The 66,168-nt window shown below is 33.9% G+C and overlaps 7 protein-coding genes and 2 long non-coding RNA genes across 21 annotated transcripts; 7 read left to right on the top strand and 2 right to left on the bottom strand.

Moving 5' to 3' along the window:
- Positions 1 to 3,312: 3,312 nt before the first annotated feature.
- On the top strand, positions 3,313 to 7,494 carry LOC130745814 (phospholipase D alpha 1). The gene is made up of 4 exons (XM_057598200.1): positions 3,313 to 3,469; positions 3,758 to 3,857; positions 4,776 to 6,675; positions 6,806 to 7,494. The coding sequence occupies exons 2-4, from the start codon at positions 3,765 to 3,767 to the stop codon at positions 7,237 to 7,239; spliced, it is 2,427 nt and encodes an 808-aa protein (XP_057454183.1). The 5' UTR covers positions 3,313 to 3,469; positions 3,758 to 3,764; the 3' UTR covers positions 7,240 to 7,494.
- An 8,134-nt stretch (positions 7,495 to 15,628) lies between these two features.
- Positions 15,629 to 16,549, bottom strand: LOC130745812 (uncharacterized). Its single transcript, XM_057598199.1, has 2 exons — positions 16,312 to 16,549; positions 15,629 to 16,222 (listed from the first exon to the last, which is right to left on the bottom strand). The coding sequence occupies exons 1-2, from the start codon at positions 16,439 to 16,441 to the stop codon at positions 15,939 to 15,941; spliced, it is 414 nt and encodes a 137-aa protein (XP_057454182.1). The 5' UTR covers positions 16,442 to 16,549; the 3' UTR covers positions 15,629 to 15,938.
- A 1,418-nt stretch (positions 16,550 to 17,967) lies between these two features.
- LOC130745813 (uncharacterized) lies at positions 17,968 to 23,646 on the top strand. 11 transcript variants are annotated; one of them, XR_009021893.1, is made up of 12 exons: positions 17,970 to 18,514; positions 18,589 to 18,717; positions 19,565 to 19,633; positions 19,732 to 19,818; positions 20,076 to 20,309; positions 20,473 to 20,565; positions 20,836 to 20,922; positions 21,079 to 21,242; positions 21,324 to 21,509; positions 22,437 to 22,509; positions 23,000 to 23,093; positions 23,281 to 23,646. It is a non-coding gene; the product is annotated as an uncharacterized LOC130745813 (long non-coding RNA). The 11 variants fall into 11 exon arrangements; XR_009021891.1 differs by having other exon boundaries at positions 20,473 to 20,579; XR_009021888.1 differs by having other exon boundaries at positions 17,968 to 18,514; positions 20,473 to 20,922.
- A 9,574-nt stretch (positions 23,647 to 33,220) lies between these two features.
- On the top strand, positions 33,221 to 36,343 carry LOC130745811 (uncharacterized). Of its 3 annotated transcripts, none has more exons than XM_057598196.1 (6): positions 33,221 to 33,378; positions 33,471 to 33,588; positions 34,060 to 34,316; positions 35,275 to 35,365; positions 35,862 to 35,970; positions 36,054 to 36,343. In XM_057598196.1, exons 2-6 carry the CDS (start codon positions 33,578 to 33,580, stop codon positions 36,105 to 36,107), a joined length of 522 nt encoding a protein of 173 aa, XP_057454179.1. In that variant the 5' UTR covers positions 33,221 to 33,378; positions 33,471 to 33,577; the 3' UTR covers positions 36,108 to 36,343. The 3 variants fall into 3 exon arrangements, with proteins under 3 accessions (XP_057454179.1, XP_057454181.1, XP_057454180.1); XM_057598198.1 differs by having other exon boundaries at positions 33,222 to 33,378; positions 35,904 to 35,970; XM_057598197.1 differs by having other exon boundaries at positions 33,276 to 33,336; positions 33,493 to 33,588.
- Positions 36,344 to 36,591: 248 nt separating this feature from the next.
- Positions 36,592 to 38,930, top strand: LOC130745810 (26.5 kDa heat shock protein, mitochondrial). The gene is made up of 2 exons (XM_057598195.1): positions 36,592 to 37,661; positions 38,226 to 38,930. Exons 1-2 carry the CDS (start codon positions 37,388 to 37,390, stop codon positions 38,636 to 38,638), a joined length of 687 nt encoding a protein of 228 aa, XP_057454178.1. The 5' UTR covers positions 36,592 to 37,387; the 3' UTR covers positions 38,639 to 38,930.
- Positions 38,931 to 44,708: 5,778 nt separating this feature from the next.
- On the top strand, positions 44,709 to 45,788 carry LOC130742591 (EPIDERMAL PATTERNING FACTOR-like protein 8). Its single transcript, XM_057594688.1, has 2 exons — positions 44,709 to 44,920; positions 45,371 to 45,788. Exons 1-2 carry the CDS (start codon positions 44,821 to 44,823, stop codon positions 45,604 to 45,606), a joined length of 336 nt encoding a protein of 111 aa, XP_057450671.1. The 5' UTR covers positions 44,709 to 44,820; the 3' UTR covers positions 45,607 to 45,788.
- Positions 45,789 to 48,160: 2,372 nt separating this feature from the next.
- Positions 48,161 to 50,167, top strand: LOC130745809 (uncharacterized). Its single transcript, XR_009021883.1, has 2 exons — positions 48,161 to 48,463; positions 49,748 to 50,167. It is a non-coding gene; the product is annotated as an uncharacterized LOC130745809 (long non-coding RNA).
- Positions 50,168 to 52,466: 2,299 nt separating this feature from the next.
- LOC130744703 (uncharacterized) lies at positions 52,467 to 53,264 on the bottom strand. The gene has a single exon (XM_057596864.1). The coding sequence runs from the start codon at positions 53,262 to 53,264 to the stop codon at positions 52,467 to 52,469; it is 798 nt and encodes a 265-aa protein (XP_057452847.1).
- A 1,200-nt stretch (positions 53,265 to 54,464) lies between these two features.
- Positions 54,465 to 56,913, top strand: LOC130745808 (uncharacterized). Its single transcript, XM_057598194.1, has 3 exons — positions 54,465 to 55,231; positions 55,471 to 55,643; positions 56,257 to 56,913. Exons 1-3 carry the CDS (start codon positions 54,692 to 54,694, stop codon positions 56,414 to 56,416), a joined length of 873 nt encoding a protein of 290 aa, XP_057454177.1. The 5' UTR covers positions 54,465 to 54,691; the 3' UTR covers positions 56,417 to 56,913.
- Positions 56,914 to 66,168: the final 9,255 nt, after the last annotated feature.

Here is a 66,168-nt window from a genome sequence, read left to right as displayed (position 1 = left end):
TTAATGATAATGCACCGTCAATGTAAATTATTTTTGCACAGACATCAAATGATGAGTCGCCAAATCAGAAAATATGTTTTTAATTTAATTAAAATAAAAAATAATATAAATGGTTTTGAATACGTGACATTCAATTATTAGACGTCTGTGTAAAAATATTTTACACTGACAGTGTACAACTATTAAACTATATTATATTATTGTGCCCAAATTATTGTTACTCTTATTTAATTTATTTAAACTTACTACCATATTCATAAACTTTAATTTTTTTTTTACGTATTATGAAATAAAATTACTTATGTTTATTGAATATAACATCTAATTTCATTTTCGGGTATTATTATTTAATGTTAAGAGTATACATAATAAACATAAAAATAATTAAGAATATTCCGCTATAGAACTGGGGTCCAAAGCTTAGAGTTCAAATCCAAACTTAGGGTGATGAATAGTGTTAGAGTGAAGATGTCTTTCTCCTAGTCCTAACTCAAAGTGTCTTCTTATAGGCCTCATTCTTGCCTCTTTGGGTTGTTGTAGGTTTCTCCCCATCATTGCCTTGCAATTATGATGGTAGTTACTTGGGGTTATTAATGACCATTTATTTCTAGAGTCATAACGTGTGGCATTGTCAGTTACTCGGGGTTAATACCCGGGGATTTCTAAGGGCAACAATCATCGAATGTTTCGGGAAAGGGTATCTCGATTATTTTGCTGAGATAAGGGAATAAAAAACTATCTTACATTTTATGACTCTGTTTGTTATTCAAGAGAATGAGTAGAAATAAATATGAGAGAGAACTTGAGTGGAGGAAGAGAGAGGAATCCAACTCCCATACACTCAAATTCAGTATAGTCATGACTTGGTAGTCATTAACTTAACTTTAGATAAATCCTATTTAAAATGTGATATCAGGTCAATAATCAATATCTTTAAATCTAACATCAAAATATTGAATTTTGATGAAACATTTATGATGTCATGAATAGAGTGAATTCAGAGGAAAAAATGCTAGCAACATACTCTTTCTCTTCAACATTTTATGTGATTGATTTATTTTTTGTGAGAAAAATATCCTAAAATTTTAAAAATCAATCACATGAAAAGTATGTTTAAATAAATGTGTTGATATTGGCACTCCTCTTTAGAAAAAACAAATCTAACTCGAAGTCCAAATTGGAGGGAGAGTTACTCTCTTTGGTTGGTAAGGGAGAAGATATAGGTGGGACTAATTTTATGGGGATCATGCCTTTTATAATCTTCTATTTTTAAGAAGATATTCGACAGGTGTGAACAACTTTTGGTCAGCTTTTCCATTGATACTCTCAGTAACTAAGGTGCGTTTGAGAAAATAGAATATGCGCTCATACATAAGCTAATTGATATATTTACTGAAATAAGTTGAAAATATGTTATAAATGTGAGATTGACGGGCCTATATCCGGTGGATTTTCTTTATATTATATTTGCGCCAATCGATTTGGATAGTTGGTGAGGAGATCTCAGTCTTACTAAGCTTAGGTTTGAAGCCTTTGCCATCTTTTCGTATGAGGCAAGAGCTGCTAATCTAAAACACCAATGGCTCCATAAATGGGAAATCAATCCGTGGAATTTTGGAAACTCCATTTCATCTTTCAGAAACCATATCATTTTTGGAAATTCCATTTCATCCTAAGTTGTCTTAAGCTAGCTATTGTTTTTTCTTTTAAGTCTTAACATCGAGCAGTTGTACATAGAATCCTAAGATAGAATATTTCATTGAAGAACACCTATAGATTATATACAAAGATGCATAAGATAAAATATTACATCACGAACACTTAGTATCTTTAGCAAACATTAGATAGAAAGGACCTTCAACTTAGTGTGTCTCTCTAGGTGACATCTAGTCGAAGGGAGGTTTCAGCTCCGTGAATGCTCGCTTATATATCCATCGAGAATATAGTCGTTGGTCTTCTAACTATTGGACGTTTCTAGACCTTAAGAAGCTTCTTGATGTGTTCATTGAAGTTTGCCATTTAGAGATGACCTTCTCTCATTTTCTTCGTTGAGCACGAGCTTGGGTATATTTGAATTTTAGAGGTGACTCGCTTAGTACTTGAAGAGTGAAAGAGTCTTTTGTTCCTTCATCTTCTTTGTTCAGTACTACTTCTTTAAACAATGGCATACAATTGTTGTCATGTACCATTTTGATTTTGTATAGAAGACTTTTGTACAACTCATCGATAACTAGGGTAAAAGTGAAACCTTAAATCGAAGGACCATAAATTACTACTATTTTGTTTTCTAGTACAACGACCAAACTTCTTCGAATCATTGATGTTTCTTTAAGTCCAAGATAAAACTTTCTTGACGGTCTTCAACAGAGTCGTCAACAACTGGATTAGATCCTCAAAACTTGGAAACTTCAGCAAATGGGTGTATTTAGCACACATGTTGACATTTGAGCATTCTGAAGTTCCTAGACCAAGTATTGGTCTCCTTCAAATACTTTCCTAGTTTTATGATCTCTTGGGACATATGTTGTCTTTTTAAATAGCAGTAGTCTCTTGTCAAGAGTCAGATGTCAGTCGAACAATCACATGTATGAAACATTCTTCATTTGAGTCATGAAGAGGAATGAAGATGTCTTGTGATTAGCATACATTCAGCATGTACTTTACGCGTAAATAGATCAACATGTGTTGTCATTTGGGATCAGCAGTAGGTTGGACTTAGCACGCTTTGACTTAAATATTAAGAACAATCATCACAAATCACAAGTTGTCAAATTCATGAAAAAAACTTACAACTTAAGAACAATCAATATTAACTTACCAATAGTAAATCTAAATCATGTTCACATTCCACAAAACAATCTTACAAATAACACAAATTACACAACCATAATATGACTTAAATATCTTCTTAAAAAACATAAAATTGTTTAAATATCTTAAACCAAAAGCAATTCAACAAATCCAAATAACATAATTTTTTATGATTAAATTGTAATATTTTTAATGTTTATACTGACGGGCTGACCCGACCAACCCACATTCACATTAATTTAGTCAATCTGAAAAAAATTGACTATTGGGTTGAAGATACTCAATCTAACCCACCAAAAAATGCAGCCCAACGAGCCAAACCCATTTAACCACCCATAGTTAATGGTTCATGTATCATAAAAGTCTTCAATTTACTCATTTTCACAAGAAATAAATAGGTAAATAAATCATGAAGGCAATGATGAGTAAAAACAAAAAAGAAAAGAAAGTTTACCACAGGTGGAAGAAGTCAAGAGAATGAGATGATTGTGCACTCCCACAAACAAAGAGAGAGAAAGATAGCAATCCTTTTGTAATAAAGTGACAGCAGAACATTCATGCTATTTTCTTCCTTTCATAAAAGGGGAAGAGACAGACACTCTCGCTCTCTTGTTACAGCTTCTTTCTCGGATCTCCCTCTTCACATTCCCTCAACAAAGTTAGTGTCTTTCCTCTTCTCTGTCTCTCTGTTTTCACATGCTCTGTTTCTCTCTCTGTTTTTCTATTCTCACATGATCTTTTAGTTCAATTTCAAAACCTTTTCAACTCAAGCTGTGATTGTGATTGTGATCTGATCTAACTTTTTTCTTTCAAAGTTTGCATCTTTGTGAGTTTTACACTTGATTCATCGCTTTATTTTTAATGGGTAGTTTTCATGTGTTTTCATCTGGTTCTACTTGTTTATGCGATCTGATGCGAAGTGGGGTTGTGTGGATTTCTGTTGTAGGTGAAAGATGGCGCAAATTCTGCTTCATGGTACTCTCCATGCCACGGTCTTTGAGGTCGATAAGCTCAAATCTGGCGGTGGAGGCAATTTTCTCAGCAAGGTAAATTTTTGGGCTTGTTTGGATCCTTTAGAAATTGGTGATTCAATATTTTTTTTTGTTTTTTTTTTGTTTTGACATTTGGATTTGAACTTGATGTGTTTCCATTTGTGAAGAAAATTCTTAAATCGAAGAAATCTCTTGACTGTGATGGTTCTGTGGATTTAAGCTCAAAGTGGACCTTGCTTCCTTTGAAGGATCCAGAATTTGTTTGATTTTTCTTGTTTGACACAAAAATAAAGCTCCTGATCTTGTTTCATGTGATGATCAAATGATTTTTCATAAGGAATAGGAAGTCATTGATGATGGAATTATGAGATTTTCCATGAACCTCAGTCAAATGATTCATCTGTTTAGATTTCTCATGATTTCAACTTTTGTACCAATAAGTCATTTTTTTGGTACTTCCAATTTCTAGAAACCCCTGCTTGACTTATGTATGGAAACAGCTTGTGCAGGTATTTAAGAATAATGTTACCCGGTAATTGTAGTCAATGCGTCCCGACTCCCGAACCATATCTTTATCACAAGTTGCAATATAACTGCTAGCTCAACATGAATCAGATCATTGGCCTTTAGTTAAATTGCCTTGTGTTAATTCCACCGCTTTTTTACCACGATCATCTTATGGATCCTTTATTACACACATTTTATTGAAAAAAATCAGTTTAGTTATTGGATTTTGATTTAGTGGCTTCATACTTACCCAAATCAGATCAAATCTTTTTAAGCATGAGCTGAAATGTGTAGCCTATCTCTGCAAGCATATGTTGTTTCTGTTGATTATTCATATGCATATTCACATACATATACATACATGCACATGGAAAAATTAGAATATTCAATTGCTTTAGTTTAGTCTTACTCTTTTATTTTCCTTATTCACTATTATTGACGCATTTAATTCTTATTCTACTACAGATCAAGCAAAACTTTGAGGAAACTGTTGGTTTTGGAAAGGGAGTTACTAAACTCTATGCTACTGTTGATCTGGAGAAGGCAAGAGTGGGAAGGACTAGAATTATAGAAAATGAAGAGAGTAATCCCAGATGGTATGAGTCTTTTCACATTTATTGTGCCCATCTGGCTTCAAATATTATTTTCACTGTGAAAGATGATAATCCCATTGGAGCAACTTTAATTGGAAGAGCATATGTTCCTGTTGAGGAGGTCTTGGATGGTGAGGAAATTGATAGATGGGTTGAAATCTTGGATGGGGATAAAAACCCAATACACGCGGGTTCAAAGATCCATGTGAAGCTGCAATATTTTGATGTCACAAAAGACCGCAACTGGGCTCGAGGCATTAGAAGTCCTAAATATCCTGGAGTTCCTTATACTTTCTTCTCACAAAGGAATGGTTGTAAGGTATCTTTGTACCAAGATGCTCACGTGCCCGATAATTTCATCCCTAAAATACCACTTGCTGGAGGCAAGACTTATGAGCCTCATAGGTGCTGGGAGGATATTTTTGATGCAATCACTAATGCAAAACATTTGGTATACATTACTGGTTGGTCTGTTTATGCTGAAATTTCCCTGGTAAGGGATTCTAGGAGGCCAAAGCCAGGGGGTGACGTAACACTTGGTGAGCTTCTCAAGAAAAAGGCAAGTGAAGGTGTTAAAGTTTTAATGCTTGTTTGGGATGATAGAACATCAGTTGGTTTGTTGAAAAAAGATGGATTGATGGCTACTCATGATGAAGAAACCGCGCAGTTCTTCGAAGGCACTGATGTGCACTGTGTTTTATGCCCCCGCAACCCTGATGATGGCGGTAGCATCGTTCAGGATTTACAAATTTCCACTATGTTTACTCATCACCAGAAGATTGTAGTGGTGGACAGTGACTTCCCAAGTGGAGGGTTAGATAAGCGTAGAATTGTGAGTTTTGTTGGGGGTATTGACCTTTGTGATGGAAGATATGATACTGCCTTCCACTCCGTTTTCAGAACCCTGGACACAGCGCACCATGATGATTTTCATCAACCTAACTTTCCAGGGGCTGCAATCACAAAAGGTGGTCCTAGGGAACCTTGGCATGACATCCACTCCCGGCTTGAAGGACCTATAGCTTGGGATGTTTTGTTTAACTTTGAGCAGAGATGGAGGAAGCAAGGTGGGAAGGACTTACTTGTTTCCCTGAGAGAGCTTGAAGATGTCGTTATTCCCCCATCCCCAGTTATGTTTCCTGATGATCACGAGACATGGAATGTTCAGTTATTTAGATCTATTGATGGTGGGGCTGCTTTTGGATTCCCAGAGTCTCCTGAAGATGCTGCCAGAGCTGGGCTTATTAGTGGGAAAGATAATATCATTGATCGTAGCATTCAAGATGCTTATATTCATGCTATTCGACGCGCAAAGAATTTCATCTATATTGAAAACCAGTATTTCCTTGGAAGCTCTTTTGCCTGGAGTGCTGAAGATATTAAGCCTGAAGACATTGGTGCTTTGCATCTAATCCCAAAGGAACTTTCACTTAAGATTGTTAGCAAGATTGAAGCTGGGGAAAAATTCACCGTGTATGTTGTGGTCCCAATGTGGCCAGAGGGTGTCCCAGAAAGTGCATCAGTTCAGGCAATATTGGACTGGCAGAGGAGAACACTGGAGATGATGTACAAGGACATCATTCAGGCCCTCAGAGCTAAGGGAATTGAGGAAGATCCTCGGAACTATTTGACATTCTTCTGCCTTGGTAACAGGGAGGTGAAGAAACAGGGAGAGTATGAGCCTTCGGAACAACCAGAACCTGATTCAGACTATAGCAGAGCCCAAGAGGCCAGACGTTTCATGATTTATGTTCACACCAAGATGATGATAGGTAAGTTGAATTATTAAACTTCCATAGTTGGTTAAAACAATCTTTCAAACTCAGCAATCTCATAAACTGGCACACTATTTTTATTTTGTCTTTATTGTCACAGTTACGTATATATATTTTTTCTTTGCAGTTGATGATGAATACATAATCGTTGGATCTGCCAACATCAACCAGAGATCAATGGATGGTGCCAGGGACTCTGAGATTGCCATGGGTGCTTATCAACCCTATCATTTAGCTGCTAGGCAGCCGGCACGGGGTCAGATCCACGGTTTCCGCATGTCATTATGGTATGAGCACCTTGGCATGCTTGATGACTCCTTCAACAATCCAGAAAATGAAGAATGTGTTAGGAAGGTGAACCAGATTGCTGACAAGTACTGGGATCTCTATTCCAGTGAGTCACTCGAGCATGACCTTCCTGGACACCTGCTCCGCTATCCTATTGGGGTTTCCGGTGAAGGAGATGTCACTGAGCTACCCGGATTTGAGTTCTTCCCGGACACCAAGGCTCGTGTTCTTGGTGGCAAAGCTGACTACCTCCCCCCTATCCTTACAACTTAGTTTGATTTTGTGTTTTGTTTACAATACTGTGACTCTGCTTACATCCTAATCTTTCTTTTCATTTCTATTTGAGTTGGTAGAGTAATAATCTTAATATAGTGTGTGATGTCTTGCTGAGATGTTTTTATCTTTCTGATGCTGAGGATTGCAATGACATTTTTAGTTTGTTTTAATCTGATGTTGTTGGCTGGCATGTGACTTTAGCTGGTTTGTAATCATGTTTCTCTTCTGGTGCCATAATGGCATTGTTTCTCAGCCTGCCTTGCTTTCTGCTTTAAATTGTTCTGAGCAAGCCTTTTTGGCTGGGTTTAGCTATTGGCTAATAAATGAATATATATATATATATATATATATATATATAGAGAGAGAGAGAGAGAGAGAGAGAGAGAGAGAGAGGGAGAGGGAGAGGGAGAGGGAGAGGGAGAGGGAGAGGGAGAGGGAGAGAGAGAGAGAGTTAATAATAAGATATTTGGTAATATTCCCAGTATTTTTTTATGGGAATATTCTCAGGTATTTATTGAAGTTGTTTTATAAGTATAAATTTTAGTTGTACTATAAAATATATATTACACTTTTAATTCTTACATTGAAATCTTTAATTAGCCGTTGAGAACCATTGTTGGGACTTGGGGTTCAAGGATGTTTTCTGCTGCACGAATTGCTCAGGGGTGCAACATGTTCTTCAGTCCATGGTGGCTGTTGATAGCTTCTGGGCACGAGATGACATCGAGAGGGTTCACGTGCTTCTCCAGAGAGACTGGAAGATGTTCATGGTTCAAATTCCTCGAGATGACATCGAGAGGGTTCACGTGCTTCTCCAGAGAGACTGGAAGATGTTCATGGTTCAAATTCCTCGAGGTAGGAACACTGCAGCGGATTTGTTGGCTCGTCAGGCTGCGAGGGATGGCTCGCCGTGCCGTACTTGACACCTCCCACCCTCCAACTTGATTCCCTTGCTGTTGCAAGATGAAGTAGAGTAGTTTGTTTCTGTTTTTCAATTCCTCATGTAACTAAAAAAAAAATCCAACCCTAGGATTCCTCGTTTATTAGGTGCATTGATGCTTTCAGTGTTTGGTGAAATGAACCTCTCTCAATCTGAATACCATCAGTTTCCATGTTTCTCTCACCATCTTTTCCTTAATTATCATGCATTGAATCATCTACAATCAATTACTACTACTCCCTCCGGTCCTATTTATAAGCATGAAAGAGAAGAAAAATCTTGGTCCTTTTTATAAGAACCAAATGAAAGTTTGAGCTATATTAATTATTTTTTTCCAATGATGCCCTTATTAATTCTAACTTGTAAAATGTGTCTCATTAATTATTATCTCTCTTTCTCACTTTCCAACATTAATAACAAAGGGTAATTTTGGAAGTTTATTTTGATTCAAGACATATTTAATGCATTTTACCTAGTTTAACTACATTTCTTAAACTATGTGATTTTTTTTTTGTTGCTTATAAATAGGACCGGAGGGAGTACTATTTTTCTCCCTATAGGGTGAGATATAAGGCCTTTTCGTAAACATTGATTTCAATGTGATTTGATTTCCAGCACATATTTCTAAATTGTGCACTACTGCATCATCATCATCATCCGCGGTGGAGCTTGAAGAAAAAGTTTGTGGGAACCAATTCATTTTTTCCCTCAATTGATTTATTCTTAAAATATTATTGTGATTTGTTTCAATCTCTTAATTAAAAATTAGAAGAATACAATCATAGAAATCCAATGGTCATTCTTATTGAAAATTCTCATGCTTGATAATTAACAGCCACAATTTTCAATCATATTGAAGTGTGGCACCGTGGCTGAAAAGTGGACCAAACAATGCATCAAAATTACTTTAGTTACAAGATAAATAATTTAGAATATATGTAAATATTATAAATAAAGTTGTGTGTAATTTTTTTAAGTTTCGAGCTAAGGTATCCATCGTAGATAACAATGATTAAATTCTTTATCATGGGCGTTCGCTCGCACTAAACGATACACAGCTAACAACGAAATGTACTTTATTTCCATTGGTGAGAATCAAACACTCAATAATTTTATTGTTAAGGCATGAGGTGAGCAACCATCATGCCACACTATCATATTTAAATAAAGTATATCAGATTAGAAACATGAGTCTAATTGCTATTATATACATATACGTAGAATGGTATACTCGTCTTTTACGAACTGGAGCACTATTGAAAAGTCTGTTTAGTTTAATGTTTGATAAACTTAAGTGATATAATTACGTTGAATAAAAGTAAGTTTAAAGAGAATGGCTGTGTTTATGATTTATAAGTAAAAGTAAGTTTTGAAAACATGTGAGAATGTCATATGGGAGAATATTCAGATCTAGAATATTATAACTTTATCCGTCTAAAAGCAACAACATCATACTCATAAATATGAAATGATATCCTAAAATTCTGAATCCAGATTCCAGATTGTGAGATGGCAGAGATGCCAATATTAAATAGAAATCAGCGACTAATAAGCAACGTTCAAGAAAATATATTGAAAAGTACATCACTAACAATTAATCTTATTATTTGTCCAAATTGGGATGGTCAAATTTGTAAGGCTACCTTAAGTAAGGGCTGCGATGATGAAGAATTAAATGAGGGCTTCCATTCCATGGCTCTCAAGATTCAAGCTCTGACACAAAAACATACATTTTATGTGGTCCACTTCTGACCAATTCATTTGCCGTGTGAATTCATGAATTAAGTTGAGCTACAGATCTTCACAGCTGCTCCAATTATGCCCATTCCTCTTTATTTCATACTATTATTAAAGGATGTTTAATTTTTCGTGTCCATAGCGTGTGTAACAGTGTAAGTTTATATTTTTCAAAAGGTTTATGGTGAAATTAGTTTTTGAATTTGTAAGCGAGTTTGGTTTTAGTCTCGATACAGAAAAATGATGTTTAGTGACGGTCAAAAACCATTAGTAATTATAAAATGACTGTCACTCATTGTTATTTTGACCATTAATCTTTTTAAAATTAACTAACATTTCACACTCGTACATAACAAAGCTGACATAGGTTGGCTAATTATCTTAATATATATATATAATGGTTGTCAGACTCGAGAATCTACACAGTTTCATTTTTTAGAGGTAAACCTGTTTCGTCGAGTTAATTTGTAGACTTTAGAGTCTACCAAAATAAGTCTTAATAAAACTTGTCATGATGTATAAAGAATACATACTACAACCACTAAGGAGACATATATATATTAACCAAATAAATTCAACATCCAACTTCATAATAGAGTAAGTTCAATAAAATACAAAAACAATAAAAATACCAAGAATGCATAATTCATAATAAAAAGTCTTGGAGATAGCTCAAAATTTAAAGCGGTGACGGCAACTTGCAGCAGGGATGTATCCTTTTCTCATAGGGTTCGAAGGTGAATGAAAATTTTGGATTGAAATGAGAAACTCTATCTTTCTCTCAATCTTTATTGAAAGCTTTTTGTGAAAATCCAAAATTACCTCATTTAATTTAGGGATTTAGGAAAAAATTCATTTTCTCCGTGACTCGTAGACTTGGTGTAGAATCACGAGTCTATGCGAGTTTACTGAGTCAGCAAGAGTTTGCTCGATTATTGAAATGTTAGAGTTTACTTGCGAGTCAACTCGAGAGTTTGACAACCTTATATATATGTACACGTTCTGACTGGTTAGATTGAAAATTTGAATTTTAAACAACATATAAAATTTTCAGCACGATCCAACGATGAAAAAATTTGGAATAGTCATTCTACAATAAGTGCTCAAATCTCACACCTTGCTGAATTTTTCAAGTGTTGGTTTTTGCCCCCCTTCTGACTGGTTAGATTGAAAATTTGAATTTTGAACAAAATATAAAATTTCTAGCTTGATTGAACAATGGAAGTATTTGGAATAGTTATTCCACAATAAGTGCTCAAAGCTCACACCTTGCTAAACACTCAAAAACATATCTCTAAAGAATATACATGATAGTACAAATGGAGAAAAAGAAAATCAATCATAGACTGTATAAGACTAACTCCCTCTAAAACATGAGTGGGTAGCCAATTGATTAAGTAAGTCGCACCAAGTATAACTTTCCCCAAAAAGACTTACGCGTCGTCATTTGGAAGAGCAATGCTTGGGAAACTTCAAGAAGATCGCATGTGCGAAACTAGTGTATTGGGACATGACATGCTATTGAGCGAAGTGAGTGAATTTGGGGACTGAGGGGTGTTTTAATTTCAATGGATAGTGTTGATAGGAGTTCACCGGGATTCATCTCTTTACCCCTTGTTTTTGCTGAGTGATGAGTGATTTCTGATGATTCCTGACTTGCTTGCACTTGCTTGGTTCTGCTTTGAAATGCATGTCGGTTTGATATTGTTATGCATGTGATTTGTTAAGAGATTATTAGGCATTCTTGATGGCCTTCAGACTCTGTTTCAGTTATTCCTTAGTTGCTAAATTTAAGCCTAAATGTGAATTTTCTTTGTCCCTAACTTTGTAAATATTTGTGAATTGTTAAGTAATTTGAATTGTGAATTGAACAAATAAAAAAAAATTATTAGCGTATCGGTTCCCTTCCTCTCCTAGTGGACGATGATTTTTTTCTTTTTACAACTCCATTTTTTATGGAATGTCAACACATGCTAACTCATGAACAATACCGTTATCTTTGAGAAATTTAGTGAAACTTGGTTTCACATGTTCTCTGCTATTATTAGATGACAATCTTTTAATGGGTCTCCCAAACTGAGTTTGGATCATGCAAGAGAAGTAAACAAATAAGGTGCTTGCTGTGGTACCTTAATCCAGATCAAGGTGTGGTACCCTAAAATGATATAGAGAAATAGAAAACATACAATTCAAACTTAGAGGAAGAGGATGGAGGAAGATTTAGATGTTTAATATGGGTGGAGCATGAAGGAAGAAGATCCTGACATGAAATGAATTTAGATGATCTCTCAGAATTGCAAGTTGAGCTAAAAACCGTAATTTTCATATTGTGTATTATATAACATAAACAAACTTAAAAAGTCTATGTTATTAATTCTCTAAGTTGATTATTAACCTTTTTAAAATTGCAATAATAATTCATTTCACCTTTTTTCAACAAAATTATAACTTAAAATATCACATGAGGTACCACACCCAAAAAAAATTCTGGGCACCACAGAATTTACCTAATAACAAATAATTACACTACTTCAGACTTCTCTTTCATGGGGATATCCAAGTAACGCATGTGCAATAATCAATAAAGGACACAAAACGTACACTTTGCTCCATAAACATTAGAATTAGAAGTTTGTTCCCACATATCATAATAATGGAAAAGATCAAAGGGTTTGAAAGTTCTATTATTACTAAGGAACTAGAAATTAAACCCGTGCGTTGCACGGTTTTTTTTTTTAAGTTATATGTTAAATTTATCTTCGTATATGTAATAATATAGTAAATGTATTGTTAAGTAGATAATTAAAAATAAGATAAATATATGAAATGTAATTACATTGATAAAGTTTAATAAAATATTTATTGTAAACTAATTTTTTAGTATATTAAAAAATATTTTATGTTGCTTACTAAAATTAATTTTCAATTCATTTTGTGATCATATGTTTTCATAATAGTACACTCTTTATAATAAGTAAAAGGAGGGAAATATATAATTAGAGTTGAATAACTTAGTTTCTGTTTTGTGCAAAATGATGTTTCTCTCTTACTTTTATGCATGTTTTCACCTTGAAAGCAATGTTTGCAATTGAATTTTTATGGGAACAATGGTATAGAAAAAGTTTAATTATGAAAAATATTTTTAGTGATGCATATAAAAAATTATATTCTTTATTGTTTAATAAGCATTTAATTAGTTAATATGCAGTTTGTAAGAAATTATATTTTGTAATTTAATTAGTTGATAAATGAATTAAGATAATAGTTTATCTTTTTGGTACATCAGAAAGATATATTGCACCTTTCATGGATTGATATTTTGACCTCCCCTACCCTACCCACATGTCCTCTAGCTCTTGCCACTTGAGCTATCATTCGATGACAAATAATAATTTATCTTATTCAATATAAACTTTTTACAATTTTGAAGATAGTAAAAAATTAAAAAAACTTTATAAGTGCAATTTACAAACACAAATCGTTCTATCTGATGTATATCTATCATAGTGGTTAAAATTAACTCTTTAATCCTATGGTTCGATCATTAAGAACTGTACTCTATGGGAGACCTTTGACTTTAATCACACTCGAGTAGAACATGGTTTCCTCAGTAGATGATACATGTGGCTAAAAAACTAACAAAAATTGTAAAGACTTAGTTAAAAAACTTCATAAGCTCGTCTACTTTGAATATAAAGATAAAAATAAGTGGAAGTTGGTTAAGAATAATTTTTATTTTTTATCAATTAAGGAAAAATTTTAAGTATACCAAATATAATTGCATTTAGGAAGTTCATTAAACACTTTATTGTATACTACTTTTTTTTTCCTATTATAGGTGAGTGCAACAATAATAAACCTCAGGGAAAGTTAGTGCAATATGTCCATATTTATGTAAAAATCATATTAAATATTATTACCAAAAACATATTTTTAATATAAATTATAATTATTATCAACCAAAAATTTCAAAATTAAACTATTTTGAAAAATGAATTTATTTGAGTTATTCTTTTATTTTTTTATAATAAATATGATATGCATAATATTTTAAATATACCTTATAATTTTATTAATTTGTTTTTAATATATTTAATTTATTTATTATCATATATGTATTTAATTAGGAAAATTACTCTATTATAATAAATAATTACTTGATAAAAAATATAAAAGTAGCAATATTTAAAAAAATCATTAAATGATAACCACAATATGTAATTAATGTAAAAACTCAAGTGAGCTTTACATATATATATAGATAGGTTGCTCGATACTGTTATTTCAAAAAAAAAAAAGGTTGCTCGATACTGTTTAGCAAACTGACACACATCACATTGAAACAACTCAACAAACACTTAGGAAATTAAGACCTAAAGACATTGAAATGATGATTCCCAAGACGCGCTCGTGCTGAAGCCATATTTGGGAAGTTATCCACAATCCTTAACTTGCTTGATGGATGAAAGCTAGAACCCTTCTTGATGGTACTTTCCTGGTGATAATTATGCTGGAGAAAGTTATCACTCGCCTTGTTATTTAGCAACCCCAATCGTCCTCCCTGTTAAGGTTCCGAAACACACAATGAGAATGAAAAAATGTTACTACACTGTTTAAACCCTTGGCGAGTTTGTGAATGGGCACAAGATTATTAGAGAGATTAGGGGCATTGAGTAATCTATTCAAGTGTAGGGAGGTTTGGAGATGAACATTGCCACAACCGGTACCAAGGGTTTGAGTTCCATTTGCTACAGTAATATGATATTTACCAAGTAAATGTGCATAAGTAGAGAAATATGACATATTCGGTGTCATGTGATCAATTGCACTAGAGTCAATAATCAAGATATTCTAAGTATTGTAAACATTAAAAGTTAAGAAGTTAGAGTTCTTACTACTCATGGCTAGAAGAAGTGCTAGAGAACTTACTCAAGGAGCCCACAAGGGTGGCTACTCCTTAAGGTGGAGCAGGGATTGTTGATTCCTCTCCATCCATGGTAAAAAATATATACAGAGTGTGACTTCAAACAATAGCAACAAGAGAAACAATCTTCCTTCCCATAATGGGAGGAAGCAACAACGTCGTAACAACAACGTACAAAAGATGATCTAAGGGGTTGGGAAACACCAACAGATGATCCAATGGATATTTTGCATATAAGTAATTTAGTGAAATTAATTATATCATAAAAATGAACTAAAGTAAGTTTTTTTTTTTTTGGAATTCCCAAAGTATTCTTACAATCAACAACTATGAGACTAATTTTTTTGAGGTTCGGAGATCACGTAGTCTCATAATTGATCCCAAGTTAAAGTAAGTTGAATTGCCTTCAAAGTGAAGTAGTTTGCATTTATATAATTTTTTGAAAAGGTATATAATCCCTTAATTGATTATGGTTAATGTGAATTGAGAGTGGGATGGAAATTTTGTTATACTTTTATAAGAAAAATTATGTTGAAATAATAATATTGTATGATTTAACCACAAGATCTCTCATAGTTAGTTATAGTCCACTACATAAGTTAAAGTTTATAGCTTTATCTCAATAATTAATTTTGAAAATTAGAATTAATTGTGAAATAAAATATTAAACACATTAATCAATTTTGAAAGTAAAGAAAGGAAAATCAAGTTTGCAAACGTGATCCACACAAACTATGAATAAAAGTTTGCCAAATAATTTGGAGAAGTCACCAAAATCCCATGAGTCGGACAAGTAAAGTAATGAGTAATCTATTTACAACCACATGAATACATTAGATTTTTCATCACAAAGCCCTCTCCATAAGTCACAACGATTGGGCAAGTGACCATGACTTCAAAATCTGAATCTAGTTGCCAACACAACCCACCCTCCTCATAATAAGATTAATCTTTAAATTTCATTTTTTTTTTCTTTTGTAAAGGAAGAAAACATTAGAAAAACAGAGAAGATAGCTTCATTGATCTATCTTTCATTTCCCCTGTTCTAAATTCTAACAAAATATCTACATGAAGAAGCCTAATGGTGATGATCATTCAGTGACAGCACGCCACCCTGTTCCCACGATCCCTCAAAATCCCGTTATACAGAGCCATTCGATTCGCTGGCATTCCATTTCCACGGCTTTCTGGGTTTTCATTTCTGCAGTTGCTGCTGATTGATGATGATGATGCTCTGTTCTTCTTCTTCTTCTTCCCCTGTTCTTCTCCAATTTCATCATTAATATCTGTCTCTTCTTCCTTCAGCACCACCTTCACCATCACATTTTTTGCAAATTTCACTCTCTTCTTCTTCCTTTTCATTTCCTTCTTCTTTTCCTCTGAAAAAACAAATCAAGATAAGTGAGTATGAGATTCTTAGGAAATGTAAAATGATATGGAAGAAAGAGAGCATTGGAAATTGATTTACCTGAGCATAAACAAGAGCGAAGAATTGGTTGATTAGAGTGAGGGGTTTGAGAGAAAGCAAGATAGAGGACAGTGGCTGAGAAAACCATAGCGGTGGTGAGAACAAGACCATGTGAGATTGAAGAAGCCATGTTGATTTGATACAACGAACGTTGTGTGTGTTTGAGAAGAATGAGGAACAGAGAAGAGGACTTTTGTTGACCGTGGTGAGTCGTGGTATGAAGAGGCGTATTAATATTGAATAGAGAGAGAGAGAGAGAGGTGGTGGGGTGAGTTAAGTGCCTTTACGCGAAGCTTCACAGGTGGCATTCAGTGGAAAATTGAATAATTAAAGAAAATTAAATATTATAGAAATTAGAAATTGGACATTTCCAACAAGTATGGTAACAGTAACTACTCATAAATACTTTCAGAATAAAAAACTAGAGTCATAAATAAATAATAAATAAAGGAATGGCATTATATATGGCACTGACTTTTCCTCTTGTAAAAAAAGAAAAAAGAAATGGCACTGGATTATTCATTGTATTGGTTAATTAGGCAATAATGATGGTTAAATAAATAAATGAGTTTTTTCCATGCCATTGAATTTCAGATTGCAAGTCAGATAAAGTTTTTGTTTTTTTTATTCTAATGATAATTATTTATTGTTTCTTTACTCTACATATAATTTAAGTTGGTCATAAATTTTGGTGTTTTAGTGTTTTAAAAATGGCACTGAATAAACCCCTTTAATTGACCCGATACTTTTTTTTTGTTACGATACTTTGTGTTAAAAGGGGTTGCCTTTTTTTTTATTCATTGAAAAAGTTAAAAGGGTTGTCTAAATGATCCATGATAAAATTTGGGTTAAATAACTCATCATTCAATTATATTGGAGATAAATGAGTTAGAAATAAATTAATAAATAAAATATAGAAATTTCACCTCACTTATCTCCAATTAGATTGGATGATAGGTTATTTAACCCAAACTTTATCATGGATCATTTAGACAACCGTATTAAAAACACTTAAATTAATTTCTAATTTGTTAGGAGGGTGAGTTTATGAAAAAGACCATAATTTAGAAATTAATGTGGCATTCTTAAAATTGATGCGTATTTAATGTTTTAAATACTGTACTTAAGTAGATGCATGCTGTAACTTGTTTCCATAATTAAGACAATTTATGTGGCTGAGAAATGTTTTTTTTTAATAGGCATGTGACTGAGAGATGGGATAACATTTCCTCCCTTTTAAAATAACTGTTGGAAAAGAAAAAATACATTTATACATATATTAAGAAATATGATTAACATTATTAATTTAAAGATATATAATTTATTTTCTTATTTTTATTTTAAAATATACTTTTATCTCTCATCATTTATTCATTTTATAGAAGCAATATATTAAAAAACATCAACAAATACTTTACTATTGTTTTTTGGACAAAATGTATGGAATAAAACCCAAAGGGTTGCGAAACGGCACTTACAAACATGCGAGAATAATTCTCTAAGAGTGTCACTGCAATGCACGAATACATGAAAATGACAGACTAAGCATGCACACTCAAGCTGACATCTATAAACACTACAAAGGAAGAACTTATTTACTACTGTTCACTAGGAGAGTTTCATACCATGTGTGTTGGTCCATTATAAGGCAATGTGTGGGTTTTTTTGTTTTTGCTTTATCTGATTTTTTTTGGTCATTTTTTCTACTTTTCTGATCATGAACCGTTGTTTTTTTCTCCCATGTGATGAAGGTCTATTTTAAGCTTATTATGTGGTTACTTTATGTTCCTTTAGTTGGTTGTAAAGAACTTTATTTGCCTTTTTACCGCTTTTCTGATTACTTTTCATGTTTTTTTCATCTTCTCTGGTATCTAATGTTACTTTTGAAGGAAAACTGAACTTTTGAGCATACTTTTTGATAGTTTTAACCCATTATAATTCTTCTTCTCCGTCTATTTAATCCCTCCAACCACCCACATTTCAAGCTTTTTGTTCATCATAGAAGATTCTTGAAGCTTTCTCTGCTCTCTCAGCCACGATGATTTTTCCAGCTTCAACAATGGTGTTTTCGGTTGGCAATCGCCTCATTCTTGCTCCACAACTTCAATCTTTCACATCTGGTTCGTGATTTATGTTCTCTGATTTGGTATCTGGTTCTGGTTTTCAACGCTGCCTCCAGATTCGCGTTCTAATCGCGATTCAGGTTCTCACATTTTCGACTTCTGGTTCTGGTTTTGTGCATCGAGATTTCAACTCTTCTCCACTTTGTGATTTCAGATTTGGGCATTGGGATTTTCGTTTCTTTTTTCTTCTTCACAACTTCCTGATTGTGCCTGATGAAAGATCAAGCGAATGCTTACTACCTTCATCCTTCGGATAATCTTGGTTTGCTCGCACATTGAGGAGGTAACCAATTCTTTCGACCCTTTCTTTCATGCTTACTTGTATAATGCTGAATAGTATACACCACTTGATATGATTTTGAAAAGAATTTGGACAATCATAACTTACAAGGATGTTCAACGGTGAATAGTAACACTAATTAATAATCACAGGTTTCTGTCAGCTGCCCATGGTTAATGACCTGTGTGGTTAAGCTACGGTTATATGGGGGGGGGGGGAGTTTGTTGTCTTTATGTTTTTGCTGCAGGCATAGTAAACGTAGGATAAGGAGGAAGAATTTCTTTCTTTTCTTATGTGATTGGGGGCTATCTGTATTGTTTTTATATGCTTTTGGAATTTTATCTTTTGGTATTTCTGAACCATGTTGCTGCTTGGTTTAGTTTGGGTATTAAATTTGTAAGGGGCTCTTGTCTCACTTAGGAGAGTTTGTTCCCAAGGGTTCTTTTTCCATTTAATGTATATCATATTTGAGTTTTCAAAAAAAAATAGTCACACTAATTGGTGATGTTGTTGATGATTACAAATCACTTCTTTGTTTTGCGGGGACTATTTTAGCATTTTTCTAATTTTTTTTAAAGAATGTTCCTTTTTTTGTCAATAAGGGCTAAGTGTGTGTTTGGATTTCTCTTACATTCACCAAGACTAGGTGTTTTTTTTTCAATCCACCATCATGAGACATGAATTTCTATTGAAATAACTTATAAGTTTTGCTAAGGGAAATCCAAACACACATGCTTAGCATTAACTGGAAGGTTGAACTGTTAATGCAAAAGTAACTCCAGGCATAAAATCTATGATGAAGATATTAGATATACTTTTTGGATATAATCCTATTTATTCTCTTGGTTAGGCTGCATCCGGTGATGTACAATGCCAGATGATAGACATGACGCATCCAAGAGTTGTTCCAATGCACAAGGTTGTAACATTTCTTTGTTTTAACTTTCTTTTGAGCTCTTCTTTGTATATTATTTCTACCAAGGGTGACTTTTGCAATGTGGGTTTGTTTTATCCTAGGTGAATTTTGATGCAAAGATGGAGTATGATAAGATCCAGAATTACAAAATTCTGCAGGACGTGTTCAACAAGCTGAAAATTGACAAGGTGCTTATTTCTTCTCATGATAATGTTAAGCAGGATAATAGAGAGCTTTGCTGTAGTAAATAAACAAGAAAGAAACAAACCTATGATGGCTTATTGTGACTTACTAGGGCAAACGTGATCACTATTCAACATTTCTATTTTTGGGGTTTCAATGAAATGACTTACCACTGATGAAGCTTTTTAGCATATGAGAAAATGGGGTGTTTATCAAGGCCTAGATATTCCACTAATGGATAAATTTGACTTTGGAATTGCAGATCACATATTTTTTATTAATGCTTCCTTTTACCCTTCACTCAACACCAATGTATACTCTCAAGCATGCACTGGCACACTACAATTTTGGGAATAATCTCTTTAGGCAGGTTGTATAAGGCTACATTAGAAATTAAGTAAAGGAGCTCCTCCCTTACACCATCACGGAAGCCCTTTCCTACAAAAACTGCCCCGCCTTCATCCACTGCACATTGCAGCTAGACAAGGCAATCAAGGTAATTAGATACCTCAAATTCTTGCAAGCACTGTTTTGTGAGCAGGAATTTCAGTTTCGATTGACCGGTGGGGGTTCAATCTTGTGCTGAATGTATGTGAATGATTTTCCTCCATGATTTTTTATTCATCTTTTAATATTATGTGTATGCGTTTTTGTTTCAGGTGTTGAACTTATCGAACAATACCAGTGGAGGAGAGGGAGATTGTCTGGTGCTAGGGCAGTGGAGTCAAAACAACTATGGGTCATTGTGACAAGTAAGACACATAAGGTGAAGTAGAAAAAGCTAAAACTAAGATATGGTCTTCAAAATCAGAACTGAGATCACAGTTTTCCTTCTTAAAGTCTGCATATGAATTTCTCTTTTCTCCAACTAATGTACTTCTTCTATCAATTTTATAACTCACTCAATGATGATGTGATCCATTTTTGTTGTTATAATGTTATGTATCTGTCTGGTGTCTCTGCTTGCCATTTTCTATTTTAGAAAGTCACAATATCTTACTTTTATTTAGATTACTTTGTAGGCTTAATAAAACTTGATGCGAAAATGACAGTTGGCTGCAGCAGTAAGAGAGTTTTATACCACGTGTGTTGGTCCACCATAAGGCACCGTGCGGTTTTCTTTTTTGGTTACTTTATGTTACTTTAGTGGGTTGTAATGAACTTTATTTGCCTTTCCACCGCTTTTCTACTTTTTCTGAAATGAAACTTACCCTTCATTGTTCTCCTTAGTTTGATATGTGTTATTAATTTTTGTGTTTATGTAGTTTGTGGCTGATGGCTTTTCTCTTCGCTCGGCTGAACGAGGTTCTGACCCGAAAGCTTGCTGAGGAGTGAGGACAGATACTCGGGTGTGGAGGTTAGGGTCACTCCAGCGAAAACTGAGATCATCATCAGAGCCACTCGAACCCAGGCCGTTCTAGACTTCTAGGTACTACATACACCTTCAATTTTCAATTTTTTTTCTTTCATTTGTTGCGCTGATTTTGAAATCTGATTTTGTATTTGATAGGTGAGAAGGGAAGGAGAATTAGGGAGCTTACCTTAGTGGTATCGAAGAGGTTCAAGTTTCCTGAAAACAGTGTAGAACTCTATGCTGAAAAGGTCAACAACAGGGGCCTTTGTGCTATTGCCCAAGCGGAGTCCCTCCGCTACAAGCTCCTTGGTGGCCTAGCTCTTTTTACTGTTTTTGTTCTAGGTATATGATTCAAATTCAATTCTTTGCATATATTCCATAATAGGTCCTGATACCAGTATGTCTTGTCATATATCTGATATATTTGGATTCTTTATTTTTTCTTTCAATTCCATTTTCATTTTCAGTTTGTCTTTCAATTCCATTCTTTATTTTTTCTCACGTATTGTTAATGTTCTTTATGTTCGTTTGGTTAAACCAATGTAATAATGTCCCATTGACCCTTAATGGGAATAACTACTTTAAATAGGACAAACTACTTATATTTCTTTCACCTATGTAATCTTTGCCATCGAGTATCATTAGAGAAAGACAATGATCTTCATGAATTCTTGGTTTGTGAAAGCTATTCTGCTTCACTTCATCTTCATGCCATGGTTGGCTTTAAAGTTGTTCCTAATGGCAAGTTCTTAGTTTCTATTAAGAAAAATCGGCAACTACTTTATTGGTTGTAGAATGAAAGTTTCTTTAGCTACCCCAAATGTAAGGTCAGAGAATGAAGTAGGATGATAATTTTAGCTTCTCTAAGAACAAGTGTGATTCATACTGAGGTTTCAGATTCTGAGAGAGAAAGTTACTTACATTCTTTACTCAATCTTGAACAAGAAGACTCTGAGTGGCTATGAGATTCAAAACCTGATGGAGTTTCATATGATAATCCTTCAACCCCTTAACAAACTTGATGGTGTAAAATGTAAAAATTGAGCCAGCTCAATAGCAACTTACAAACTGAGATTTTTTTTATCTTGAGTATGATGTTTTAGGTTGGATTGTGGTTTACTGCTGAAATGTGATTATAAGAACTCTCATTTAAAAGTTTGATGATTTATTATGTTTTTTGATAATTTTGGTGATTATTATTACTGAGCAAACATTAAGTGATGACCATTAACCTACCTGCTTTTTTTTTTGTTTTTTACTCGATTACAGGCTCTGAAGAATAGAATATGAACACTTGCTTTGAGCATACAATACGAAACTGTATTGCCCTTCTATGCTAAAGGTAGGTGATTCTTCTTTACAGAAATGTGATTGAGAATTTGTGATATGGACAAATGATTTAAAGGAATGCATGTGCTTAAAACAAGTGTCATATTAAGAATGAGATTTTCTGCTAAACATAATATTTTGAACCAGTTAAGTGTTGATAATACTCTTAGTAAAAGCTGATAAAGATGGTTTCTACCATCGAAGTTTCAAGCAAAAAGCATTTTTATTCTGCTTATTTCTAGGCTTCAATTGCATTGTTCTTTTCCAACTTGCAGAAGTGTAGTGCCAAGGCAAATTTTAGGAACATTGATTCAGCTAGGCAGAACACAGGTGGTTCCAATAAGTTAGATCATTGGACGGTAGATAGCATGTGTGGCCCAACTAGAGATGTCTCATTTAAAATGGACACCCTAATGATGAGCAAATGGGCATCTTCCTTTCTTTGCCATCCTATATAAAATAAGCGAATAGTGATTATTAATCTTATATGATTACTTTTTCAGTTTTCACCAAGTGACCCAACCAAATTATTGGTGGCTTCTGCTGACTCACATGTCTTTATACGTTCCAGAATGGATGTCATCTACAAATTCGAAGGTAGGTTCTTGACATATACTTTCCTTATGTGAAAAATCTTCTAAAGTGAATGTGCATCTTATCTAAGTGTATCCTCTTTGTTTTTGTGTTTTGATAATCATTCCAGTTTAATTTTCATCTTTACAATTATGTCCATTATGTCCATTTAGCTAATGAAGTATATTTATACCTCTTACTTTTCCTTCAGGCCTAAAAATTGCAGGTCAGATGCAAGCTTCCTTCACCTCTGATGGGAAACAATGTCTCAGTTAGCGAGGGTTCAATTCAAATGTTGTATTTGGAACTTCCCTTTCGTTTGTTGCTGCTGGTTCTATTGCTTGCTGCTGGTTTTTTTGCTCTTCTGCAGCCTTAGTTCCTTTGCCGCACTTTCTGTTTTTCTTTCTACTGGTTCGCGTTTTCGCGTCCTGTTTCTTTATAATTGGGTTTGTAGCACCCATAATGCTACAATTCATTTATTCATTGGCCTTTCAGAAAAAATATTGGCCATGACAGGAATACTTCCAAAACAAAGATATTTTGGTTTTGAGTCAATGCCAGGAACAAAGTTGTTGCACATTTTCTCTTTCTGCCTAGGATCAAAGTTGACATTATGGAGAAACAATAGATTTCAGTTAAAGTATGCATATTTTCAATATTAATTTTCATATATTCATGTCTTTGAAGGATAGCTCAAGTAATAACAGCTAAGAGACATATGCGTTGGCGAGGAGAAGGCCCGGGAATCAATCCTTAAAGGGAGAGCACCAAATGCACCAAATGTGTTTCTTAAACCAGAGAAATCAATGTGTTTAAGCAAAATAAAAAGGCTTAATTGCACTTTTGCTCCCTGATCTTTCACCTTTGTGCGATTTACCTCCCTCATCTTTAAAATGAGCGAATTCCCTCCCTCTTCTATTAATATGTGTGATTTATATCCTTCCGTTAGTTAGCCGTCCAATTGCTAACGGTGGTTGCTATTTTCACCCCCCCTTTTACTAACCACACCCCCTTATCAGAAATAAAAATAAAAAAATAAAAAATAAACGAAATAAATTAAATAAAATTAATAGAAAATAAAAAAAATTATAAATTAAAAAAAACTGAAAAAATATTTTTATAAAAATCAAAGAAAAAATAATAAAATAAATGAAATAAGTTAAATACAATTAATAGAAAATGAAAAAATATTTTTATAAAATCAAAGAAAAAACTGAATTTTTTTTTATAAAAATCAAAGAAAAAAATGTTTTTATAAAATCAAAGAAAATAACATATTTTTTTTAATTGAAGATAGAAATTTAAAAATAAAATAAAAGAAGAATTTGTTTCTATTTGCACCACCTACACTAAATTAAAAATAATTATTCTTTTATTTTATTTTTAAATTTCTATCTTCAATTAAAAAAAATATTTTATTTTCTTTGATTTTATAAAAAAAAAATTTTCTTTGATTTTTATAAAAATATTTTTTTCAGTTTTTTTATTGATTTTATAAAAATGTTTTTTCATTTTCTATTATTTGTATTTAACTTATTTCATTTATTTTATTATTTTTTCTTTGATTTTTATAAAAATATTTTTTTCAGTTTTTTTTTATTTTCTATTAATTGTATTTAATTTATTTTTTATTTTTTTGCTTAATTGCACTTTTGCCCCCTGATCTTTCACCTTTATGCGATTTACCTCCATTTTTTTATTTTATTTTTATTTTTATTTCTGATATGGGGGTGTGGTTAGTAAAAGGGAGGGTGAAAATAGCAACCGCCGTTAGTAATTGGACGGCTAACTAACGGAAGGGCCTAAATCGCACATATTAATAGAAGAGGGAGGGAATTCGCTCATTTTAAAGATGAGGGAGGTAAATCGCACAAAGGTGAAAGATCAGGGAGCAAAAGTGCAATTAAGCCAAATAAAAATCAAAAAGCGGAAAATTTTAAAAGTTCATATTTTTTCGTTTAGATTATTCAATTTCAAATAGCCTCAGATGCTTAATAGTATTTTTTGTTTCTTTATTATACTTATGTTTATTTTTTATAATTACTTTCCTAACCATTTATATGCATCGGCATTCTCATACTCCCTCCGTTCCTATTTATAAGTCTATTTTACTCAATTCTCTTAAATTAAGAAAAGTAGTTACAAGCAATAAATTTGTAAAATAATTTATTCACTTTCCTAGATTACCCTTATTTAATTTCTTATAAATTTCTCTCTCCAAGTTATTATTTTAAAATCTCATTGTCTCTTTCATATTAAATATGAGGATAATTTTGGGAAAAAATAATTAATACTCCATTAATATTGTAAATGGACTTATATTTAGGAATAAGAAAAACACTCAAAAATTGCCTTATAATAAGGAAAGGAGGGAGTATATATCTTGAAGAAATATGAAATTAATGAATTTTGAGAAATATTTATGTTAGTAGAGTAATATTAATTGAGATATGTTTATCTAAAAATTATAAAAAGGATGTGGTAGAATACAATCTTTAAAAAATTTGTCTTATAAAACATAAAATGAAAATAATGTATAATGGTGAGATTTTGTATAAAATTGGAAATTGAAAAATAAGATAGTATTTAATATGGAATTAAGGTCAAATATAAGTTAATTTAGGGGATGTGATAGTATTTAATATGGAATAAGTAGTTAGCTATGTAAGACATTATTATTATCAATGAAGGGGAAATAAACAAACTCAATGTTGACGTTGACGTTGCTATGAGTATCTCATATGTGAGGTCTTAGTTCGGAGTTTTTCCCATTTCCTTTTTCTTTCTTATGAACTGTACTAAAAAAAGTTAATTTCAATGTTTAAACTAATTATTTGATAATATTAAGTGCATTATTGTTAGATTCTAACACAATCATATAATTATATATGTATAAAATATTATTTAATATTTCAATAAACTTAATAGTATTATGTAATTTACAGATTATATTGGGTTTTAATTTAATTTGGGTCTTTATGTTTTTATTTCTACACTTTTTCCTTATATATAAATTATTATATATAATTAATAGTTAACGCTATGTAATAACAAAATTAAGTAAATTCATTTTTATGTAGTGAATAAATTTTTGAATAGTAAATAGTCAAACAAGTTATAAAATTTATATTAATATTTAGTTCATTTAACTCAAAAAAGCAATATTCATTCAAAATAGTTATGCATTGTGTAACAATGTTTTAATTTAATGTGTGTGCATCGTTAGTATAAGTTTTCTTTACACAATCACTCAATTAAGTTTTAACACACCAGCAGTAGGAGGTACCTTATTTGTTTTGTTTTTAGTGTTTATTCATACATGGAAATGATAAACAATTAGATGTTCAAAAATATATACATTAGATGGAATATGATATACTTATAATTAAAGTGACTTATATAATAATCAATTCATTACAATTATAAATAAATTATAAACTATTTTTGATACATCGAAAAATAACTAAATATAAAATATAATCTAATACATATTTTTTTATTAAAATAATTGTGACCGTGCATCGCACGGGTAGCTACCTAGTATCCAACATAGGAACATGATGCAAAACCCCAAAGGCCAAACAGTAGCCACTTAAAACCCAAAAACTGAGAAAACTAAATGACTTATGAGCGGAACAACCACATCATTTTGAAAAAGCGCTCTCAAAAGCACAACCCAACTAGCTCTGCTGGAGTTGTAAACAGTGCAACAAACAAGGAAGTCCAATTCGGACTCGGCGACATTGATGGGGGTCAAAAGAAAATCTCCGAGACTCCGGGTGAGAAGAGGCTTCTGCAGATTCCATACATGTCTTAGTTGCAAAAGAATGCAAACAGAGGCATCAGCTGGAACAAGGATGGCGAAGATGGCGGCAAGGGAAGATGATAGACCGCAACTTGATTTAGGAGGAGCAGAAGTAAGTGATGGTCGACGTCAGCCACAGACGGTGTTCCGGTGGTGGTTGGTTGCTGAGGCTGCAGATAGACAGGGGCGAGCATATCTGTTGAAGGGAGAAGATGATGGTAGGCAGATGGTCTCAGATCTGTACTGGCGGCGAGATGGCGGTGGTGGTCCAGCTCTGCAGCTGACGGTGAGGTGGCGGCGGAGTTCGCAGGTCAGTGGTGGAGGATAAATGAACCATTATCTTAAAACGGAGTAGTAGTTGTGGCCTGGTGGGGGAATGAATGGTATGGGTCAGGACTCAGGAGTCAAATACCTTACTCTGGTTTCTAGAAGAACCAAGTGGTCATAAAATTGGACGTCAGGACTTCAACTTTACGTGAGAACAACGACTAGATATAAAAGCAAGACTGAAGTTTAAATTTTAAATAACAAATATATACTCCGAATTAAAGGTGAAAGTTTAAATTAAAAGTACTACTATATTCTAAATAAAAAATGAGTTATTGCCATTTGCAGCTTGGAAGATACAAGTGATATGTATTTAGTTGAGTTGTTGTGATCCGGGGTCTTGTGTTGGCTTGACATGTTGTTTGAAGCTTAAGTGTGAGCTTGATTGTTTGGATGTCATCGATGGTCTTAACCGAAATGGTCCACTCAATTTCCACTCTTGTTCTGCGTATATAGTTAAAGCAAGAATCTTAGTGCAACAAGACTGATAAGTTATCTTCCAACATGTTTCAATGTATTGTGACATGGTAGCCGATGTTTTAGCTAAATTGGGACTCAGGTAGAGGGATGAGTTAAGGACTTGGTTAAACCCTCCTAAAGATATTCTCCAACTGTTGGAGAATGGATAGTCTCTTTTATTTATGTTTTTGTCTCTTTATTTATTTTTTAGTTCCAATCTAAAAAGAAATTGATTAAGGGTACGCACTAACAATTGGTGTTGGTGGTGGGGCTTTAATGGTGATGGGTTTTTGATTTTGAAGGTTGAGCTGGGAGGAAGAAGATGAAGGCTGGACAGTGACCAATTTGATCACCATTTCAGCCTATCAACATGTGACACGTACCTTGGGAGCTTCATTGGGGGGGGGGGGGGGGGGAATAAGTAATTTCGATGTCACCACTCCCAAATGGAAAAAAAAATCAACATCACTATTTCCGTTAACGTCCGCCTACTTTTTTTTAACCCATGGACTAGCGTGAATGACTTTTGCCACATTCAAGGATCGCATGAAGCATTTTAGAAGTTAGGAACCAATATGAAAACAGATGACACATTCAGGGACCAACTTGATATTTACCCATTGTTATAGTTACTTCAACTCATCTCAATGTCTTTTGTGACGACTCAGATTGGGTTGGAGATTCTAATGACCGAAGGTAACCAATATAAGCTTATAATTTTTTTGATAAGGTTATATTATTTATTTTGGTTCTAATCCTATATCTTGAATGGTCATACAAGAAATAATTCACAGTGGCTAAGCCTTCAATTGGAGTCGAATATAAGACCATTGCTTCCACTGCTATGGAATTATTATGGTTGCAAAAACTTCTCTAACAACTACATCGTCCTCTAATACGCAAGCCACACATACTCCCTTCGTTTCAATATAAGTGTCCACTTATAGCATAAATATTTGTTTCATAAGAACTGTCCGCTTAGAATTCCAAGGTTGCATTAATTGATATTTTTCCATATAATACCCCTACGAGAACAATAAATGAGGAGAGATAGAAATTCACCTTAAGGGGTAAACTAGGAAAATAAATAATATATTTTTAAAATTTAACAATATTTATTGCACTTATTAATATGTGTGCTTCTCTAAATGGTCACTTATCCTGAAAGGGAGGAAGTACATTCTAATAAACTTGGATCTACTTATTTATGTGCTAGATAATCCAGTGCTTCATTGTTAATGAAGCATCTTGCTATTGATCATCATTTTGTTCGGGATCTTGTTAGCAATATAGAGCTTCAAGTTCTACATATCAGGTCATTAATTAGTTGACCTTCTCACTAAGCCTCTTTATTTACTAACAATAAAAAAAAACACACACACCTAAAACCTAAAATGACATGTTGTGACTTTGATCCATTCGGATTCTCAACTTGTAAGGGTCTCTGTCTCCATGAAGTTACACTTATTTGAGCTAGTTGTACATGATTGAAGGTCTTGGGAGGAAGATCCAATTAAAATTAAGGAGAAAGTCGTGTGCTTTTTTTAGAATAAATTCAAGTCTGGTCCCGCTCGAATCTCAATGGAGTTTGCTTCAATTCTCTTTCTGAGATGGACATTTCAGAGCTGTTGGCTCCTTTTGATGAGGAGGAAATTAAAGATTCGGTGTGGGCGTGTGGGGTGATAAAAGCCCTGGGCCAGGGGGTTTAATTTCAAGATCATCAAAAAATTATGGGTTGTTATGAAAGAAGAGTTCATTAGAACTTGTATATAAATTGTGGTCGAAAGGCGTGTGGCCAAGGGGTAGTAATGAATTCTTCATAGTCCTTATCCCGAAGGTAAATTCTCCACAATGTCTTAATGAGTTTCGACCGATTTCTCTAATTGGATGTATTTATAAGGTGGTATCTAAGCTACTTGCGGGTCGACTCAAACTTGTCCTTGGGAAAGTCATTGATGATTGGCAATTTGCTTTTATTGGTGGAAGAAATATGTTGGACAGTATTGTGGTAGTAAATGAAATTGTCCATGAGGCTAAGTGTCGCAAAAAGCCAACTTTTTATTTTCAAATGGATTATGAAAAAGTGTATGATTCTGTTTAGTGGGATTTTTTATTTTACATGATGAGAAGAATGAATTTTGATGAACGTTGGATAGGGTGGATTTGGAGTTGCTTGAATTCTGAGTCTGTTTCGGTTTTGGTCAATGGGAGCCCCTGTAAAGAGTTCAGAATGGAGAAGGACCTTAGACAAGGCGACCCACTTGCTCCATTCTTATTTCTCATAGTTGCTGAAGGTCTGAATGGGCTGTTTATGAATGCAGTAAGATGACATAAATTTGTTGGGTTCAAGGTTGGTGGTAATAATGAGCTGGTGGTGTCGATTCTTCAATTCGCTGATGATACTATTTTCTTGGGGGGGGGGGGAGTTGTGCAAAATATGATTGTGATTAAGTGTGATTACGGTGCTTTGAACTAATTTATGAGTTAAAAAAGTAAACTTCATGAAAAGAAAACTAGCATTTATGGCAGTTAAGGAGAATGTTGTACAAAGCTTTGTTGCGCTACTACATTGTAAGAGGATGAATGTGCCTTTTACTTATTTGGGCATTCCTGTGGGGGGTCAACCGAGGCTTCAAATTCGAAAATTCAGATCCAAACTGAATTTTGGTGGTAGGATTTGCTTGATCCAAAGTGTATTATCGGTCTTGCCTTTATTTTACCTTTCCTTCTTTAATTTTCCACGGAGTGTGGAGAAATTGTGTTTTGATATCATGAGGGATTTATTGTGGGGCGGTGGGCAGGATTCTATGAAAATTGGAGGTGGGGGGTTTAAGGATTAAAGATTTATATTTGTTTAATAAGTCACTACTTGAAAAGTGGAGATGGGGGTTTGCAACTGAGCCGGATAACTTGTGGTGTCGTGTCATTAAATCTAAATACATGGGCAACAATCCAATAAGGGAGTCGTTGTGGTGGAAGGATATTCAATCATCATCTTGTGATGAAGGGGGTGATTGGTTTGAACTTGGTATTCAAAAAGCACTTCGGGGTGGAAACAATCCTAGTGGTTGCCTTTGTGATAAATACCACCGACTTTTTAACTTATCCAAACTGAACTATGCTTTTGTGAAGGATTGTGGGGAGTGGAGCAAGGAGTGTGGAGGTGGAAGTTTAGATTGTGGAGGAGTCTAGTAGGTAGGGAGCTGATGTGGTTTAAGTCTTTGCTTGAGGAGGTTAGTCGAATCCCTCTTTGTGAGGGAGTTGCAGATAAATGGAGCTGGCTTCCAAGTCCCGATGGCGTTTTTTTAGTTAACAGTTTCTACACTTTTTGCAGGTACCATTGGTGTCAAACCCGAACCATATTTTCCAATGGGTTTGGCATTCTGTTGCACCTTCAAATGTGAAGTCTTTTCTATGGAGACTTTTGCTTGATAGAATTTCAAGTAAATAGAACTTGCGGAAGCAAAATGTTATTCAATCTGAGGAGGAGTTGACCTGCAAAATGTGTTGTGTGGAGGTGGAGAGTGGAGACTACTGATCATCTTGCCTTTGCCTGTCCATTTGCGTTGGATATGTGGCTCAACTACTACCGTTGGATTGGAGTACAAACAGTCCTGACAAGATCATCTCAGGAACATATGCTGCAATTTAATTTTGGCCGAACAAAGAATCAACAGAAGGGATTGTTCACAATTTGGGTAGCGACAGTTTGGTCAATTTAGTTAGTCCGAGATTCTCCTGTATTTAATTTTGGTGAACCTGATTTCTCTTCGGTTATTGAGTTGATCAAATGGCGTTCTTGGCACTGGATTAAATCCAAATTGCAAGGTTTCACTTGTTCAATGTTTGAATGGTCTTCACAACCCCTATTGTGTTTGTGTTGGGATGTCAAGTGTGACTAAAGAAGCCCAATGTGGATGATCCCCCGATTTTATCCTCTTGCGGCTCAACAGTGGTATCAGAGCCGATGCTTAGTATGACCATGGTGACGGCTCCTTGTGTCGAAAGTCTTCCTAGTAATGGTGGCTAGGCGGCGTGTCTCGTTGATGGAGATCCAACGACGGTGCAACTAGTTGGAGGCTTCCGCCAAGGCCGGCCCAAGAGTGAAGCCACTGAAGCAACCGCTTTAGGCCTCTAATTTTTTTTTTCCCAAGTAAAAAGGCCTCAAATTTTTTTTACTAAGTCAAGAAGGCAAAAAAAAAGCCTCAATTTTTTTTACTAAGTCAAAAAGACCCAAAAAAAAGTCTCAAATTTTTTTATTAAGTCAAAAGTCTCACTTTAAACTTTGTTTTAAACCTCATTTAGTGTTGGGTCAGCCCTAGCTTCCGCTTGAGATAGACTCACACTTGAAGGATAAATTACTGGAATTTTAAGTGAAAGTAAAGAAGTCCAATGTGGATGATCCCCGATTTTATCTTCTTGCGGAACAGTTTGGACAGTCTGAGTTTAGCTTTCTGGATGTCATATTCTGCTGCAATATTAGGGAGCTATGTTGGTGTGCTTGCTGTCATTACTTGGCTGCGTTTCCTTATCTGGCTCTAGGGAGTTTTCGTGCCTTGTTTTGCTGTTTGGTGGGGTTGGGCCTGTAGCTTTCTACACTTGGTTTAAGGGCTGGTGGATTGCAATTGAGATTGAGATTAGCTTATGATAGCTATACCTATTGGTACTGTGTTGTAGTTTTTTTTCTTTCCTTTTTCTTCCTTTTAAACTTAGTTATAAACAATAAATCTTTTATTTGTGGATAATGTTGAACAGTCATGGGTTATTTACCATGCATTGTCACTCAAATGATGTTTATTTCATTCAAGACAATTAAGTTACAATATACCTAAAATAATATATATAATTCATTCAGTAAACACCTAAAATCATGTTCTGTCTAATATGGTCAATTCAAACAATATTAAATTACTCACAAAATTCCTTCCGTCACAAGCCTCATAGTAAGAATTTACTACTTTCTTTGAATCCACGGAGTATCTTTGTCAATAGCCTCTTTGACTAATGCAAGCTCACCAAGATAGAATAAGAAAAAGACATGCCTAGCACAGAAACACACATCTAACAAGCAACAAATTTTTGGTACAGGTACAGCTCATAATGCTATAAAAACAAGCAAACCACCAACTACTCTATTTGCTTATCCAAATCAAACCCTAATTAACAGCATCCATGCACCAATTGTGATCACAACAACAAATAACCAACTAATTTCAATTAAAATTGCAAGTTTACCTTTTTTTTTTTCAAATTTCCCACATCTAGCAGCTACAAAATTAATCATTCGAAACTCTTAGATCATGTTAAATGAGCAGACATCTCCGAATAAGTATTTCTCTATATGAACCATCCACGAATTAAACACATGATTAGATGCTTAAGAAATGTAGTTATCTACCAGCTGTACTAAACCTTGATTTTTTTCGTATTATTATTAATAAAACATATTATTAATAATTGAAATATCAAGTTGATTAAATAATGTTATAATACAATATAACTATATTAATAAAAAAAATTGGTGGTTAAAATAATCCAGTCTTGCTTATATTATTCTGTTTTGGCCTTTTCATTTGGGAGAGAAGAAAGAGGACGAAGAACAGGAAGAAGAAGAAGAAGAATCCAAAAGCAATCCCATCTGTGTGTTTGCACATCAGAAGGGAGAGCTATCGGTTTCAGAATCCAAACCTCACAGCGACATTCTCTCAAACACAAAAGGTTCCTCATGCATTTTCTCTTTTCCTTTTACAATTTTCAATTTCATCATCATTTTGATAATTTTCAACCTTTTTTTCTGTTTGAATTTTTAGGATTGCTCTTGAATCGGGCTTTGTCGTCTTCATCTCTCTGCAAATTCGTTTTGGCAGATCTAATCTCATAAAGATTTTTTGATTTTTCTGGGTGATTCAGTCACTGCATGCATATGGGGTATGTTTTCTGTATCCAACCAGAACCGAAGAAAGTTAACTCCTTTTTGTCTTTTTTCCTTTTATTAGCTTTTCTGTCAAAATGGGTCTCTGTGTTTTTCCCTATATTGATTGATAATCATGTGGTGGGGGTGATGACCCTGAAAACTGTTACCTTTTTTTTTCTCTTGATTTATTTTGTTGTCGAGACTCTAGATGAAAATGATTCATGATGGACTATAGATTCCAATGCCAGCATTTTCTGTTTTGGGAATAGAGAATGGCTAGCTGTGTATATGTTTTTAGTGTAAAATTGTCAATAAATTATGTCTGTTTTTTTTTAATTTTCTGGTTTAGAGGGACTAGATTGCCTTGTGTGGCAAATCTATTTGCAGCTATGAAATTCAAATGTTTGGATTGTGTTGGTTGCTGTGGATAATTTGTGATTATAATGTGGTGCATAACCGAAATTAACGTGATTGTAACAGAGCAGTGGTTGTGTTGGATGCTATAAAAGGCCCACACTAGTTACTACAGTGGATGAGCCAACACAAGGGTTGACAACACAAGGTGAGGCAGTGAAGAAACATAGTACATCAGAGGATTTCTGGACCACCAGCACGCATGATATGGACAACAGTGCGGTTCAGTCGCAGGGGAGTATATCTTCAGCCAGTGTAACGAACCAAGCTGTTGTTCCTCATGGTGTTTCTTCCAAAAGCAGCAACCCCACTGAATTTGTAAATCAAGGTATTCTTCATTGCTTTTATTGCACAGATATTTTACTAAATAGGCATTTCATTGTTTGAGATGGGATTTTAACCCCACATTGTGAAATGAAAAAAAGAATGATATTGGCTTGCACAATGGTGGCTGAAAGCATCCATTGCCTATTGGTGGGTTGATCCACTCCTTCAACAAGTCTATTACCTAATAACATTGCGTGCGTATGGAGAGATATGGGGGGTGGCGTGGGGGTAGTTACACTTCAGGAATTCCTTTATAGGGAGGCATGCCAATTTTTGGCGTACTTATGATAAGATAGATATATTTGGTGTATTTAGCTTCTCATTTATGAAATGTGATTTGAATGATGTGCTGATTTATTCCATTAAGTGAAGTCAGCTATATGGATCACATGATCCATATTAAAGATATGACCAGTTTTACATTGGCTGCTGCAGGCTTAACATGTGTTTTTAATGTCGCGCGTAGCAAAGAATTCGGCTAACCCTTACTCGTTCACTTAACAAACACAATTCTCATTAAGCCTCCTCTTCAATCATTTGAGCCCCAAAAACCTGAATCACTCCTTACTAAAGAAGCATTAAAAGAATTTTCTCAAATTCTCTAAGTTCGTAAGGCTTCTATTCGGCCAAACACAAACCAACTTTCACCAAATACCTATAATTCTCAAACACATTTTCTTCCACCTCAGTTTCATCCCCTAACGTGGTGATTTAATCTAGTTTATATTGAATTATCAAATAATATATTTTTTTGGTTTGACTAGCATTGTTCATATGTTTTTCTTATGCGCCACACGCTCATTCCGGAAACCGTGCTAATTGCCACCTCTTTTCCTGTGGATTACTTTTTTATCACTCTCTTAATGTGTCTAGTCAGTTTTGCACTTTACTAACTTATTTATATTTTGTTGAAAGATCATTGGTTGCAAGTGCATTCATGAAAATATTTCCGGTTGCAGGTTTAAATCTCTGGAACCAGACTAGGCAACGTTGGGTTGGACCAAAAAAGCCTGAGACCCGAACACAACAGTTGCGAGAACCTAAATTAAGGTAAATAACTCTGTTGGATTAGTTTTAGTGGCAGCAGGTTCTTATTTTTGTAATTTTGTGAGTTAGGAATGGATTTCAGTGAATACATCTTTCTATAAGCTTTTATTACTTCTTTCCCCTGTCTGATTTTGCACCAACTTTATACAAATTGATAGTGTTATACTGTTTTACATTTTTACGCTGATAGCTAAACAATTAGAAGCCAGTTGTAGCATCGAGAGGAGAAAAATGTGTAAATGATAGATATCCATATTCCATGGTGTGAAACCATCCTTAGCTCCTTGCTGCTACATGGATGTCTACTGCCATATTCAAGGAAAGGAACTTAGCTTAGTTTTTAGTTGTTGGATTCTTGAATATTGGCATGCTAAGTTCCTTTAGGTTGGTATGGTGCATTGCAACTACTCGAGTTGCCGAATAAGATTTCCACATGTGGCTGATGAACTTTCCTTTTACTTTCAGTAATTATGAACTTGTGTTTTTTTTATCTTGCCAGAACTTATGGTCTGTGCCTTGCCAAATTTTGTTGGCTTTGCAGTTGGAATGCAACATATGAAAGTTTACTGGGGAGCAACAAGCCATTCCGTCAGCCGATTCCTCTCGCTGTAAGTATCTAATTCTGAACCACCATGCAGTTTAAGTAAACATTGATGATCTGACAGTTTGGTTCTATCGATTTTACTGATAGGAAATGGTAGACTTTCTTGTGGACATCTGGGAACAAGATGGCCTTTACGATTGAAGCTTGAGGAACTGTTTTTTGGTTTTGATCCCTGAAATAATTCTAGTTCCTGTTTCTTTAGGAAGAGGATTGTGCACATTCTGCATTTTGTACATCAATTGTCACATGCCAATGAGTAAAATTTCTCTCTGAAAGCCTTGAGAAAGATAATTGTATTATACTTTATTTAATTAATTGTCCTGGTTGCCCTGGTATCTGAAGAGGCAAGTTTTGAAAAACTCCTTTTGTTGACAGCATTCGGCATCAGTGGCTGGAACTTGCTCTGCATTTCCATAAAGTTAGACGCGAAATTACATCAGAAATGGTCATCAACACTTGACATATCATTTCTAATTTGGTTTCATATTCGTTAAACCTGAAAAAATAAAATTCTGAATGATTTTTGTCATTAATTTTTTTTAAAGGAAAATCAGCTATTTAACTTTGATAACATTCTAGTATTATAGATTTTTTTTTTGGTCAAAAGTATTATAGATTTGTAATGCTACATCTGGAAAACTGGGTCACATTTTTCATCCCCACCACCCATATTCATCAAGAACAATGCTCCATATTAAACCTTTTTTTTTGACAGGATGCTCCATATTAAACTTGACAGCAACTTGTATAGGGATAAGCTATAGGCTCTTTTTGTGAGTAGGCCTAGTTTGTTTTAGCTTCTAATTTATGTGAGCATTTTAATGAAATAAGTATTTAGCTGACTTACAAAAGACTTCTTTAGAAGTATATCTATACTGGCTCTTAGAAAACACTTGGTTATTACAAGCTCTTTTCAATTTTCTTTTCCTATAATTACTTGTTCAGGATATTTCTTTCTTACTCCTAATGGTAGCTGGGAGCTTGGGACTTCAAATCTGTAAAATTCCTTTTAATGGGATTTCTGTAATATTAAAGTAGCATATATTTAACTTGATATATCAATTTGGGCTTGGATCCAACACTAATTTTTGGAAACTCGTGACTCGACAAAAGAAATGATGCTGGTGTATTGTTCTTTTCCTCTGGAACACTCTTGTGAATGACAACATGTCACGTCTAAGAAAGAACCAGAACTATCCAATACTATCATTATTCTCAAGTTCTACATGTATCTAGAGCCACTTTGTGATGTGCCTCTCCGACATATCCTAGAAGTTCTTGGACACTTCTGTAAGCATCCAGAGCCAAGTGACCAACATCAACCCCATATCTTTATTTAAGTTGTGTCAGCAGTTCCTTTCATTATCAACGAACACAAACAAATTACACATAGACAAGCACTTCAACATCAAACTCAACAAATGGCTTTGGCACGTTTGGCTTTGAGAAATTTGCAGCAAAGGGTCTCTGCTTCTTCCTCTGCTCCCTTGATAAGGCATCATGGTAGTGTGGAGAAGCAGAGGTGGGGCAATGGGTTGGTGGCAAGGTTTTCCACTGCAGCGAGTGAGAAGGAGAAATCTGAAGGGAGTGAAGTTGCAGTCACGGAAGGTAAAAAGTCAAGGTTGTTCCCTAGGAGGAAGAGTAGGAGATGGCTTTGGAGAAATGATGACCGTGACTTCTCTCCTGCACTTCATGGTATGTATATCATCACCTTCACTTTTATAATCTAGATATTGAAAATGAGGTGAAACTTCATTTCCACAACTAAAAGGAACCCTTCAACATACAAATATTTCAAACGTTGAAAACCCAATTCTTGACAATTAGCATTTAATATAACTAGTACTCCAACATTGTCAATATTCAATGAACAAACAGGAGCATATGTTTGTTTGACATTGTTTTAGCGTTACAAATGATGCAAAGACAATTTATATGACCTAAATGAAATGAACACAAATATTTTCGTCAACGTTCATTCACGCATTTAAACAAACATGTCAGGTCGAAGGAATTTTCAAATCTTAGAAAATGGCTAAACTCTAGTTGTTTGGTTTGAATAATTGAATCTAACTGGGGTCAATTTGGTGCGTACATTATTGAATTGATAGAATATATTCAGTAGAGTTAGGTACTATAATCATTGTTTAAAATTACACAAATTAGTCATTGAAAATTTAAATTTTACATCAAGACAAAAAAAAACCTGTTATTTTGATGAAACACAGGCTTACATTGTATTTTATGTTTGGTTCTTAGAGTTGTTTCCATCAAGCCTTGGGAATGCACTAATGCAAGCAACTGAGAACATCAACAAGCTATTTGACAACATGAATTTGACACCATGGTCTCTCAGCGGGCGCGTGAAAGAGTGGGATGACCATTACAAACTTCGTTATGACATGCCAGGAATTGCCAAGGAGGATGTAAAGATCACCATTGATGATGGGATGTTGACAATTAAGGGGGAGCACAAGGAAGAGAAAGAAGAAGGGGATGATGATGAGTATTGGTCTTCAAGTAGCTATGGCTACTATAATACCAGCTTGGTTTTGCCTGATGATGCCAAGGGTGATGAAATTAAGGCAGAGTTGAAGGATGGTGTGCTAACTGTGACTATTCCTAGAACTGAGAAGCCCAAAAAGGATGTGAAACAAGTGACTGTACAATAAATTTGGAATTTTATGAGTGTGTGGTAGTGATGTCGTGAAATATGAAGTTGTGAGCCTATGGCGTTAATAAGAAATAAAATTTCAGCCCTGTTCGTGGAAAATTTCAATTGGAATCATTCTATTATTGTTTGCCCTATTTTGGATTTAATGACTTCTTTTTGGGCTTTGTTGTTGTATAGGGTGGTTTTTGCTCAGGCTGCAGTGAGAGTTGTTTTCTTTTGTCTGTTGGGCCTAGGTTGTTTTCTTTAGAAATGAAGGTTTTTTTTTTTTAAAGAAATGAAGGTTATAAAGATGAAGGTGATGAAAATTTCCTGGTTTTACGGTAGGGGAAGAGTATAAGTCAATACATACAACATTGTGCCAACACATTAAAAATTTGACTCATTAATTATATAAAAAATGTTCATTTTCCTTAGAATTAAAATGACATGACCAAAATTGCAAATGATAAAAGTGGAGGACCATAACTATGAGTTGTAAAGTTTCGAAATCTCAATTTTGCGTAAAGGGATAAATCAATATTACAATTGGATGAAGTTTATCATACATTACACATGAAGAAAATATGAATATAAAGAAATGAGATATATGATAAGTGAAGTGATATGAAAAGAAGATTTATAAGAAGAGAAATTAGAGAATAATGACAATAAAATGTAATAGAAAGAAGAAGAATATAATGAGAATGTATGAAATTGAAAACACATCTCAAATCTGTTACTCTAATTTAATAAAAAAATTCATTACCTTCACTCTTTAAAATATAAAATAGTAAATTTAATTTATGAAAAAAAAAGACATCAAATCATAAAGAGCATAAAGCTAGCTAGCTGCATATGGTGAAGTATGAATAGACTTGACAATGGAAAAGAGAAGCGAAACAAGTGTACGGTGATGACGTGACTGTAGTAAAATCTGAACAACAACAGTTAGGTACGTGCATGTTGAAGCTTGTGTGTGTGAAACTGTTTACGACTCACCCGCTTTCACCGTACAACAACTAGTTCAGGTTAGCGGGATCAGCATGCAACATGGGCCGTTCGATCTGGGATGAACAGATTGAGTTCATTCATCATTGCCGTTGAACTGGGCAAGATTGTGACACTTGCTGCTGCTACCATCTCTTGGAAGATTGTGCCTTTGTCTTCCAGAGATCGTACAGATATATTATCCCTGTACAATGTACATGTTCGTTTTTTCTCCGACTTTATTCAGTAATAATTAACTGATTATATCATCTACCATTATAGTTAGAGTTTCGGTCACTTTATTTTTATTTCTTTTAAATCTGTGTTGCGTTTTCTGCTGGCTGATTTTTGTGTTGTTAGTTCTCTTTTTTAGTTGTAGCTTGATGTGTTTTGCTTTTTCTTTGCTTGTTTTTCCTGTTTTTTTTTTTATGGTCTTGACTTTGATCCTTCTGTTCTATTGTATGGGTGACATCTCTTCTGCCCTTTAATGCAATAAGCTGATTTATCAACACAAAAAAAGGTGCTGGTGAATTCTATGGTACTCAAAAAAAAATTGATGTGGTACCTTGTGTGGTATTTTAAGTTATAATTTAGTTATTTTCTTAAAAAAGAATGAAGAATTTATTGTTAAACATTTAGTAGGGTTTTAACCTCCCTGATAAACATGTTTATATTTTTTATTACATCATTTATCATATCACTCAAAATGTGTGAGTGGAAGAGATGTGAATGAAATGTAATATAGATGAGTTAAAGTTGTATAATTGACCTCATTGGTTTATTCGACCTCATCATAAATGAATTAATGAAGTTTAAGATAAATGAGTTAGAAATTTATAGAATTTAAATTCTTTCTTTTCAAATAATTTAATAAATCCATCCGGATGAGATTAAATAATTCTACGAGTAAGACAACCCCAAATTAAGATTTATGATGTGAATATTTTTAATTCAAACAAGATTACCTTATAGAGTATATGCATGACAAAAAAAAAAGTTGTTTTAAAGCTGATAACAATAAAGATTGATGTACATCTAATGAATGTATGTATGCCACTAAAGAGATATATGAAGAGTTGAGAGATAATTGATAGATATGATAATGTAAGTTGAACGATAGAGAAATAGGGAGATAAAAATTGGTATGTACGTATTCTTTGGTAGAATATATATCATATATCATTACTCAAATAAAACTGACTATTAAAAATGCATGAACTTAACCGACTAATTTACAGAATACTAATTTCAGCGACTCATCTTGCAGGGTGTTTAGATTTACGCTATAAAATAAAATTACAGTTGATGCTGAAAATGGAAAGCTTTACAGGCTTCAAAACTAGCTTAATTTGGGATGCCCATTCTCAGTTTTTACCTCTACACTTTGCAGATATAAACAACTTTTTCAGGGTCCCCATAAAATCAAACCAAAGAAAAATCAACTTTTGGAAACAGCCAGCCTACTTTTCCCGACGACAGAAACTGGTATATAGACTATTGCTGAATAGTGTGCGCAGTTAACGCCAAGTCAGCAGATTGGGTTTATAATTTGAGTTTGATTTATTGACATTTCTTTCTTTTTTGTACGTTCTATTACATTTTTACTTAATTTTTTCTAATACTTTTTTTCTTTTATTATTAAACCACCCATTGTATCTCTCACTTTTTTTTTTTTCTCTTTACTTGAGTTTATGTGAGATTAAAGTGTCAACATAATATAATTCACTATCAAAATTTGTAGTACTTAACCAAGAGTGATATTAATTCATGTGGTATGTTTGATTTTCATTAAGTAAGATGTATGATAAAAATTTGTTGCACTCAAATAGCTAGTCTTTTTATTTTGGTTACGAAAGTGAAATAATAAGCAGCCGCATGACATGAACACCAAATTATCCATAGAAGGCGACGCACATGTCCTGCAATCTCTCTAAATTCATCTACCTTCCATAGACAAATCAGTTATGTTCAGTTCACATGTATTAATCAAGTCACATGTAATGCTTTGTGGATCCTTCTAAATTCAAAAATACGTAGGAGAATACCCAATAAGCTTCATACGAATTTAGCAATTGCTTCCAAATTCCACCATAAAAGTCACACCTTTCAATTTTGGCAAGCTTATTCTTGCGAAGACTTCTATTCTATATTCTATTTATTGAGAGAGAAATTGGTTTGAAAGAATCACGGCAACCTTATATGTGCATGGATGTTGGTGAATTCTTTGAACTCATTCTGTGATTTGCTAGAAGGTTGGCGCAATGAACAAGCCATGTTTGCCAGATGCGGTGATGGTGTCGCTAGTTACAGGATCGGAGTCTAAATTGATCTGCAATTTGTTTTATGAATAGGTCATGAAAATGCTCATCTAAAATAAACAAGGGCAATTTAGGAAAATAAATAGTCGTGCATGTCATGTGACAAATCTCGTTAAAAGTTAATGGAAATGCTAACATAATGATTGTTTCGCACGCCTTATAAATTTTAAGGAGTGAAAGACACATTTTAAAAATAAGAAGCTAAGTCGCACGAGAGTCATGTATTGAATTGCATTTTTCCTCTTTTATTTAATTTATTTTCTTTGTTTTTTTAATTTTCTTTCACTTCTTCCCACACTGACCGAAATCCTTTTGCTTTGCTACGGGAAGAAGAAAAGAAATTGATCATTGAAATCAAGGGGAATTTAACATGGAAGCATTGTAGCATAGCAGGTATATATTATAACTGTGCCTGCGGATGACTTTTTTCATTTGTAAATAGGGTTTACTAAACTCAGTAAAAGAGTCCTCTACTAAGAAATGACCAGTTAAGTAGGTTCTATTCAGTTTAGTACTTACCAAAAGACTGACCCGTACATCATATAACATCCTAAGTACTTTGTTCACAGGGTGAGTATGCACAGTGAACTACATGGATATTAATGGATAAATTCAACCAGCACATATTGTTATTCAATATAGGGTTAGTTTCATTTAATTTATTTTGTTTGGTCTGTATATTAATATCCTATTCAAAAATGATTATTGAACCCCATAACGGTGTCACGATTCTTTGGGCACCCATGAATTCTGACGTTTTTCAATTGTCATAATTAAGTGTTTTTTCAACTGCTACAAATCCAAGAGTAATAGAAATAGAGAGGTAGTTTGAGATTGAAATATGTTTTTGCTTTCTAATAATTCTACAATTTGTGGTGGTGTAAAACTAAGGTAGCGTTTGGTAGACAGGTGAGAAGGGAACGGAACAGGACACATGGGTTCCGTTCTGTGTTTGTCATGTTTTTAAGATGGAACGGAACGGGACAAAAGGCTCCAGAAACGGGACACTTTGGTTCCCTGAAAAAGGGTGGAACGGAAGGGAACGGAACGGAACACTCTTTTAAAACTTTTGCAAGTTCAAAAATACCCCTAATTTATATTTGAAATTTTATGTATCTAAACAGTTTAAAATCACTTATAAAATTGAAAGCACTTATTATATTTGTAGACAAAGTTAAATAAAAATATACTTTTTCAAAAAAATCACTTAAAATAAAATCAATTATTTTTTTCAAAAGTAAAATCACTTTTTGTAAGCAATGATAAACGAGCCAATTAGAGTGCGTTTGATTCAACTTATTTTGGAAAAATCACTTTTAATCAAAAAATCACTTTTAAAATCAAAAAATCACTTTTAAAATGAAAAAAAATCACTTTTTTAATCAAATATCACTTTTTGTGTTTGTTTCAGCTGAAGCTGAAAACAGATTATTTGAAACAGTTACTTTAGCTTATCATGAAAACCTATGATGATAGATGAGAGGAGATAAAAAAAGTGATTTTAATTAGAGTAATCAAACACGAATCAACTTAATTAAAATAAAATCAATTATTTTTTCAAAAGTAAAATCAGTTTTTGTAAGCAATGATAAACGAGTTAATTAGAATGCGTTTAATTCAACTTATTTTAGAAAAATCACATTTTGTGTTTGTTTCAGCTGAAGCTGAAAAACAAATTATTTGAAACAGTTACTTTAGCTTATAATGAAAATCTATGATGATAGATGAGGGGAGTAAAAAAAAAGTGATTTTAATTAGAGTAGTGAAACACGAATCAACTTATGCTTTTCTCAAAATCTCTTAAAAAAATTATAGTTAAAAATTAATATTTTTAATCTAAATAAACGCACTTAACATAGCTTAAATAGATAATTAGGTTTCTGCTTTTTTCAATAGCATACTGAAACAACTCAAACAATATATAAGTGATTATTTTAAAGAAATAAGTGATTATTTCATGAAGTAAGCAATAACAAACAGTTTCTATGCAAAATGTTCAATTGAGTTCAATTTGTTTTTCTCAATCAAATATTAAACATGCAAGGTTATATATGTAATTAAAATCATGGTTCTGTTCTATTGACTTGGAGTTACCAAACACAACACATAGAACATTATTGTCCTGTTCCATCCTGTTCTGTCCCGTTCCGTTCTGTTCTGTCCTGTTCCGTTCCGTCACCAAACGCTACATAAAAAACATCATGATCTTGATTGAATGGCGAGACTTGAATGTCAATCTCGCTAGGGGCTAAATCGTAGGACTGATCACTAATTAGCTTGATTACTTTATTATTAGTCATTTGGAAACCTTACTGTTAACTTTACTTAGGACATGTTAGTTTGTATTTGGAGTATAATACCCCTTGTTTACTTATAAAATAAAAAGACAAATTCAACTTGGATGCATCAATGCATCATGATCAATTATCACCAAATATATGATCAATTCATATAAGGTTGGATTGGTAATTTAATGTCAACAAAACTCAAGCCAGTGGTGAGCCCAATGAACTCACCCCAGGCCCCGGGGAAGTGATGTATGGGGGTCATATTCGGTTACCCTTCTCCCTTGCCTTGAGTCAGTCACTCAGTCAATATTTGATTTAATGAATCCAAAGTCTGTTCTCCAAATTCCCAAAAACACTGAAACAACACATTTTCACTGTGTGAATTTCATTTTCATTGATGGAATCAGAGCACTGTCTCTCCCAAAGGAAACATCCCTCAACTTTGTCCAACAAGTTAAAATGTCTTATTTTTCCTTCCATCAAAGATTCATTTCACTTTCACACACACACACACCCCACACCAGTCTCTTTCACTGCTTCTTCTTTTCAGCTTCCCCATTCATTCTTTCTCAAAACTTTCTTCACTGTGACCATCATCAAAACTACTGATGGCTCCACCTGGTGGAAGATCCTGTCATCTACAATATCCACTCAAAGTTGCAATCACTGTGGTTTTCATCTTTTTCTCCCTGCTGCCTTCCAAATCTGGTAAAAAACCTCCATCTACCCAATATCCTATTCAAGTTAAGAAAAAAACATTCAAGCTTCTATTCAAAATTATTGATGTTCAAAACCAAAAAGTTCTTTCATACATAATTTTTCTTATTATTAATTTTTATTATTCTTTAGGAGGTGTTAATTATACTCAAACCTTAAAACATGCATGTATATTTTATTGTTGTCCTATATCATGCCTATATTAATTTCTCTTATATCAGAATCAATTCTAGAACACACAAGCTACTCACAATTTTTTTTCTCCAAAATTGATTGTGGTTTCAACTTTCAACAGAAGAGTGTCGAAACATGCACATAATCTCCTATAACTCTATATTAGTTTTTCCCTTTGATCTGTACCTCATTAGATCTTCCTTAAGTTCTTGTATAGGCTACCCTTTAAAGTTTTAATGAACTATCTCTACATGTATGGTTGAGCAGGTGGGTTAGTGATGATGAACAACAGTGAGGATTTGGATGAAAGCAAAATGGCGATAGGCTCAAGGCCTCCAGCTTGTGTTAACAAGTGCAAGAATTGTAGGCCTTGCAGGGCAACCCTGGTTGTTCCAAATCACCAAAAAAGAAAAGGTTTCAAAGTATCATCTCATGGAGATGATGATACCTATTACCTTCTCTCATGGAAATGCAGTTGTGGGGATAAGCTCTTTCACCCATGATTCATTTAACTTGATGATCTAGATAGCTAGTACTACTAGCTAGTTACCAATTATATCTACAAAGAAAGAGTAGAGAACCCAGCTTCTATATCTGGAGCTTCCATTTGGTAATCTCTCTCTTTAAGATGCTAAATTAGTGAATTCCATCTGTATCCAATTTGGAGAAGTATTAGTAATAGTCTTGGGAGCTTATTGTTTGAAATTTGATTTATTATATATGCTACTCATTTCATAGAAGTTAATATTTAATTTACCTGTGGTTGCTAGTTAATTAGTATATTATTTTGTTCCAATAGATGTATTATCCAGGAAGATAATCATAATTGAGCTGAGAACAGTATTCACGTTTCCACATTAGTGAAATTGGTTCTCTATTCACAATACTCGAATCTGAGGTTGTACTTAAGAGGAATCATATCAACTTAACCAAAATGACCGTAGTAGTTGCTAGCTAACTAATTAGTATTAGGATTATAACAGTTTTAATTACACTGAAGTAATAATCTTGCTTCGTCTTTCTGATTTTTAAATATGTTTGAGCATCAACAGAATAAACTTTGTGAATAATCCAACCAAACTGGAAGAAGGTCATGTCTGTCTCCGGTCCACACAGCTGAAGACGTTAATGCATGTCCTTGTAAACAGAGTTAAGCTATTCAAGGTCAGAGGAAGTAGAGTGGGGCCCGGAGTTCATGAGATGAAACATCAAATAGATGTTCTTTTGTCTTCAAAGCCACGATCTGCTTTTACTACATTTGAACAATCATTCATTATTGGCTATCAAATGTTATGAGTTCTAAAATATACTTCTCCTCAAATGTATTTTCTTAATAATCTTCTTCTGATTAAAGCATTCAACATTTTAGTCAAAGTTCTTAATATTCTGCTTTTTAAATTTACAATAGGCTTCTTATTCTTATGTGTTCATAGACATTTAAACTTATGAATCAAATATTCTTCTATCTTTTCCCCTTTTCTTCTCATGAATATCTTTTCTCCTCCAGTTCTCCGAGCAAATGAAATGACAGTGTATTTCCTTATTGCTTTTCGGTAATTAACTAACTATGATGAAAATAACAGCATCACTTGTGCTTTTTATCAGCTTCGTAGGTAACTTTTGTACTATTTTGTTCGATTTAAATGGTAAAAATCAGGACTGTGTCCACCAAATCCACTCAGAACAGAAACCTCCCTAAATTTCGCACTGGACCACCAATGATAATTCACATCCTAGTATTGAATTGGAATTAAATTAAAATTATTGACAGTCATAATTTATTAGGATCAAAATCTAACATAGCCCCTAGCTAGGATTAGCCAATCTTCTAGGCATATATAAAGCCTGTGACAGACTGACAATTGTAGTCATATATAGGCCATGCAACCATGCATGTTAATACTCAGAACGTCCAGACACTCTTTGTAGGTAGGCAAGCACTATAGGATCATCCCCACCACATGGGAGTGGGAGGCCCCTACACTTTGTTTGGAACCGATCGAAGAATTAAGAAGAAATACAGGAGAAAGAAAAAAGTCACAGAAGAAGCACAGACAGACTCCAATTATTTTTCTGTCTTTTTGGAAGCAAGAAAGGGAGGAGGAATGGAAGAATTTTAGGTTGGGTTTGTGATGGGAAATACAACACAATAACAAAATACAACACAATAACAAAACTAACTAAAACTGAGTAAGAGACTACTAGTAATATGTTGTGGATAATTATTTTCCCAACTTACCATAATAATCCGTGAGCAGCAATTATTGGAAAAATAGTGAGTATTTCAAAATTTCAATATCCTCCATTGTCTACTAACAAACCTTATTTTAGTTTATATAGTAAACTTCACATTGAAGTGGTAAAGAGCATAGTAAGAAGTTGGTCTTGCGCTTATAAGATCTACCTTTGCTGGCATATGAAATCTCTTGTAGCTGCTGTGAGCTCTTTCCAAAATGAAATAAATCTACAAATGCTAGGAATAATATGATCTTCAATGGAAAATGAATCTATGCATTTGAATTAGACCTTTGAGTTGGTAAAAACAAGATCTACTTGGTCGGTTAAAGTAAGTTGAGAGGATTGCCCCTTCTCTATTAGAATGATCGCTGAAAATTATCATGCCGTGAAAAGTCTCATCTTTAGAAAACAACCAAGGTTAGGAAGCTGGTCTCGCCTTCTGTGTGCAAGATTTTTGAAGTTTAATATGGATGACGCATGAAAAGGAAACTCACTTCCAATCAACCATATGAATGATAAGTCATTTTTGGAAATCAGATTCATACACTAAACTTCCAATATGTTAATCTTTGGAACTAGTCTCTAACTTGCGAGCTAGATAGAACTAGAGTGAAATGCTTACATAACATAAGTCTCATTTTACATAGAAACAAACCTAGTGTAAATGTTAGAAAGAAATTCCTCAATCCTTATTGGGAGCTAGCTAGGACTAGCCCACTTGTAACAAGTCCAAACTCCCAATAACATGTTTTTGGTCCAACAACAACCTATATAACATGACTAATAATAAGTTCACAACCCAAACAAAAACATGAAATGAGCCCAAAATAGTAGCACCCACTCTTTTTCCAGAAAACCGATATAAACTGAAACAGAACCAGAGTCATTCGTTTTGGTTCTTGTTCTTTGAAATGAAATGCCACCAAATGGCTCTTCTCTCAGTCACCACCACGAACCTCTCTCTTTGTTTTAGCCCTCTCTCACGTTCTTCCTTCTCCCTCTCAATCCCTTCTCAAATTCCATTTCAACCAATCTCTCGTTCCTCCCCTGCCCACCGTCTTCCCAGGTGCCGCGCCGCCGCCCCCGACCCTCCGCCGCCACCCCGCGATGACCCACCTCCTGGTAACGATTCTACCCACCTTATAGTTTTCATCTTTAATCCCATACTTTAGTTTCCCTTGATGTTTTTGTTAAAAATTATTTATTTAATTTTTTGTATGTGAAGTGCTTGACCGTGCTTCTATCAAGCAATTTGTTATTTCCTTCCATGTGAGACTATTAGAATAGTATCTGACTTAGTTGTGTAGTTTTAGTTTCATTGGTAAGAATTAAGATGAAGGTTAAGGGGGTTACTTTTGGTCAATGATATAAATTTTAATTATCTTTTTCATCTAGGGAAAGGGAAAACAGTTTTAGGATCTCTTTGATATGTGAAATTTTATTATTTTCTGTTTTTGTGATAAAATTTGCTAAATGGCAGTATGATTATATGCTTGTTTTATTTTTCAAAGATTTGTGAAAAGGAAACAAGCTGAAATGAGATGAGTTTTTGAAATTATTACTATTAACAAGAAATGGAAAGAAAAAACCATTCTCAAAGGAAACAAACCTAGTTTTTTAAGGGAAGATGGATGATATTCAATCACATAATTGTCATCAGCCATCAGTATTTACAACGCCACGACCTTTTGCACCTTCTGCTCCTATGTTGTTGAACTATTTCTGTAGCCGCTGTGTTATTTCGGACGGTGCTACCCCATCATGCTTGGAGGTTGGTCTTTGATGATCAAATTTTATTTGACGAAATGTTATTAGGTTTTCAATCTTTGATGGTCAAGGGATTTGTTTGTTTTCCTGAGCATAAGTATAGCTGATATGATGTTTGTTCTCATAAAGAGATGCTCAAATTCAACCTGGAAAATAATTTTCAGTTTTGAAAGTGATTAGCTAACTCTAGATATTGAGATTCAAGTACCTAAACTAGCTCAGAGTCTCAGATGGGGTCACTTCATGAGACAAAATTATTTGAAATGGTCTGTCGTCTGGTGTAGCATTGAGTAATGTTAGATAAGAACTAGTTTTGCATTGCTTTATTGTTGAATCAACTTTATGTTTTTTCAGCTATACTTTTATTGTATGGAATGTTGATTTTATTCTGTTGCATATAGTATGCTGGGTGCTTTGGGTTATAAAGGCTTATTAATTTACATAGCTCTTGCATGTATACTCATTGTCATAATGTCCTTAGAGTATTATTGTGTAGAATGATGCTCATAGTCATACATTGTTGTATAAAATTTATCATGTGCTCGATTTCTTTCATTTGTTTTAATTCGGCATTTATGCTTCTATAGCAAGTCTTAGCTTTTGGTCTAGATAAGAATCATTTTTTTTCTTATGTACCAGATCTTGCTGCATCTTTATCCAAACTTCAGGATAGAGTACAGATCTTCTTTGCTGTGCTGTTCTGGATGTCTCTGTTCTTTTGGGCTTCTGCCTGGGATGGGAGAAATAGACCAAACAAGGGATCAAGATTTAGAAGATAAAATAGTAAGCATTTAATTTGTATATATCATATTATAACTTAGGGTGACAGAATTATACTGTAAAAGAAAAAGTAGTTGAATGTGTTCATTGTGCTGAATGAATGTTCTGATTCTCCATAAATATTCTGCTCCAAATATTCTGCATTCTAAAATTTATCCAGTCAGATGTAATTTATGAATAACCATCCCGGTTTTCATTTCCTTCTTTGTACTGCATTGGATGACAAGATGTGTAAAACTGAAGCTATATCCAAATTTGAAATGTCTATCCTTGTTGTAATGGTTGGAGGTTTTACCGTGTGACACTGTGACTAAGAGCGTCACAGGTTCAAGCTGTGGAAACAATCTCTTGCAAATGCAAGATAAGTCTGTCTATAATAGACCTACAATAGTTGCACCCTTCCCTAGATCTTGGCATGGTGGGAGCTTTATAGCACCGTGTTGTCCTTATAGGATTCATACTGAAGAATGGAGTTACTTGTAGACAGAGGTAGCATCGTAGCAGTGAAACTTGTAATATTTTACTCGATGTCCTTACAATGAAGTTTCTCAACTTGTTTTATTAATTAAAATCACATAGAACCATAAAGCTTAATAAACTTTTATTTCTCGAAAGGGAGAATTTAAACATATATTTGTGGAAGCATTTTACCATTATTGAAGTTGTCAAGGCAAGCTAATGTTCTGTTTGTCCGTGTGTAGTAATGATGGGGGTTAGATTGTAAGCTAACGATAGTTGACAGCATGGGAGTAAAATTGAAGTTACAACTCCATATACCGTTGTGATAGTGTTATGGAAACCTGACAATTTAGAGAAAATTCCCTCTTTTATGCTGAGACTGTTTTTGTAGTCTCCAAGTTCTGACTTCAAGTGCAATGTAAGTCTGTCTTCCAGTGATTGTTCTTGCTATCAATTTTAGCCGTGCCTAGTTTTGATAGCTTCAAGCTTCAAAAGCTTAAATTTAAAAAATGTTTCTCCCCTCTTTTTGAGTGGACAAATGTTTCCTTTAATAGTGATTGATGGCTTCCCGTTTAGACGAAACTGTGAAATCCTGAATGAAATTTTGAATGGTCAATTGATATAAGGTTCAGGGTATAGGGTCAAGGTTACGGTTTTAGGGTATAGGTTAAGGTTTCAGGGAATAAGGTTAGAGTTTAAAGTTTGGGTTTGGGGTTATGGGTTTGAGTTTGAGGTTCGTAGTTTAGGGTTATGATTTAGGGTATAGAGTTTAAGCCTAGGGTCGTGTGTTTAGGGTTATGGTTATGGTAAGGGTTACGGTGTATAGTTTAGGGTCATGGTGTAATATATTGATTTTAAGGTTTGAGTTCTGGGTCAGGGTTATGGTATAGAGTTTAGGGTTAGGAAATAGGATCAGGGTGAGGGTGTTAGGGTACAGTTTCAAGTTTAGGGTATATGGTTAAAGTCTAGATTTTTATAGGTTAGGATTTATGATTTAAATTTACGGTTTAGTGTTTAGGCTTGGGTTAGGGTAATAACTAATAGGGTTTGGGTACAGGGTTAGGGTACAAGGTATAAGTTTAAGGTTAGGGGTATAGTTTTAAGATTTAGATTATGGAGTTTTGAGTATAAAGTTTGAGGTTTATGGTATTTGGTTTAGGGGTTATGGTTTGGGTATTGTGTTTAGGGTAGAAGGTTTTGGGTATAGGGCATAAGGGTTAGGGTATAGAGTTTAGGTTTATGGTTAAGGTTATAGTGTTTAGGGTAGTGTTTACGGTATGGGGTCACAAACATATGCCTTAGGAAATAAGAAATTTGTGTTTGAAATTGAAGTATAATTGAAAAAAAAATATAAAAATGAATTATTTAGCAGAAAGTAAAGGCAGTTGCTTCTGCATGGATATGATAAAATGAAGTCTTTGTACTCCGTGTGGGTGGTGGATGAACTCTGAGTCACTGAGTGTCTTCTTTTGCATTTGCTCTGAAATTGTTCTTTTTCTTCATTCATTCATTATAAAATGATATGCGAGGAGATGGGCTAGGACCAAATTAAGCACCTCTTTTTCGCTGTCAGAACTTCATATCAATAGTGGCTTGTTTATCGAACACATCTTGACAAGCTCGGGCATGGAGGATGTTGCAAGCCCCATGGCAAGGGACTTCTCAAATAAAGCTTCCATTAAGAAACCACCCTCTTGATGAAATGGTGAAGCTTCAGGAGGCAATATTGGCACATAAGTCATTTCTGTTTGAGGAGGCCTCAAGTTTTTTTTTTTTTTTTAAGCCAAAGAATTGTATTTAAAAATAGCACAAGGGATGCTAAACCCAAATACAAGAAAAGAAAGAAAGAAAAATAAAGAAAGAAAGAAAAAAATAAACAAAGTTTAAAGAACCCATCTACACAATCCAAACCAGATTAAGTTCCCTTACAAACTTAAACTATTACTCCAAATAAACCAAGAATGCCCCAACTTATAGCAGCAACATACAAACCCAAAAAGCAACCACGGCAACAGACGTCCAACGCCAAGAATGCACAGCAGAAGAGAAAAAATACAACCCAACCTCCACTCCAAACGTACCACGAACAATAGCCAAAAACCCATGTCCCTGGCAAAATTCAAAGAGAAGAGAGGCATATGATCGGATTTGACTTCCATTCATATAATGAATAATGAAACTCCCTCACTTTCTCTTTTAACCAATGCCAAGTTCGAACCTGGATTAATTCCACAACCAAACCACCGTCCCAAACACCATCCTTGAAAATAACACTGTTACGAGTTATCCACAAGGACCAGCAAGACGCCATCCACACTGTTATCTCAGCAAGTCGTTGTTTCTTGTTTCTGCCAACAAAGGAGAACTGACTAAAAAGTGATTCTGATGAAGCTGGCAATACAGTTTCAAACCCCAACCACCGATAGACAGCATTCCAGACATCAAAAGACCGTGAGCACGTACAGAACAAATGATCACAACACTCTTCTATACGATTACAAAAAGGACATAATACATCCCCCTCTGCCGGAATGACACCTCTCCTCCTTAAATTCGCCTTGGTCGGGATCCGATTTAGCAGCATGCACCAAGCAAAAGCTTTGACCTTTGAGGGAGCAAATGCAGACCAGATTGATTGAAAATCGATGTCAGACACTCCTAAATCACTCACCTGCAAAAAAGAATAAGCTGAGTTAACTGAATAAGCACCCTCCTCCCCTGGCTCCCACAACCATCTATCCGGCCTCCCATCCTGCAAACTACCATTATTAATAATATTCAACAGGGTATCAAACCACAACTCCTCCCTCCCACGCAACGCCCTTCTCCATTTAAAATTCCACTCCCACCTGCCATATCTCCACTCCCCCAACTCCTTTACAATAGCATATAGTGTTTGTGTCCAAGAAGAGGCCATGCAAGAGAGTTTTGCTGAAGTAACACTATATCTATGGGCTTAGGAAGAGTTTTGCTGAAGCGTCGTCAAAGTTGTTGCCAGTGTTCACACGTCGTCACAACCTAAAAAGACTAAACATATAAAAGTGAGCATGAGTCATAACTCTTCCTATTTTAAGTGGACAATTATTTTGAAACAAAAAATTTCTCTAAAGTTGACAGTTATTTTGAAACGGATGGAGTAATTTATAATACCCTTTTATTCCTAAAAAACTATCGTTATACTTGCAATGTTGACCAATGTCCATATTCTGCAGATTGATTGGCTATTACTTCGATATAAAGAGGTCGTTCATCCTAATACCAAGTGCTTCTTGCCTTAAGTCCTAAATTAACCAGTTTACCCGAACCCACTTTATATATCTCTTTTCACGTTTATAATTTATAATTTTAATACATTCACATATTTTTTTCTGCTATTTAATTTCCACTGACCTTTTTCCTCTCTTATTTTTTTCTCATCATGTCTCATTTCCTTCTCGTGTATTCTTATCTCTTACTAGGTGTAGGGTTAAATTTTGGTGTGAAAAACCATTTTTCTATAATATACCAAAGAATATCTACCATTATTTTTCTACATGATCTCATACCTCATGTCGCATTCCACTTTCCACCCACTAGCAACAGAAGCCTGCTACATTATTAGCAAGTGCAATATGGCGACAATATATGCCCATGGTTCCCGAAACCAGGTGTTGATGCATGGTTGGCCTCAGTAGATCACAGAAGGCTAACGCGAGATGGCGATTGCAATGGTCTCTCTTGCAACTCTTAATTCAATATCATCTCCCAACTTTTCTCTTTTAACTCTATTAATTAAAAATGAGTTACATCATAATTATCCAATTTAATTTATGGCCGTTCAATTTTGCAACTTATGACATCACGCGAAAGGCGGTGTAGGTCCCCTAAACTCGGATTGAAATTCTCAGTCCCCATTTGGTTTCTCCTTTCATATCATGTGAATCGAATTGTCACATGTCATTTGAAAACTACTAATGTAAAGTTATAATTATTATAATCATACATACATGACACAATTTGATTGGTCGAACAAGAATGAGATACCAAATAAGGAGAGAGAACATCTTCATCCCCAAACTCTTGTCATGCAACCTTTAGATTCTTTCAAGTTCTATAAAGACCAACTAGTCTCTTGCATTATATTATTTCATGTCTGACTCCCTTTCACATTTTTCTTCCTATGTTTTTCTTTCCTTTCTTGGCAATTAAATACTTTTCCTTCACTTTTCATTCCTTAGCTAGCTGGTTTCAACTTGCAACATTTTCTTCTCAGCATCTTATTATATCTATTGCATTATATAGCTAGTTCTCATATTACACCAACACCTTGATTTTTGCTCATTCTTTTTCTCAATTGTGATAAAGATGTTACTTCGAAGCTCCTCTGCACCAATTCTGAGTTCTTTGACTGAGCCAGAACACATTCTTCACCTTCCTAGAACAACATCAGTTTTAAGTCTAAGCCAAACCTTAGCAGACATAAACCTTCAAAACTCATCATCAAGTTTTAAGAAGAAAAATTGTGTCCCACGTAGTCATGTTCTTAGAAACCAACATAGTAGCACAAAGATCAAAGAGAGAAATGGAGTGAAAGATCCACAGCTAAAAACTAGCATGAAAGCACAATCTTCTATTCAGGAACTGCTTCCAAGCCCTGGATTAGACATGGGAGTCGTGGATCATAAAAAGTATGGTGTTGGGAAGGAAGCTAAGAGGTTACAGACTTCAGTGGTGGGTGGTGGGATGGGAAGAAATGGTGGTTGTGATGGTAGCGGAGGAGGGTGGGATTTTTCTGAAGGAAGTAATCATGGTAGAGACAAGACAGATGCTTATTACCAAAACATGATTGAAGCAAACCCTGATGATGCTCTTTTGCTAGGAAATTATGCAAAGTTTTTGAAAGAGGTAATCAAATTCGTTTCACTAGCTAATAATTCAGCTTGATCATGCATGTTTTCTTTCTTTGAGTATTTAAATTTAAAGAAAAAAAATTCAATCCAATTGGCAAGATTAATCAGTTATCAAGACTAGCTAGGTGGTGTATGCATTGTGCAATGAAAGCTATATGCTTCATCTTGATTAATATATCTATCATGCATCAACTCATGGAATATTGGAATCTTATTTTTTTTATGTTGATATAGGTTCGTAGAGACTATACTAAAGCAGAAGAATATCTTGAAAGGGCGATTTTGGCTAGTCCTGGTGATGGTCATACTCTGTCCCTGTATGCTGATTTAATATGGCAAACAGAAAAGAATGCTGATCGAGCTGAACAATACTTTAATCAAGCTGTTCAAAGTGCCCCAGAAGATAGGTAAGATCGATATATAACAATAATTTATCATTCGTTATGCTTTTTCCTTCTTTCTAGATATCTTCATATTCATAATAGCATGGATCAATTTATTTTCTCTGAGAGTCAATTCTGGCGCTCAGAAATTATTGTGCTTAGAATTGATTTTGGTTGTAGAATGATAGAATCAATTAATGGAGATTTCCAAACGTACTAGAAGTGTTTTACGAGCTAAACTATGTTATAATCTCGAGTTAATGTAATCAAAGTTAGTCTATAGAAGAAGGAAATACCCCTGCAATTCCTAAATGTGTAAAATTGCCGGACAAGTTAGTTCCTACGGTGTCATAAAACGTCAATCAAGTTACTCCCTAAAGTTACTCTTTTTAGGGACTGATTTGACGACATTTGACACAATCAAAGACTTTCAAAGTTATTTTCTTCTTCTAGGGACTAACTTGTTCGACACCTTATCTTTCAAGGACTAATTAAGTTGGCGATTCACTATGTAATCTCTTGACGACATGGTATCCAGGAAAACTCTAGAGGCATTTTGCTCTATTTTGCTTTTTCTGTTTCTCGAATGAAAAGGATTCTGTGCTGATTTCTGTTGTTGATGCAACTCATGTGGCAGTTATGTCCTAGCTTCATATGCTAATTTCCTGTGGGACGCTGAAGATGAAGAAGATAAAGACAGTCAAAATGAATTGGATCACAGCCGTAATGCATATCCAAATCCAACCGATCTCTTTCAAGAAAATAACCATCACCCTCATCTCACTGCAGCCTCATAAGCCTTACCTATCAGTCTTGGAAGAGAAGGTTATGGGTAGTTTGCATGACTAATGAAGCATTTAGTCTTAAACAATCACACATGCACCTTTTTTAGCTTTTGAAGTGGCTGATGGGAAGGACTTGTTTAATGGAGATGTCTGTCTATTGTAAATAGCTTATAGCATGTTTAAATCGGCTTATTTTTCTTAAAATCAATTCTGGCACTGGAGTATAATAATAGAAAGCCGCTTTTAGTGCCTCATGGGCTAGCTAGTGAGTAGTAAGGCTTCCAATGATTTATCTTTTGAGAGTATTTAGTTTTGCAGATGCTATGGTGTAACATATTCCTTTCATTGTTTATATTGTGTCTTCAATTCGATTTGATTTACCAAAAATGGAGTATTCACCTCATGGTGAACAGTCCACATGGTTATCCCATATTTTGAGGAAAAAAATGTTGAGAAGGGACCATCAATATTATGATGCTAGCATTAATACTTAAGGGTGTATTATATTAGTGTGATCAAACTAAATGCAATATGAAAATACTTTATACTGAAGTGCGTAATCTGTAATATCTAAACATAATCTTGGTGGTATAATATTTATAGTAGTGCGTGTTTTATTGTAAGTTAATTAAGTACACAATTTGATACACTAAGGACAAAAGTTACATGTTGCTCCATCGTTCCTTATTTCAATAATCAAATCTGAGGCATATTGTTTTTTTTTTCTTTTTCTGATAAGCTCTGAGGCATATTATGAATTGTTTTTTAATAAAAATATTTTTATTTAATTGAGTTTTCTCTCTTTCTACTCTCCCAAGTATTAATGATATATGCACATAAATAAACAAAAGGGTTAAGAGTAATTTTAGAAAATTGATATAAATTAAAAACAACTTTAATGCAATTAACTAAACTAATTAGATTTCTTAATAGTTGTGAAGTAGTAAGTTAGATCTTATGTTTTTTTTACGGGACTTAGATCTTAAGTTGAGTAACAAATCAAGTATAACTTAACAATAATGATATGTGTATCACTTCATAATCTATACATTTTGAAACACTATTTTTATTTTCGAGTTTAATTTCTATGAACTGACGGTGTAATTATTTTTTACACTGTCACTCAATTAGATTTCAAGAATGTGAGAAAATATGTTTTTTTTACTTAATTTCATTAATTGACGTTGCAGATCCTTAAAATGATTAGTTACACTGTCAGTGCATAATCATTTTTCTCTTTATTTTCTATATCTATTTTTGAATCACATCATATATCAATTATTTCTCATCTCTTTTATTTCAAAAAATATATATTTCTCATCTCTCTATTTTGAGTTTAATTTTGATGCACCGACAGTCAATCAGATTTCAAAGGTTTGTCATGTCACTCAATTTAATTAAATGGCTTAATAGCTCTATAGGCCCCTGAAATTGTATCCCGTATGAAAATAAGTCCCTGAAATATTTTTTTCCGATTCTGGGTCCTTAGAAATTTTTTTTGATCAAAATAAGTCCCTGAGCGTGTTTTAAGCTGAGGTGGCTATATTTAATCCTACTCACTTTTTCCACGTCAGAATCATGGTGGTCCAGCTACTATTATACATGTAAATTACAAAAATATCCCTTTATTAAATTTTTTTCCATCTTTCTCCTTCTCCTTCCATCATCACCCTCTCCTTCCATCATCACCATGGTATAACAGCACCACCACTGCCACCTGCCCCGGCCGCCGTCACCTGCTTCGGCCGCCGTTAGTTGGTTATTCTTCTTCTTCAGTTTCATCTTCGTTCTTACTCCCGCTTTTCACAAATTCAACATTGGAACAAAATGGAAAAAGGTTCAATTTTTATTCATGACTGATGCATTATTTGGAACAAAAAAGCTTGAATCCCTCAGATCTGGTTCATTGTTTGTGGAATTATCTTAGACAAGAAAAGAAGAAGAAAGGGAAATGTAAGCATTAAAAATTGCTAATTTGTTGAAGAAAAAGGAAAACGTCAATGTCTTTCAATAGCATTTTCTAAGAATCAACTGGATCTGGAACCTTGAGTTGAAGTTTCTGGTTCTTCTTCTTCTTCTTCATTTGGCAACTGAGATTGAACCAGAACCAGAACAAAAAGCAGAAGAAGAAGATGGATTTTTCATGGAGCAACAACATCAACAACAGAAGAAGAAACAGTTACCCTCACTCACCTCCACATCTCCCTCCTCCTTACTACTACTCACACCACCATCATTCATCATCCGCAGCCGGCAATCCCCCTTTATTCTCCATCTCCTTCTACCTCTGGTTCTCCATCTCTTTCCCTTTCTTCCACAATCCCCCTTTATTCTATCTTAGGTTTAGTTTTGATTTTGATTTAGGATTAGGGTTAAAGGGGAATTATGATTAGGGATTAATTTTAGTGTTTTTTAATTTTAATTTTTCATTAACTAATTAAAAAAATTATTAATGCAGACGTGGAAAAAGTGAGTAGGATTAAATATAGCCACCTCAGCTTAAAACACGCTCAGGGACTTATTTTGATCAAAAAAAAAATTTAGGGACCTGGAATCTGAAAAAAAAATTCAGGGACTTATTTTCATACGGAGTACAATTTCAGGGGCCTAAAGAACTATTAAGCCTAATTAAATAAAAAATTTGTCTTTCCCACATTTAAGAAATATGATTGGTTGACGGTATAGAAAAACTTTACACCGTTGGTGCTTTAATTTTTTTCTCTTCTATTTTTCTTGTGGTTTACACTCATTGAGTGTACAATGAAATTTTTATTTTCACAATTCATATTCACCTTTACCTAGAGAAAGTAGGTTTAAAATGTGAAAAATAAAAAATGAGTGATAATATTGTGTGGGATATGATAGAAAAAGAAGAGATATAAGGAATCAGAAATAAGTGAAAATGAGATAGAAGAAAGAGTGAAGCGTGAGTATATCAAAACTCAATGTACGACCATCTTTATTAATAAATTAACTAATAAATTAATAAAGAAGTTTTTTTGAACTTGATAAAAACTGAATCCAAACACAATATCAAAGGCTGATTCAAAAATCATATGAGGAAATAATATAGACACACTATTTTCTATTATATCATATTTAATTATTTTATTTCGCTCTCTTTTCTTTGTTTCTTTCTCTATTGATTTAGGTCTAGACAGCCACTTAGGTGTCTTGCAGCCATTTTCCCCAAAGGAAAAATGATAGAAAAGGCCGAACCATACATCAGCATGGAGCCATAGACAACAACCACGGCCGGATTCCTAATTTGATTTATTGCAAAGTATGATATAAGCATGATTTTAATAACATAAACCAATGGCTCCAAATGCACGAGGTTCATAGAAAAAGTGGAAACACATGGCTCTTGTCTCTCTTAGGAATAGCTAGCTAGTATGTCTTTTTTGACTGCTGCAACATTTTGTGTCCGTCCGTCAGCTATTGTATTTGTATGTATGGGTCTCTTTGTATCGCTTTCCATTTCTTTTCACCTTTCAGACTCAGTGATAAGGCGATACCGTGCTGATAATTTGTCGTTTTCAATTTGCGTTTGTCATTGAGGATGGAGTTCATCAGAATTCAGAAATGGTGTCCCCATAATGAATGGAACTGGCAACTGACACCTACTGGATATAACAATAATCATTTTTGTTTAGGATATCTATAAAAACTGGCCTCAATTATGACGTTTTAATTCTTTGAAGGGATATAACAATAATCATTTTTGTTTAGCTCTCTCTCATTTGATTAAACCAGAGTGATTACTGATTACATCAACGACGGTTTTGATCTATTGGTACCTAAGTTAGACGGCTGTAACTCTGTAAGAGTAAAAATAATACTCTTCCGTTCCAGAAAATTTGTAGTTTTGGGTATGATTTTAATATTTTAAATAGTTTGTTATTTTAGGATGTCAATGCATTTTTCTCCATTTTTTTTTCTTTTTATACTCTTATTTATTAAATTTTATCTATCCACTATGTTTATTGCAATTCTTGATATAGTTACCACTATGACACTATCCTTGAAAATATAACATAATAAATGACTTCAAAAAAAAAAATATATATATAACATAATAAATAAGGGCAATCTAGTCAAATTGTACTATCAATAATTGTTTTCTTACTCTTTGTGTCATAACCTTAAACTACAAACTTTCTGAAACGGAGAGAGCAGTTTAAATTTGAGGAAAAACATTTTTAAGAGAGATTGTTACAATTTTTTAAATGAGATTAGTCTTGGACAGGGTTGTGTATATTGTAAGGCAATCTAGGCCATTGGCTTAGGCCCCAAAAAATTATTACATATTATTGAGATTTGAGAGATGTAATGGAACAATGAAGGTTTGAATCCTTCAAATAATTAACATGTACCAACTTGGATTGGCACAATTGGTAACAAATTTTGGGTTGGTTGAAGGTTTGAATCCTTGTATGTTTAATAGAATCTCAATTGATGGATAACTCTTCTCAAGGAGAACCTCAACACTCCTACTAAGAAGAAGAGCTCTATTAATCTCCTCATCTTAGGATAAGTTTTATATCTTTCTTTTTGTCCAATTACTACGTACCACAAGAGTTAAAAAAAAGGAAAACTAAGGAAAATTGTCATATTACTAAATTTATAAAATATTAAAAATTGGGTGTACAAGTTTTTCATTGAATAAAGGTACAAACAATACATATAACACTTGTTGCGGCCTCGAGAGGGGTATGTCTCTCGCTGTTGATGACACATATAACCACACCCAAAAGCATGATGGAATGGGTGGGGTCATCTACGATTCCTAGAATATCTTACCCATGATATTTTTAAGGATATCCCTTTTCTTCTTGCCCGAGATTGAGATATTGCCTCTGACACATTTCTTGTGACGCTAATAGCTTGGTGGATTACCTTGCGTCTTTTGGTGCTAGTCGTCAGTGTGGTTTTACTAGTACTAATGAGCCATTAGACATTGTTGTTTGTTTGTTGCCTGTCGGCAATGTTGTTTTATTTTCCCCCTCACCCTATCTTTTTGCATATCCCAAACTACCCATTATTTTTTAATTTTAGAAATAATTTTAATTAAAAACCATAGTTACATTTGTGGAAATATAATTACATTTTTATAAGTTTAAGCTCAAGAAGAAAATAAATATTAACTATGAACTGTATTTAACTATTTATACTAAACAATTAATTATCGTACACATGGCATGACCGGGTTTACTTTTTTTTTTTTGGGTCAATGACCGGGTTTACTTTATATTGTGTATTCAACAAAGTGAACTTATTGGGCCAAAAGAAGATGTTGGATCTAAGTGAGCCTTCAACAAACAAAAACAGATAGAGATCTTTACGAGCCATAATTCCAGAAACTAAACAAAACAAAATAAAACAAGAAAAGGAATTTGTGACAGATCATTAAAATTTGATCAGGAAAACTAAACCGTTGGCATTCCTGGTCGACATGGTAATTGTCTTGTTACATAACCATGATGGATTGGGTTCGAATGCTAACACGAGAGTGAGAATCTCCAATGCTAGTTCTTGTTTCATGTCATGAGGTATTATATAATATCTCTCTTTTTTCTTTTCTCAGATAGAGATTTTAGTGTTCATAAAAGCATTTCTTAAAAATAAGACCTAGTTCTATATAAGCAACTTTTCTTTATAAGTTCTTAGCATAAAAACACATTTTTTTCTCTCATCCAAATTGCTTTACTTTATGGGTTTGTTTTATTATTTTATGAAAATAAAATAAAATTTATAAATAATGTGATATTGTGGGACTAGATGAATAGTGTTAAGAACTAAGAACTCGTGATTGAAGTAAAATCTGCAAAAGTTGCTTGAGCACATGTAGCATTACGAGCTCATATGAATAGTGCTTAAGAACTCACTTATTAGAGATACTCAGGACATCTTTTTTTCCCTTTTTTGTCTTTTGACTGATTAAGTTTAATTTTTATTCATTTATATTAATCATGTAATAGTTATTTATTTTATTAAATAAATATTCAATACATACATGCTTTGAACAGTAATTTTAAAAAAAGATAAATATAATATTTAAAAAAAAAATTGAAAAACATTTTAGATAATTTAAACACGTCTTTTTATAAATCCATTATGTTTTTATACCCCCTCATATCAAAACCATAAAAATATATGGTGGGGTTAAAATAAATTTTGAATAAAATAGAGGCCTAAAACTTATTCAAGCTTAGAATGAATACCTTTTTATTAAAAAAAACAAACACTACTCATAAATAAAAAAATGAGTACTACACACAAAAATGAAATTGTCGTATTCAATACATATCTAACATTTTTATTACATGGACATTTTATTGAATTATGCAAAAAAAAAAACATATCTTTATTTTAAATATATTTAAAACTAATGTAATTGTTTCTCTTGTGTGACATACTGTGATTGTTGATAGTGTAAGACAATTTTACATTAGATTTATATGGTTATATCACAATTAAACTCATAAACCAACATATTATCTTATTAATTGGAATCTATGTGAAATCTAATAAATTATACTAAGGGTTAAATTTTCAGTTGTCAAATGGCTCAGACACGTTTTACTTTCTTTTTCATCTCATTTTAAATAATTTATTTTCTATTTTTATCTTTTCCAGCAATCTCACTCTTAGTATGAGTGGAAATAGGTTGCGAAGAAAATAATAATGTTTTTGTTCGACGAAAACTACACTAATTTCAGTGAATAAAAAATTGTTAAATGTGTGTTGCTAAATGCTATTCATTCTATTTCAAAATTGTTGTTGTTTTAGGGTCGGGTTATTTTAGCGTTTCAGGACTCAAACGCATGTTGTGTTAAGAAAGACATTGTTTTGAAGTTTTCATGTGTTTGGATATGTGTTTTTAAAAACGCGAAAATGCTAAAAGAGCACATAAACAACTTTTTGTTAGAAGCGACAATTTCCAGAGTTAGTTTTTCACATATTTTCTGAAATCATTGTTCTTTTAGGAATTCAAGACTATTTATCACTTGTTCTTCTATATATACATAGATTATATCTTTCATCTACCACATTTAATTTTCACTATCACAATTTTTAGTAATTACTACCTCCGGTCTTATTTATAAGAAACAAAGAGAAGAAAAGTATTGGTCTTTTTTATAATAAACAAATGAAAGTTTGTGGTGTATTAATTATTTTTTCCAATGATACCCTTATTAATTCTAACTAGTAAAATGTGTCTCATTAATTATTCTCTCTTCTTTCCATTCTCCAACACTAATACTCCCTCCTGTCCTTTTTATAATAAAAACTTTGACAAAATTACACAATCAAGGAAATAATTTTTTTTTATAAAATAAACTACTATGCTTAATTCTAATAATGTTTTTTCATTTTCAAAAGAACAATCATGCTAATTACCATAAATGCTGACAATACCAATTGCGTGCTTGCAATTTTCCTCCAATTTTTTGCATGATTAATAGGCCTCTTTGCATTGGAATGGATTATTTGACTTAATTTTATAAGAGTGTTTCTTATAAAAAGGACAAAAAAAAAATTGCCAAAGTGTTTCTTATAAAAAGGACTGAAGGGAGTACCACATTAGAACAAAGGGTAATTTAATGCATTTTAACTCATTTAATTACATTTCTTAAACTATGTAGATTTTTTTTCTTATAATGGAACCGGAGGTAGTATTCAACCAATAATTAACATTCTTTTTCTTTAACATAACATGTTAAAAAAACATAACTCAATCTTCTTTAAAAAAACATAACATTTTTTTTTCTTTCAATGATCTCATATATTAAAGGTGACTCAGGGGCAATGTTTTAAGACTCGGACCTGCCGGTCCGACCAGTTAGACCGGAACTCGGTGATCTGACCGGTCCGAGCCTCTCTTCAAATCGATTGTGCATGCCACTCGACTGGAACCGTTTTGTACCGATCGGTTTAGTGATCAAATTGATGACTCACCAATTTCATGTTTTTTTAATTTTTTTATCAATTTTTTTACGATGGGCCATTTATGGAAGCCCATTTTCCAATTGTCCAGTAATTATTTAACATATTGGCCTTTCAAATTGTTTTTTTTAATCTAGTTGGAAACATTTTGTATACAGTAGATAAAATACATGATATTATGTTTAAAAATGGTGCCAGGAGGGTTCAAACACAGGCCATAGAGGAAATATGGAGGAAAACTAACCACTGCACCATCATGTTGTTATTGATTAAAGACGTATTTTATTATTTATATATTAACTTTATATTGCATTGGACATTTTTTATATTTTTTAATATACACCGAGTCAAGCAATCGAACCAGTGACCCACTGTCCAACCAGTGACTTAGTACCCCGACCGAGTCGAGTTTTAAAACACTGCCCAAGGGAGAGGGCCCCTAAACGCAAAACCATGCAACACTCACTTACATAAAGGGTACATTGCAAATAGGTAAGGTGACCAATTGTGTTTTGCTTGAAAGCTTAGAAGGAATGAGAAAAGGGTAAAGCAAGAGTTATCCTAAAATAACTAGGAAGGGCCCGTGGGGCAAGAGAAGACCACCCAAAGTCAGCGAGCTTGAGCCGGGGAGGAATCTGATCTCAAAGTGCTCCAGAGAGAGGTTGGTGGGAAGTGAATCCAATTGGTGGGGGAGAAGGCCTCTTTGGAATATAACCCATATATATATTTTTTTTGGTTAAATAAGGATATTTTATTTAAATTATTGGCCACTCATTCATAAGTGGCTATGAAAATACAGATTTGTTTTTGTCACACAAAAAGTGTGTTTGTGGGCTGTAGTTCATCCAAAAAAGCCGTGTCTGGGTCTGGGCCTAATGTGGGCTGAAGTTGATCCAAATTCCCTTAGCCCGCAGTAGGATTTAACTTAATTTGTTTTGGAAAAAGATATAAGACAATCCTGCAAAACTAAAAGATTTATTATGGTCAACGTGTTAGTGTTAGTTTCGGATTCGAAAGACACATTTAATTTTGGTTAATTAAATCTGAATAAAGAACGTTATCCACAACAAAGCAAGCTTTAGCTTTTCACGTGTAACCGACACTTGTTCCTCTGGACGGTACCTTTCTTTCACGTTCCCCACCTCACCACCACTCTCCGCAAATTCACAGTTAGTTATTTCAATTTTAGAAATATTTACTTACTTACTTACTTACATGTATAACAGAACTCCTTAGTCCTTAAATATGCATTTATATGAATTAAATATTCATAAATAAAAAAATGTGTTAGATTGAAATAAATAGATAAATAAATAAAAGTTACGTGTAAGGTAAGATGAGGCCGTATTAAATAAATGAGGTTAACTAATTGTTCCGGTCTAAATCTCCGGTCAGGGCTAAGCAATTAGGCAACAAAAGTAGAAAATAACAAGATAACAAAATGAGTAAAAAAGTGTTGGATCCCCCACCGCTTGGGCGGTGTCCTCTTTATATATTATGAAGTTTTGATCCGTTCGGGTTATGGGTCGCCTGGCCCAATAGTACAAATTAGGTAAGCCCACATAATACAAAGGCTGTAAGCCCGCTAACAGTACACAAGCCCACAAGACACCTAATCTTAAAAGTCATTTTAAGGTGCAGCGTGTCTTTTAGATAAGCCCACAATACAATACTCAAAGCCCTTTAACATATAAAGTCAATAACGCTAAACTTAGATAACTATTACATGCAAAAGATGACACATAAAAAACGACATAAGCTTCGCCCTTGTAACAAGTAAAAGACGCTTCGCCTTTTTCAATGAGCACAAAGAA

This window comes from Lotus japonicus, chromosome 3 (assembly GCF_012489685.1).
Source record: "Lotus japonicus ecotype B-129 chromosome 3, LjGifu_v1.2".
In the NCBI taxonomy this organism is placed as follows: Eukaryota; Viridiplantae; Streptophyta; class Magnoliopsida; order Fabales; family Fabaceae; genus Lotus; species Lotus japonicus.
Note: the sequence above shows the minus strand (reverse complement) of the source record. Positions and strands in the feature narration are given on the sequence as shown.

What these genes read in the sequence shown, in the direction of transcription:
- LOC130745814 (XM_057598200.1), top strand. Translation starts at nt 3,765, where the DNA reads ATGGCGCAAATTCTGCTTCATGGTACTCTCCATGCCACGGTCTTTGAG. An exon ending in GAGGCAATTTTCTCAGCAAG is followed by an intron (nt 3,858 to 4,775) that starts GTAAATTTTTGG and finishes ATTCTACTACAG; the next exon opens with ATCAAGCAAAACTTTGAGGA. An exon ending in TCACACCAAGATGATGATAG is followed by an intron (nt 6,676 to 6,805) that starts GTAAGTTGAATT and finishes TTTTCTTTGCAG; the next exon opens with TTGATGATGAATACATAATC.
- LOC130745812 (XM_057598199.1), bottom strand. Translation starts at nt 16,441, where the DNA reads ATGGCTTCTTCAATCTCACATGGTCTTGTTCTCACCACCGCTATGGTT. An exon ending in TCGCTCTTGTTTATGCTCAG is followed by an intron (nt 16,223 to 16,311) that starts GTAAATCAATTT and finishes TTGTTTTTTCAG; the next exon opens with AGGAAAAGAAGAAGGAAATG.
- LOC130745811 (XM_057598196.1), top strand. An exon ending in CACTGAATTTGTAAATCAAG is followed by an intron (nt 34,317 to 35,274) that starts GTATTCTTCATT and finishes TTCCGGTTGCAG; the next exon opens with GTTTAAATCTCTGGAACCAG. An exon ending in TTGCGAGAACCTAAATTAAG is followed by an intron (nt 35,366 to 35,861) that starts GTAAATAACTCT and finishes TTATCTTGCCAG; the next exon opens with AACTTATGGTCTGTGCCTTG.
- LOC130745810 (XM_057598195.1), top strand. Translation starts at nt 37,388, where the DNA reads ATGGCTTTGGCACGTTTGGCTTTGAGAAATTTGCAGCAAAGGGTCTCT. An exon ending in CTTCTCTCCTGCACTTCATG is followed by an intron (nt 37,662 to 38,225) that starts GTATGTATATCA and finishes TTTGGTTCTTAG; the next exon opens with AGTTGTTTCCATCAAGCCTT.
- LOC130742591 (XM_057594688.1), top strand. Translation starts at nt 44,821, where the DNA reads ATGGCTCCACCTGGTGGAAGATCCTGTCATCTACAATATCCACTCAAA. An exon ending in CCTGCTGCCTTCCAAATCTG is followed by an intron (nt 44,921 to 45,370) that starts GTAAAAAACCTC and finishes ATGGTTGAGCAG; the next exon opens with GTGGGTTAGTGATGATGAAC.
- LOC130744703 (XM_057596864.1), bottom strand. Translation starts at nt 53,264, where the DNA reads ATGGCCTCTTCTTGGACACAAACACTATATGCTATTGTAAAGGAGTTG.
- LOC130745808 (XM_057598194.1), top strand. Translation starts at nt 54,692, where the DNA reads ATGTTACTTCGAAGCTCCTCTGCACCAATTCTGAGTTCTTTGACTGAG. An exon ending in ATGCAAAGTTTTTGAAAGAG is followed by an intron (nt 55,232 to 55,470) that starts GTAATCAAATTC and finishes ATGTTGATATAG; the next exon opens with GTTCGTAGAGACTATACTAA. An exon ending in CAAAGTGCCCCAGAAGATAG is followed by an intron (nt 55,644 to 56,256) that starts GTAAGATCGATA and finishes CTCATGTGGCAG; the next exon opens with TTATGTCCTAGCTTCATATG.